At 41.9% G+C, this 68,292-nt stretch overlaps 1 protein-coding gene and 1 long non-coding RNA gene across 3 annotated transcripts; both read left to right on the top strand.

Moving 5' to 3' along the window:
• Positions 1-10,536: 10,536 nt before the first annotated feature.
• On the top strand, positions 10,537-14,909 carry LOC310760415. Its single transcript, XR_014546959.1, has 2 exons — positions 10,537-10,574; positions 13,565-14,909. It is a non-coding gene; the product is annotated as an uncharacterized lncRNA (long non-coding RNA).
• Positions 14,910-37,227: 22,318 nt separating this feature from the next.
• ETS2 (ETS proto-oncogene 2, transcription factor) lies at positions 37,228-51,506 on the top strand. 2 transcript variants are annotated; one of them, XM_083611907.1, is made up of 10 exons: positions 37,228-37,589; positions 42,047-42,118; positions 44,318-44,438; positions 45,669-45,788; positions 46,073-46,273; positions 46,475-46,558; positions 47,068-47,310; positions 48,314-48,581; positions 49,203-49,317; positions 49,957-51,506. In XM_083611907.1, the coding sequence occupies exons 2-10, from the start codon at positions 42,047-42,049 to the stop codon at positions 50,170-50,172; spliced, it is 1,440 nt and encodes a 479-aa protein (XP_083468033.1). In that variant the 5' UTR covers positions 37,228-37,589; the 3' UTR covers positions 50,173-51,506. The 2 variants fall into 2 exon arrangements, with proteins under 2 accessions (XP_083468033.1, XP_083468034.1); XM_083611908.1 differs by lacking the exon at positions 37,228-37,589 and adding an exon at positions 37,865-39,018 and having other exon boundaries at positions 42,016-42,118.
• The last annotated feature ends 16,786 nt before the right edge of the window (positions 51,507-68,292 follow it).

Below are 68,292 nucleotides of genomic sequence, written 5' to 3'. Positions count from 1 at the left end.
ATGTTTGCCCAGACAAGTAAGGCACTGGAGAAGAAATTCCCACTTTATTTGCAGCAAGTCAAAGCAAAACATTGTCTTTTATGTGAGGCAAATATGTCAACCGCCTGACCTCACGAGGGAGATGCCTTCCCTTAAACGGCTTCTCCTCTCAGCCTATATTGCTTTCCCAGAACCAGAGGTTACCAAAATGACTGACTGAATGAAAGGCAAAATGGCCCATAACTCTCCAACAGTTGAAATGAAGTTTAAACCTATTCTTCATTTCTTTCATGTGCTGCGTTGAAATATGAGTACAAAGGGAGGCCAGCCGAGTTAAATATTCTGTCATGAGGTAATTCAGCTTTGAATGAGAGAATACAATGATAGCAGTGTGCTTTCTGTTTCCATAAAACCTCATATAACAGTGAGCTCAACGGGCGCCTTCAATGCGCGGCTGAAATGGGAACAGGCAGGATTTCTCCAAATCAAAATGGTCAGATTGAATGTCCTGTTTTGGTGGCAAATCAACAGCTAATGGTCTCTGAGTACCATCCACATGAAACATACAGTTATTTACCCATTCGGAAGCAATTTCCGCCATGTTGTTTGTTTACAAAGTATTGCAGGCCTCCACCAAGAATTCTTTCCACGGAGAAAAAACAACAACCACATGTTGTGATGGTGATCGATCCACATGACCAGCTGGCGCCCATGAATGACTCATAGCATGGAGGGCTGGTAGTTTTGACAACAACTCTCCCTACCAGCTGCCAATGGTAGTTGCACCAGAAGAACAAGCATCCTTCAACACAACAGGAAAACAAAAGCCAGTTCACCCAACTGTGTTCAGGTGGTGAGATACAATAATGTTATAGTCTTTCTCACATCAAGGCAGGGTAGACACATGGCCCCAGGTTCTTGTGCTTCACCATCCTCCCAGTATCCAGCTCTTCATTATGTACCTATCTTTTACCACTCCATTACTCATTACAGTGGTACCTCAGGTTACATACGCTTCAGGTTACAGACGTTTCAGGTTACAGACTCTGCTAACCCAGAAATAGTGCTTCAGGTTAAGAACTTTGCTTCAGGATGAGAACAGAAATCATGCGGTGGCGGTGCGGCAGCAGCGGGAGGCCCCATTAGCTAAAGTGGTGCTTCAGGTTAAGAACAGTTTCAGGTTAAGAACGGACCTCCGGAACAAATTAAATACTTAACCTGAGGTACCACTGTATTAGCTTCCCCAAGGTTAGGCAGCAGGGCAATAATCCAGGATCTCAATGCAGTCCCACTGTCGGGCATCCAAAGAAGAAGAAGAAGAGGAAGAAGAAGAAGATCCTGACTGAAAAGCATAATCCAGTGAAGTCAGGCATCTCCAGACCATCCTATTTTAATTTATAATCAAATAAAACAGAGTTTTCACATGTATAGCAGCTCATTTCAAAAACCACTTGCTTGCTTTGCTCAGTGCCCTGCTGTGCTCTGGGGTCTTTCATCCTTAGCGCTGATTTAGTGTGAATTTCAGGCTGCAGTCCTATGCAGTGTTAGAAACTGAGATGTGAAATCTAGGAGCTAAATGGCACCTTAAGGCTAGGTTATGGTTGCGACAACAGAATGTCTAGGCACACTTTTTTAATAGCCAGAATACAAAGCTGAAAATGAATGAACTGCAGCTAAAATATTATGTTCATTTTTCACATGGTCTAGTCCTCCCCCTGCCCACCCCCTAATATTCTTAAGAAGGTCTCTTCTCCAGTCTTCAGAGAGTAGCTGGAAGTGGGGAGGCAGAAAAAGGTCCTCCTTTCCTTCCACTCTGCAGTTTTAATCTGAAATCTTAGGTGCAGTCCTGCGCCCAGAGCTCAGAAACTGATCGTGCTAAAGAAATTCCCTGTTGCAAAATATGCCTAGAACAATGGGAGTTTTGAACACTCGTCCTATGTGCATTTACCTGGGAGGAAGGCCCATTGAAGTCAATGGGTCTTAACTTTTGAATAGACAGGCACAGGCTGTAAGACACTTTTTGCCTGTGTTATATATGGTGGCAGTGCGGTGCAGTGGTTAGAGCGTTGCACGAGAATCAGGGAGACCCAATGAGTCGTGAAGCTCAGTAGACGAACTAGGGTCAACTTCTTAGTCTAACCTACCTCACAAGGTTGTTGTGAGGATAAAATGGAGGCAGGGAAAACCACGAATGCTGCCTTGACCTCATTGGAGGAAATGCAGGATACAAATGAAGCAAGTACCGTAAATAAATATTTAAGAGAAGGTGAATGGCAGTCAGTGTAGTTCATGTTGTAACACACAAAAGACTATTCAGTCCTGAAGAGGCTAAGAATCCTCCCTCTCTGCCCATGGACTGAACGTGCACATGAAACCTGTGCAGACGACCAAGAGGGTCATGTGAACAGATCAGGATAACTGGTCACAAGGAAAAACCTCACGCTCAGGCACTGCCATAACTATCCAGACTCTTTAAGAGCTGGCCTTTCTACACTTTCAGAATTCATAAAAAGTAAAGAAAAAAGTGTATAACCAAGGTATTATGTTCCTATGTGCTAACTTAAATGAAGACATACTTGTGCCAAAGCAAATTGTAGCAGTTCAGTTTTCAGCCAGGTGGTGGCACTAAAACCAAATACTTGCTTGCTGAATTCCGAAAAGCCGCTTGTGTTGACTGCAGTATAATTTTACAATCACCCATCTTGTCCTTGTTTGTGATACTGCTTCCTAGATCGTTTAATGTCCATAATCCGGTGCTGTCGGTAGGATCAGATGAAAGGATGAATGTTTTTTATACAAGGGTATAAAAGCCTAGTTAGCCAGATTCATTAGGTACAAATTCAGAGGGATTTGCCATTATTTTAAAGCTGATGCAGAACTTTTGGTATGTTGCCAAAACTGACTAGGCTGCTATGATAAGAAAGCATTTCCATATTAGCATATGTCAAAGCAGACAGAAAGAGCTCTTTTTGAAACAAAAAAACCAGTCACGCAAACAAGAGACTGGTTTCATACACCGAAGGTCAGGGATTGTCAGGATGTTTTTGTGTGATTTATATATATTAGTGCAGGGTTTTTTGTGATAGTGGTGTGAGTGTGTGGGTGTTAACATGTCCCACATCTGTAATTCAAATGTAAATAAACTGCACTGGCTGCTAAACCATATTCTATCTGTGTGTGTTTCAAGGCACTATTTTTCCATTACACATTAGCACTTGTAATTCCGTGTATTTGTATTACAGACCAAGACTGTCTCAAGGCAAATCTTTTAAAATGTAGTATACAAACACTGACAACTGGGAAACACTGGCCTGCATGTGCTCCAGTTGTAGAATAGCCTTTACCAAAGGTGTCATGGGCTTTGAAGACACTCAAACTCAGGACACAAGGGAGAAACGTACTAAGAGGAAGGCACACTTGGCAAATCCACACCGTGATCAACTCCCACCCGGAAACCAATGTCCCCACTGTGGAAGGATATGTGGATCCAGAATTGGCCTCCATAGTCACTTATGGACTCATTGTTAAAACCGTGTTTACGGAAGACAATCTTCCTTGGCTATGAGTGATCACCGAAGAAGAAGAACATATTAGCAGCTTTAAATGTTGCTCCCTCCTCACTGCGTTTCAAATCACTACTGTATGCACCAAAGTGGAGCAGGAATGTATTTACCCGTTGTGCGTTACCTGTTCGGTTTCCCTGCTGTCTTCTGCACATGGGCAACGGCTGTCTCAAATGTACACACCTCAGCTTAAGCATGCCATATGTTTTCAAATCAGGCATAATAACATGCGTACTTGCCTTCAAATCCCAGCAGTGGGAGCTAAAGTAAATGGGAATGTAAATGGTGACCATTTAATGGGAATGTGTGCACAGCCTAATACTGCATTGTAGGGTAGAAACACACATTATAGAGCAAACATGGGTTTCCCAACCCTGTGTTTGCATCGTAAAACAGATAGAGGTGATGGACACTTACAGAAAAACACTGGCAGGCAGCTGATGACCCGCCTTCCATTCTACACTATAATCCACCCCTCACCCCAGCAGTTTTTCTGTTTTTCCTTCAGCCAGCCCTGAGACTGGAAACTAGCGCATATCTCTTATTGATTCTCATTGTTCCTGAGTTGCTCTTTGTGCAGCTGCAGGCTATGTGTGCAAAGCACAGCCCAGGACCAGCGGAGGAGAAACCAAATTGGGGTGTCATACTAAGCAGTGCATTGCTGTACCTCCTTTTGAGCGAGAGACACCACTGAAGGGGAAGGGGGAAAGTCACCAATCAAATCACTTTGTGTCTCAAGTGGAATGATAGCATATCCCTCTCCCATGGGCAATAAACTTGTTCAAGAGGAATCTCCACTTAAAATGGCACATTGCTGTGCCTCTACGTGGGTGAATTACTGGTAAGTCAAGGGTAGGCACTCGAGTGTGCAGTTGAAGCCTGGAAATGAAGTGTTGTGTTGTTACAATTGCTCTTATATAAATTTGCTACTTCAGTTCTTACCCCAACTTCAGAACAGATAATAAAAAACAGCCGGTTTCCAATGGCCTGTTGGTATAAAAAGAGTTTTTATCTACCGGTGGAATGACAACAAGGAGGGAGACAGTCTAATTTCTCCAGGAAGGGAATAGCCTGAACCTAAGCTGCATAGCTGTGGGATGCGGGTGCCTGTGGGGCGCGGATGGCGCTGTGGTCTAAACCACAGAGCCTGGGGCTTGCCGATCAGAAGGTTGGCGGTTCGAATCCCCGCGATGGGGTGAGCTCCCGTTGTTCGGTCCCAGCTCCTGCCCACCTAGCAATTTGAAAGCACGTCAAAGTGCAAGTAGATAAATAGGTACCGCTCCAGCGGGAAGGTAAACGGTGTTTCTGTGCGCTGCTTTGGTTTCGCCAGAAGCGGCTTAGTCATGCTGGCCACGTGACCCGGAAGCTGTACGCTGGTTCCCTCGGCCAGTAAAGTGAGATGAGTGTGCAACCCCAGAGTCGTCCGCAACTGGACCAAATGGTCAGGGGTGCCTTTACCTTTAAGCTGCATAGGGCTTTCATAGAATTGTAGAGTTGGGAGGGATCCCAAGAGTCATCTAGTCCAACCCCATGCAATCCAGGAATTTTGCCCACAGCCATCCCTGGGTGGGCTTGAACCACCAACCTTCTGGTTAACAGTCAGACATAGTGACCCACTGAACTACTTTACAGCTCATAACCAGCACTTTGAATTGTGCTCCAAAACTGACCCATAGCCAGTGAAGCTATTGTAACAAGTTAGTTAGTGATATGATCCCTATAACTAGCCCCGATCAAATAGCACCAATCTGTATAAAGTCAGTACAGGTACAATTCTGTCATGCCTTCTTTCTCAAATTGCTTTCTGGGCAGGGGGGCGGGGAAGGATCCAAATGTAAAGATAACGACAGTTTTTAAATAAATAAATGGTGAAGCACCCACTTTCCTACATACAATGTATTTTGTGTAAATCAGGAAGATTTTCCCACAGTACCACAAAAGAAGTCTTTCCTCCATTCAGACAAAATAAGATTTTGAGCAACCTCGATTCAAATGTGTTTCGAATATTGAGAAATGATATGTGAAATGGTTTATTTCCATTTTGCAATAGCAGAAAAGTAGAGGTGCATTTTGTACAACTGTAAAGTGTAATAGATTTTAGAGAGAGAAAATGGTAAGAGTACGCATCTTATTGACAGACATTGTCTAAGATAACGACAAAGCAGCCCACAGCAGCCTCCCAGAAAAGCAACCAGGGGAAGCATTACTATTTGCAGTAGAGCAACAAGGAAGAGGATTTCAATGGGCTGTGGAAAGCAAACAGCTCTGCTAGCAAAGCCAACTCGGTTTATGAGTCATAGCAATTAGCAAATTCATTTGTGTGTCTGTAATCTTAGGCTTCTCAAGAAACACACAGCAGAATGAGGTGAGTGATAATCAGCAACGGTGTTTTATTTCTTCGATGTGTTCCTTGTCCGAGGTGAGCTTTTGGCTGGAGTTCCATGATGTCTCTTGATCTCTACATGGCACCACTATGGGACAAGGTTCTATGTCTTCTGTGGACGCTGCTATGTGGAGCATGTTGTTTTGCGTCAGTTCTACCCGCATCATGCTGTTTAAGCTGTGCCTGCCAAAACCTCTTCTCTTAGGCAGCTATTGAAGGCTCAAGAGCCCTGTCAACGAAATGATCTGAGAGGGATAATTCTCACTTTCTAGCGGGGGGAAGAAATCCCATGGCTTGTCTATCTGGAAGCACCCCATGCTAATATGAAATCCCTTTCCCCTAATCCACGGGTAGGGAACCTGTGGTCTTCACTGTGCTAGTGGACTTCAACTCCCATCCTGCCCAGCCAGCATGGCCAGTGGTCAGGGATGATGGGAGTTATGGTTCAGCAATCCACTGGGGGATCATGGGTTCCCCTCTCAACCTAATCCCTAACACATTCATAGAATCATAAAATTGTAGAGTTGGAAGGGATCCCGGAGGATCATCTAGTCTAGGGGCCGGCAAAGTTTTTGTGGCTTGGGCTGGTTCATGGACCCACAGACGCTGCGGTGGGCCGGAGTGTGTGTGTGCGCACGCATGCACGCAAGCTCAAATGCTATTTCCAGCACTCCTTCCAGTGCGGAGGAGGCGTGTGCAGCTTCCCATTGGCTGCAGAAGCTTCCTTCAGCCAATGGGAAGCCGGCCAGCATCGCAGAAGGCAGTCCCCGCTCTGCTCCGTGCCAGTTTAGCGCAGTGCACAGGAGCCAACCAAGCAAGCAGTGGGGGTCCATGGGCCGGTTAAATTACCCCATGGGTCACTTATGGCCCATGGGCCTTAGGTTGCCGACCCCGATCTAGTCCAACCCTCTCCAATGCAGGAATATGCAGCTGTCCCATATGTTGATCGAACCTGCAACCTTGTCATTATCAGCATCATGCTCTAACCAGCTGGGCTATCCAGGCTGACTCATCTAGGCTAGATCTACACACACAGGGAAAAAACACTATAAATAAGTCAGAAATTAAATTGTTGTAACAAAAGCAAAAAAACCTCTATGTAAAATCACATAGACAAAATTTTAGGCTCTATAGCATTGTAACATGAGTAATGTGTTACTTCATATGACCCTAGTCATTAGAAATGGGGACCAGGTGCTCAGCAGTCTGGATTCAGAGGAGATCACCTTTAGATGATTCTGTGATTCAATACAGAAGACATCTAAACATAAATATCAGAAGGAAGCTCTTAACAATCTGTTCTGCCTTGCATGAAAGTCTGAGCTGTTTTAGGAGCTTTCCTGGAAAGCACATGTCATGCATTTAGCCTACACGTATGGGCTCCATTTTCACTGCAGTATGTTCCTTACTTGTCAGCCTGGTTAGAATCGCCAAAACAGAGCACAAAGCCACACATGCAAAATAGCCTGCCTTTTCAATCAGATGCCACATTAAATGCACCTGTATCTCAGGTCTTGAGTGTGAGAAGCAGGAGAAAATATGGTGGTATGAGCAGTTTAGAAAGCAATTTGTCTTCTCAGCTGCAGGTGGGAAAGGGAATGCAGCCTTTGCCAACCTGGTGCCCTCTGGATGTTTTGAACTACAACGTTCAACAGCCCCAGCCAGCAAAAATTCCACTAACACATCCATGGATCCTGGCTATAGAAAACTGTGGCCAGTGGTTTAACCAGAGAACATGCTAATCTACCCTTGGGGGTGACAGAAAGCCTACTAAAAATTATGGTGTTTCCTGTGGTTTTGTGAAGAAATAAACTCAGAGATAACAAAGCCACAAGAAAAGATAAGAAAATGAAATAACATCTGCTCTGAAGAATAACTGAACAAGAAATCCTCTCAGAACAGTTATTGAATTCTGCCATTCTAAGAAGTTTTAGCTATTTAAATAAATAGAACCCAGTTTCATTTTTTAAAATGTTTAGAACAATACCCACTCCTTCTATCATTTCTTCAGCCGCTCCTATAAAATGCTAATTGTGGCTCCTTTCATTCATGTGTGAGACCCACAAGAAGTATCAGTTTCCACATGCTCATAGCTCATTCCCCCCTGCCCCCACCCAGACATTCCAGTAACAGAAAATTCAGCTGATCATCTACTATTATTATCACTTGGTAATTATCCCCATCTGTAATGCACCTCCTATGCGAGAGGAAATTTGCCATAAAGCTTTAAAACAAAACGACTCTCTGGGACAATATGAGGAAAGCAAGGAGACAGAAGTGTGTGAGTTTCAATTGGTTCCCTCTCACTAGAGTTTTAGAAGGATAGTGATCACTTTTTGTTTGTTTCATCTTGCTTTAAATCTACCCTGCTGTCAGCCTCCTGTTATAGTTCTGTATTTTGTCACACGGGCCCATTTTATACCCTCTCTTGTTACTACTACTGCTGCTGTTGTTTTAAGCAATATAATGCTCTTGGCTTTTGTTCTTGTATTGATTGTCTTATTGGGTTTTGCTGTATTTTACATTTTAACCTAGAAGCTGCCTTCGAGGACTGAAAAACATGATAGAGCTATCAAATGACTGAAGGAATGAAGTGTACCATTTTATCACTTTGAATGTATAAACTAAGCCTGATCCTTCAATGAGACCTAAGCTAGCGGCAGCACCGTGATGGAAACTCACAACACAGTTGCTTGGAGTTGCTGCAGCCTGATTTCTGGAAGCTGGGCAGTAGAAAACAGCATCTCCTTCCAGCCAAGCAAGGAGCTGAGGCTGAAGTGATGGAGCTGCTGCATTGAGCAGCCAGGGACTGATGATTCTGCCAGAGAGAGCCTTGCCTCTTCTCAGAGCTGTTCATGGCCAGAATCTAGAACATGCAATGGGCTTGTGTCCTCCCAAGTTTGCCCAGTGGATGGGAATCCTCTGGCTACTAGCTGGGCACTAGGTTGTCAGACCTGAGTTTTGGCCAGGCCCATCATTCCTCTCAGAGATGATAAGATGAGACCTCCAGAGCTGACAATGGAGCTGCCTTTCCCATTGAGCAGATTGAAGTGGCCATCTCAACTGGCTGCTGCCACACACATACCCAACTTTTCCTTCCTCCATCCATTCCTATTCTCCTGCATGGTTACTGTCTGCTTCTTTCTGGCCTGAGCCGGCTGGCTGGCTTAGCTGCTCATTTAGACTCATGCATTGCTCAGCTCACATGGGACATGCTGTTGCTGCTGCTGCTTTATTTACAGCCAGTAAAACAGTTCGTGAGTGGTGGCAAAGTTTAGGAAGACTGAGCTCCAGCACAGTCAAAGGTTAGGGGTGATGGGCAGTGCCGGATTTACATATAAGCTAAACAAGCTATAGCTTTGGGCCCCAATCTCTTGGGAGCCCCCAAAAAATTTAAAGAAAAAACAACTGGATGTACATTTCCAAAATATAAGATAAAAAAGCAAATAAAATAAAACCTACATACAGGTAGAGCTTAATAATTATTTCACTGTTAATATACTTCTTCTTAATTGTATTTCAGTTCAACAATTACTTCGATAAAATACATATTTTGTTACGTGCAAATGGCTTTAGATACCTATTAGGTCCATAAATTCCCATACAGCATATATTCAACACAAAAAACAGTGACAATTTGTTGTTGACAAAGGACAGCTGGCCATATAAAGGGCCCCATTACTTTCAGTAGCTTAGGGCCTCATCAGACCTAAATCCGGCCCTGGTGATAGGAGGTGTGGTCCAACAAGATATGGGAGGCTGTAAGTCACCCCATTCCTGACCTAAGTATTTGACATCAGTATTTGCAGAAAGCCACACTGAGATCCAGAACTGGATCTACCTCTACCTATTAGATAGGGGAAATTCTACTCTGTGTTCTCCCTCCTCTCTGAATTGCACAGGCCCAAGTTCTTGGAACTCAAGGCATAAGATATCCAGACATGAGCTGATTCTGCTGGATCTCTGGGGCGTGATTTGCCGTTCAGTCATCAGTTACAAATACAAAACACAATCAGCAACGGTGAAGAAAGAAAGAAAAGATCCCCCCCCCAAAAGCAGCAGCTTATTTAGTCAAAGTCAGAATATCAGAACAAAGAAGATACAATAGTGTAAAAGACTGAATTACTCCAAGAGACAAACCACCAGTTAATCACAAGCCATGCACAAATAATACAATCCTGTCCTGGAACTGGATCCATGCAAGAAATAAGAAACACCCAAAGAACCGCAGTAGTCTGCAGTATTTGTTTTTAGGAACAGCCAAAAGGCGGATATTAAGTTAGACGTCAGCGTATTTATTGTCCTGTAAAATATGTTCTGCTAAGCTTCCCTTTGCCCTTCCCTGTCCTCAGACAGCATACTATAATTTTTTTTATACAACACAATAAAAAACAAATGTGTGATATCTAGATCAAAATTTTTTCATGCTGTGCCACCAAAGGGTTTGCTCATTTTTATTTTGTTTTAATCACAGGGACCATTGTTTATCCATGTGGGTGGATACAGTTCACTGTGTGTTCTGTGCTACTATCATGTTAATATTTAACATTGCAGTTGAGATAATAAATTCTGGCTGGGCTGGGCATTGCCAGTAATATTTTGTTCCTTGACCTGATTCAGTCTAATGGAGGCAGAAGGACAGTTTTCATGTATGTATTTATTTAATTTTAAAAGGGGCCCCCAGAAAATAATTTCAGTTTTAACAGAGGTGAAAGATAAAGTTTCAGTGGTGCCATGCCATAATAATTCAACTCCTCTCATAGCAGCTGTTCTTGACTGATTTGCATTCTCATTTGTCATCAACTTAGTTTTATCTTCTCACCACTCTTGAATTAAGAGTTCTCACAGTTATACATACATTCCTTGAACCTAGAGCTTAGGGATGTCACAACTGTTTGCAAGGCTGGCCATATAGCTTTTCACCTCCAGCAGATGCAGGAATCTGTGTATGTGTTTGTGGCAGGTTTCACATACATGACACCATTGGGCGAGTAGGTCAATGACTCATATGGTGGAGAGGGACATGGGCTCTCCCCCTCCACCATACGCATCATATCATGTGTGAAGCAGGTGCTCCAGATGGAATACAGATTCCCATGTGATTTGTGTGATTCTTCCCTTTGGAGTGGATGGGAGTGATTGCACAAATTTTACTTAAGCAAATCCAGCGATTATGACCTGCTCCCACACCATGCAAAGGGGACTGCTGGTTTGGAAAGTGTGCAAACTGAGCTACAGGGTAACTCTTTTCCGCAGCTGTAAACTCACTCGGTTTGTTATGAAATCCAGTCCTTAATGTGTTCAGGTGCAGGTCCTAAAATGTAGGCACTGCACTCTGAAAGTCAGGAATGGAAGTCTGTTTAAGCATGCATTTGTGGGTGTTTATTCTGCCATGCTAGGAGCCCACCCAATGTCAGGCTCCAGAGAATCCAATCCCTCCCATGGTGGCAGCCAAGAAACAGATAAACAAGAAGAATTCTTACCAAGTAATTTATTCACTGCGCACAGAGAGAGACGAAGGAATGCAATCTCCCTAAGATAATGACGTTGTTCCGAGTAAAGTCCCATCCCCTCCGTCGCTCCTATTCTACATCATCCCTGTGCCGGCTGATCTGAGCTTTCTGCCTCTGAGCTTTCTGTTCTACTACTCTCAATGCCTGCCTAGTCCTGGGAGGGGTGCGCGTGCTCAGGAGTACTTTCCAAAGACACTGCGTATGTCAGCTGTCTCTCCCCCAATGCTTTTTCTTCCTGCTGTTCTTCTCCCAATATTTCCAAGCTTTTCCCCTCTGCAGCCTCTGAACTCTGGCCTTCTGCAAACCACTGTTCTAAATCTATACTGTCCACCTGTTCTCGGGAAGGTTCGGGAGAAGGGGGAAGCTTCCCCACCAGTCCTTCTCAGTCCAACCCCTGACATGCTATGGTTTGCCATATGGGATTTGTTGTTGAAGTCTATAGCCTGTAACAATCCAATTGGTTGGTCCCCAATCCTATGAGGTCACACAGTGGGATTCATGGCAACAGGGCTGCCAAAAGCGCGACTACATAATGCCCCCTTCCCCATGTGACAAGGCAGTGTGCAGCCTGCAGGTTCCATGTTTAAGTACTGTTGTGGCCCCCTTGGTATGAAAAGTTGGACTGCTTAGCTAAGGCAGAAGCTTCTCAAATTATTATTTGAATTACATATGGCAATGTGAAAGCCTACGTTAAAAAATGGGTGTAAAGATTATGAAAATCCTGTATTAGGGACCTAGTTTTTTCTCTGTACAGAGAAAAGAATCAATCCACTTACAGGAAGTCTGAATAAATGGATTGTTACTCCATTTACAAGCAACCCTACCCTAATGTGTGCAGACCCCCACTAAATGAATGCTACAAGTGTATAATTAAATTATATGCTTGTGAAGACTAGCACAATTAAAACCAGGGGTGAGGAGAAACAAAAGATTAATCCCTCTAAATCAGGGCTTTGCTAATTTAGTGAGCAGGAAATACAATTAAGGGAAATAACATATTAAAAACACCTACACAAATATCGAAACATCTCTTGAGTGCATTAAAATTTGTGTGTCCGTATAAGGAGAAAACTTCATTTCCTTAATAAAATCAAATTAGAAAACTGAACTCATTCATACCCTGGAGAAAAATTTGCACCTCAAAATGTTCCAAGCAGAATATCATCGGAAGCTGAAAGGAAATCACGATGTTATTTAAACATTTTATAATGCTCTGAGGTTATGGTTTTAGATAGCAATACAAATTCTAGAAGAGGAATTTGGAGGAACAGGGACTGCTTTGCATTAACATTATGCGCTTGCATTTTCTATGGAAGAATAAAGTGGCAGTGCTTTTTGCATTTGTAAAACAAAGCAACCATCTTGGTCCCCAAAATATTAGCATTCCATTGCTATTCTCAATGCTAGGAAGGAGCGCTTTTACATCTCTCCACCTCATGGGGTGGTTTATGTGGCTAGTAGCTCCCATGTCACAGATAGGCACAGACAGGTAGTGTGGTTGCTGTGTGTGGCCCTGACCTCATATCCCTAACACTTCCTTCTTCAATGCTACAAAACTGAATAAAAAAAATGTAAAGGAAGCAGCTGTGTGTAAGTGATAGAGAATATAAAGCAGCGGTGAGGGAACTTGGTATCCTACAGATGTTCTGTACCACAACTATCATCCTCGTCCCTTGGCTGTGCTAGCTGGGGCTGATGGGAGTTGGAGTCCATCAACATATGGAGGACACCAGGTTTCCTGTCCCTGGTACAAGGTGCTGCAAGTGTAAGGCACCAGGTTAACTCCCTGACTACCTAAAAGGCAAGAGCAATAAGGAAATCCTGGGGAAAACCTCTGGTCTGGGGACAGGGTAGCTGAAGAGGTAACTCCACTGAGAGCCCAAGGAGCCATTGTCCTTCAGAGTAGACAATACCAAGTGAGATGGGCCAATGGTCTGACTCAGCGCAGGGCAACTTCATGTGTTGATGCTCAGTATCAATTTGCAACACAATAATTAGTTCCACATAGTTTTGGGGCTACTCAGAGGATATACACCCCCGGTAAAAGGTGCAAGTGCAATAATTTCCTCCACCACCCCTCATGACTAGATAACATGCACATTTGATTTCACAGTTCTCTTTTGCAGCGAGAAGACAAGAAATGATTGCTGGAGGCAGGTTCAAAAACAAGACGAAGTCACAGGAGGACATCATGAGCTCCAAGATTAGGAAATGATCACTCACGTTGTGCTAAAGAGGGAGGGTTAAATCAAAGCCTCAATGATCCAACATTCCTGATCTTGCACATTGACCAGCAAAAAAAGCCAGGAGGTCTGAATGCCGTTGATGTTCTACCTGTGCATTTGTTGGGAAACGGGGTTGACATGGCCTTGTGATAAGGATCTGCTTTCCCTTCCAAAGAATGCATCCCAGAACACTTGTTGAGGAATACCCATAGAAGTTGACCATCAATAAAGGACCCAATGTGGGACCAGCCCAAGCAACCGAGAGACCAAACGTTCAATCATGGATGAGGGGACAACACTGGATCGGCCACTCCTGGTTCGTGAGAAAGGATAGTGGCCTGCAGCTCTGCTGCACAGGTTATTGAAGGGATATAGTCCACATTCCTATAAATCAGAAATGAGTCCCAGAACATAGACAAAGCATTAGGAAGACTAGAAGATCACACACACACACACACACACACACACACACACACTGCAGGCACTGAAGATAAAAATATACAATGCATTTCCACTCGTTCACAATACGGTGAGCCACAAAGCCAAGTCGATGGAGCCCAAGGGCTTTGTATTCTGCTGGACTGGTTTAATGTTTTACTGAAATTGATGATGTAGCTCATTTGCGTACATGGGGGGGGGGGAGAGAAGGTTGTATGCATTGTGTAACTTGTGCCAGAGGTTTTGTTAAGAAGTACTGGATAATGATATGAATTATTTAGGCAAGGTCTCACTCCATACGTGTGCATTACTTTTTTTTTTTTTTTTTTTGCTAAGGACTCTCTGTTCTTAATCAAAGGTACATGGAAACATAAGGCTGCTTATTTTAAAAGCCTGCCTCAGCCTGTTAATGGAGTGTGGAAATAACCCTGGAAGGTAAAGCACACCTGAAGTTTGTCTTTCCCTGAAGCAAACATTGATCTTTACTTAAAAAGATTGTAATAAAACCAGGATTTGTGTGATTTTATGATAACGCCTGCAGTCCAGTTACAATCTAAGGCGTGTCTAGTCAGAAACAAGTCCTATTGTGTTCCGTGGGACGTTCTCCCAGATAAGGGGGCAACCTTGGTTTATCAAGCTGAAATTTCCAATTCCCACACCACCTCAAACAAATATCAACAAAAATGATTGCTGATAGATTTGTCAAAGATGGGAGGAAAGAAGAAATGTTTGTACTCTTGATAGATGTTTTCATAGGAAAATTGGGACGCACATACAGTACTATCCTAAAATACACATTTTTAATACATTTTGGTACATTTTTTTGAGCCAAGAATTGTATTGAAAAATTCTGAGAACTTTGAAATCCAAAAGATAATTACATTGTTCCAATCCACACACGCACACACCACTTTATTGTAAATGGAACTTCTAAGTTGTTTACAAAATAAAGCAAATATTAAAATTGGCAATAAAAGACAAAATTAAAAGCAAATATTTTTTTAAAATGCAAAATTTAATTAAAACCAACAGTTGAAAACAGATTCAAGCACAGGTCACCTTCTGCATGTCTTCCTGAACAAAAATGTTTTTAACAGGCACTGAAGAGAGCTCAGTGAAGGCACCTGCCTGATGTCAATGTTGGTGCTGCTATGCTCAAAGATTGGTTCCTTACAAGTGCAGAATGCATATTATGTTCACCTGTAACAGTTTGACAGACTGAAGTGGTCAGGTGGCACATATGGGTAAGCCAATCCCTCAAGTACACTGGCTCCAAGCTTTTAAGGGTTTTATATACTAACAGCAACACTCTGAATTTCGTTCAGTAACAAACCAGCATTAGTCCACAAAGTTCCAGATCAGATCAGTTCACATCAGAATTCAGATCCCAAATTGCCCTAGTCATGACACTGCCTCCATGGCTCAGCTTTCAATGAGGGCAAAATCACGAGAGCTACAATGGGCTGCCCTCAAACTATGGGAAAGTCCCTGTAGTCTGAAGAACGCTTTTCAAAATTAGCAACAGGGAAACCTCCGACTTTGCCTGGAGGCTACTGAGTTTCCGCTCCTGAGCCGGGCCCCTAATTGCTAGCTGAGCGCTGTCCATTTTATGTTCTTAGAGGCACCTCATTAAGCTTTAAAAAGAGCATTGTGGGGAACAACAAAGCAGCTCACCTCCTGTGTGGCCCTCCAGATGCAATTGGACTTCAACTCCCGTAACCCCCAGCCAGGATGAGCAACAGTCAGGAATGATGGGAGCTGTAGTCCAGCAACATCTGGAGGGCCACAGGTTCCCCACCCCTGTGATATGCCTGCACACTGTGGCAATTCTCCTGTAGCAGCTGCGACACCAAGGGCCCCACCCATCTCATTCATTGCTCCTCCACTGTACATCTTGCTGTTTCAATCAGCACCTGCAGGACTATCCTGCAAAGATTAAAATGTGATCGGTGCCTTCCGCCTGGTTGCTGTCCAGCAAAAACAGGTACATGGAATCCAATCACAGGCACATGAGTGCATTTCACTGCCTCTCTAGAGAACACAATGTTTTATTAAGCTTTGCTGGAGCAAGAGGGATTGTGGAATGACTAGCGTATGAAAAACACATGTGCATTGATTATTGTCTACCTTGTAACATAGATTCGTAGACTCTCAGAATTGGAAGGGTCGTCTAGTTCAACCCCTAGCAATGCAGGAATCAATGTGTGGCTCAAACCCACAACCTTAACTGAGATTAAAATTCTAATATTCTAATGGTTCATGGATTGGAATCTCCTGTGTATGCCTCCTCTAAGTGACTTCATGGTTTCATAGTATTTTAGTAGGAATTGCCTAATCTGTGCTGTTCATGTTATTGGCTGGTGTTGATTAGTGTACTATTGCTGGTGTTGATTAGTGTACTATTTTTAAAAATGGTAGCTTGCAGTGTTGTAGACTCTGTTCTAATATTTTCTATCTAGAATTATAGATGGGGATGGGGGATCTCAGTTAGTTACTCCTCGATATGTGCAGGATCAGGACCACATTATTCAGGGATGTGCCCTGGGAATAGGAGAGAGATCTTTTGCATAGGATCTCCCTGTACAAGGATCAAGCAAGAGTTCAGCCATGCCCGGGGGGCGGGGGATTCCAGGAAGGGAGTAGTCAGGAGAAAATGTGCTTTCCTCAGATGATTCAGATACAATTGGATTATTCTGCCTTGAGGTACATTCAGCACTCACAGTCATCTCCGTTCTGTGGGTCTGTATTTGATTTGATTTGATTTATTATATTTCTGTGCCACTTTTTCTTCAACTGAATCCCAAAGCAGCTAACAAGCAATAAATAGCAATAACATGACAGAACATCACAGAACATCGCAGATACAGCATAAGTAAGATGGAACAATTAACAAACCACCAGTGTGATGATTACAATATGTAAACTGTTAGCAAAACAACAATTTAAAAATAAGCTAAACATCACAATTAAAGCAAAAGCCATATTATTCAATTGGCAAATCAATACATTTATAAGCTGTAAAACATTATTAACCTCCATATAACAACAAAAACAATACATTCTTTTTCCAGGAAACCCTGGGAATTTTAGTTCTCTGAAGGAAGTGAGGCTCATGATAGTGTATAGAGAATTTTTTAATGCATTTTTTTAAAAAAGATTTTTTTAAATTTTACAATTTTATATTCAACACAATCCTTATTATCACAAAAAGAATATATAAATCCCTATTCTCCCCACCCCACCCCTCCTGTGACTTACCTCAACTTCTTCTTCTGGTTCTCTAAATATTTACTTCTCCTGCCTGTTTTATTCTATTTTAATTTTATAATCTTTAAGTTAAATATTATTATAGTCTTATCATTTAATACCATATTCTTCCATATTACATCTTACCCTTTATTATTTCCCCCTTATTACCTCTTAACTTATTTACTTGTTTTCCTAATTGTAAATGTTTACTCAAACCCTGCTAGTGAGTCCACTTCTTTACAGTATTTCTGTAAATACAAAATAAATGGTTCCCAGTCCTTTTTAAAGTCTCTGTTGTCTTTGTCTCTTAGCTTTCCAGTTAGTTTTGCCATTTCGGCGTACCCCGTCAGTTTTTCTTGCCATTCTTCTTTCGTTGGTATCTTGTCATTTTTCCATCTTTGGGCTAGTAACATCCTAGCTGCTGTTGTAGCGTACATAAATAGTTTTTTCCACTCTTTTGGCAAGTCTTGTCCCATAATACCTTCCAAGAAAGCTTCTGGTCTTTTAACAAAGGTTATATTAAGCATTCTTTTCATTTAATTATAAATCATTTCCCAATAATTTTTGATGGGTTTACAATTCCACCACATGTGATAAAATGTGCCCTCTGTGTATAGAGAATTCTTAGCATCCCACCAAACCAAAGTTCCCAGAACCACCTCTTTGTGCTTTTTGGGGGGTGAGAGCAAGACACGGGTCATGTGACTTGCCCTGGAGCACATTCCGGAAGCTGCGCATACTGATCTTGCATCAGAAAAAGATGGAAGGTATGTTTGGAGGGCCCAATCCATATATATGGTGTATTGGGCCCAGAAAATCTTGCAAGCTGCAGCAAACATAGGAACAGCACAGGTCACCCAACTTGCCATATTAATGAAAAATGGTGGGGTGTCTTTATTTGAAAGCTACAGGTTGGGCTTCCTTCACTTCTGATTCAGGGCCCAGTAACCTGGCAGTTTAACTTTTGTGCATCTGCGCAGCGCCACTCCTGCTGTGGTGGTAAAATATTAATCTGTCAAAGCAGCCGTTTGATGAAACCTACTAATCCCCTCCTTGTAAAAGATATTGACCCAAACAGAACGTTCTGTATTCTCACCAACCGTCTCCAGACTTTTATATGCAATGCAACTTTACTGTTAGTGCCTTATCAATAAACACGGCAAAGCGTTAAGCCATAAAAGGCAACAGGTCATGAGTAATAAAAGTTACTGTTCCAACACAGAAGTGGCTGAGTACAGTATAAGAGAAAGCATCCTACAGCAAAGCAGGTCAGGATCAAATTGGGGCAATTAGTTACTGGCCTCAGCAGCAGTCATAATCTGCCGTTTAACTGGAGGACTTTAGATGACTGCAAAGTGCATCGCTGCATTTTGGAAAGGGCAAGCCATGTAGCTTTCCATTAAAATGAGAACCAAGCCAAATTTCTCCCCATACCTATGCACGAGTTCCCACTGCAGATGTTGAACTGGAAGCATGCAACACTAAGGCCTCATCTCCATCATAGTTAGGTCCAAAGCCTTTTCATTTGCCTGCACTTCAGAAGTCAGAATGCACTAAGGGGTCCACTGTGCATTCAGCTCCCACAATCCTTGCTATCTTTTAGTGTTAATGCATAATCGGACATGACTGGGGAGTTACCCAGATGATCAGAGAATGTGTCGACACCCACCTTTTCAGCCTTTGCGAGATAAAAAAATTCTTCAAGTCCTCATTCAGAATCAAACATTCAAGCCAGCATGCAAAGAGGAAACACTGTTTGTTTTGGTCCTTAACTAATGGTTTGGCCAGTCTTGGATCCTGCTTGGATAGCCTTAAAAGCATTACCAGGTTAACTGGTGGTACACAGATGTCCTGATAGATGGCTATCATGATGTTCTCCACTCTGGGTAAGAGGGGGGCTTCCTTGATACAATGTGAAAAACTGTTGATATGTTGCACTCTAAAATACGGTGTTGAATTTAGGTTCAACAGCCATACAGGTGGAATATACACAACGATTTCCAAATTCAGTGCTGTGCTGCATAGGTTTGAATACAATTTTATTGCTGCTTGTAAGATTATTTAAGTCCTTTCTTACTGATGCTGCCAATGTTCTCCTGAGTCAGACTCAGAAAGAAACTGTGGGGGCTCAAAAAGCAAATATGAATTTTCCAAATCCTGAACTTTCTCTTCAGCTCAGATCAAAATCTAAGGGAGAGAATTCTTGGCTATCTTTCTCCATACAGGCCCCATGGGCTAAGGAAGGAGGGAGAAGAGAAGATAGCATTGTGCAATATATTATTTTACTATGGAAAAAGGGGGGAAAATGGTGGTACCTTAAAGATGAATATATTGATTATGGAGTAAGCTTTAGTGGTTTATAATCCATTTCATGAGATGCTTGACGTGTTCTTAGTTCACACACACACACACACACACACACACACACACGGTATAAAGGGGGAAACTGTGGGGGGAAGCAGCAGTGAAATGCAAAAAGTACCAATTGTGTGCTGATTCAATTAAAGCATAAATACAAAATAAGCACAGTGACTGTTCCCAACAGCAGCTTGGTGACAACACCACATCTTAATATTGTAATTTACAGACTAATTAAAGAAGCTTGTACCTGATGCAAAAGACCACAGATTGCACCAAAGCATTCATGGACAAAGGTTGATGTGGTAAAACCTGTATTGTTTTGCACTGGTTAAACTATTGCAAGTGCTTCCTGAATCATCTAAAGACTGCAGTGCAATGCACATGGGACTTTTACCATATTGTGTGCCTCCAGACTGTCAGTATTTCATAGGGGGGATTCAAGCTCATGTTGGAAATTTAAGTTTCTTCAAAAGTGGATTAAGGCACTCTGCTGCCCTAGCACAGCAAACCCACTTAAAGCAGTTGGACTTCTAGAGGTGTGGAAAGTGATGGGGGAATTACACTGAAAAGTGCAGGGTCAGTAATTGGTTTGTGGGAAGATATGTAAACACTCCACAAGCGAATCAGGATGAATGCAGGATGAAAGTGGTCATACAACTACTCCATAAACAAATCAGAACAAATGCTCATTAAAGGCTGGAAATAGTCTAACCACTGTGTAAACCTGATGTAAGCAAATCAGGTCATCTGAAGGAGCCCATCCTCAAGCAATAACATCTTTTTCTGTGCTCCCCTCACCCCATTTTCTTTTTTAGTTAATACTGAGCCTGAAAATCATTCCAACATAGAAGCAAGCTCACTGGTCTGTAGTGTTTTAGTGGGTCCTTATCAGTGCTGGTTTTCTAGGAAAAGAGCTGCCAGAACTCACAATGAGCCTTGTTCTCTTATAATGGCAATGGCATCCACCTGAAAGGTGCCTGAACTGAGTTCTGACTGGGTAAAAAAAAAAAAGCTCTGGTCCTTAAAAAGATAAGCTTCTGTTTGGATTTTTTCTTCTGATGGGCCAGCACAGCCGCCTGCATTTTCAGGCCACTTTAGCAAGGAGACAAACCACTTGGAGAAGTCTTCTTCCTTCAACAAGACAGAAAAAACCCAGGGTCACCGCAGGGTTATGCTGCTCAGCACAATTAGTACTTCAGGTTTATGTTCCAAGTGTCACAATCAGGACCTTAAATAGGAAGCTTGCCAGTAATTGCCATCTTTGCGAGCAATAAAATGGCCACATAGGAAGGAAGTTAGACAATTTGTTCTTCTGAAGGTACAAGTTGGCAACATCAAAAGGGAATATACGGTAGCTTGTCTTCCTTTACTTAAGGTTTTGTTTCCTCTTTTTGAAGCAGCTCGCCTTGGGCTCTGTCATGTAATTTTTGTTTAAACTGCAAAATTATTTCTCAGTTGGTTAAAAACAGTGGCCAATGAATGTAGTACACAATAGTTAGACCATGTCCAGTTTTTATTGAGCATTTGTTTCCATTCAATAACAATGAGCATTTATCTTGATCCGTTTGAGGGTGTTCATACATCTTCCCGTTAATTGTTAATTAATTCCATACTTTTCAGTGCATCACTTTGTGAACCACAAAAAGTCTCTCTGTGTGTATTTTAAAATGGATTTGTTGAACTTGGGCAACGGAGTGCTTTAATCCACTTTAATTGCAAACACATAAATTCCCAATATGTGCCTGAATTTCTCCCATGAATAGCTGACAGCCTGGACTTCTGGCCTCCCCTCTAGAAAATATTGAGAAACAATTCATCCATGGGTCTGAAGATGCACCAGCTAGATATCTTCACAATGGCCTATTGGCAAAAGCTAAAAAAAATTGTGAGCCTTTACTTACCAAACACATCTTTACAAATTCTTGTAAAGAACTGTTGGGGATTGATGCTTATTGGGTGTTTATTATTATTTTATGCTATGATGATGATGATGATGATGATACCGTATTGGCCTGAATATAAGACGCACCCGCAAATAAACCGCACCTTTAAAATTCAAGACTTTCCAATCAACGGTAACCTTGCAACTTAAATTTGCCAGTGTGTGGCAAATTTAAAACAGTGACCATCTGGCAGGGGTACTAACTTGAATAAAATATTGTGGGGACCCAGGTAAGCCCTGCCCCACATGGCGCAGTGCGCACACACCATTTGAATGCGAATGCCCATTAACTGGAGGGGGCAGTCCTCTCAAATATTTTAATGTTGGGGGGCAAAGCCCCCATAGCTGCTAGGATTTTAGGATTTTCTCCCCAGAACAATAAAATAAACACCTACCCACCCACCCACCTACCTACCTCTCTTTCTTTATATAGAAACTGAAATTCTTAACTGTTCCCTGAACCTGAATGTTGAGAGCTTTCAGGTGAGTAGGGAATCAAAAGGATAAGTTCTCAAACTCTACTAACAATTGATGTTACTGTCAAAGATTATATGCTGAATATCCTGGTACAGTAAATTGCTCAGACCACATTCCTGCTCCCGATTACAACTCCATCTAATTGCTGTCAGTGTGGTTTCTATGCTTAGGATGACAGACTGGTGAGTTTCCAGCGAGTAGGTGTCAAATTCCCTCACATCTCACTTGCAAGTTTTATTATCTGTAATAAATAGGGAGTGAGTAAAGCCTACAGGGAAGAATAAAAAACGTGAGTTGTCTTGCCACGTTGTATCATGTTCATAAGCTGATGATCTAAGGCCAACAGCTAACAGACAACATGATAGTGAAGAACAGTTACGTCCTCGGTTTTCAAGGAGCAAGATTAGCAGATTATTATTATTATTTTAAATGAGGTGAAATACATGGAGTATTCTGCTAAATTTGGGAAATCATTCCCATTGAGACATTAAGTGCTTTTTCATAACGAGCATTTCCCCTTATGAGCGAAAATTGCAACGGCTTCGCTTCTGTGAATATTTTTTATTGGCACAGTGGATTGATTGAGTTTTTAAAGACGCAGGATCTAGATCAAAGATGGTCAAACTTTCCTCACCCCCATCCCCTCCAGCTTCACATCACAACTGGAATGCTAATTGAGAGCGTCTCCTAGAAACACCTTTTAAAAACCCATTTTTTAAGTGTCTGGCTTAAAATTAATCTCATTTTTCCAGTATGTGTATTCTCACATTCCCATCTGAAAATGGGTGTTTGGTAGTACAGAGCACTGCACACAGTTTAGGCAATGCCGCTTTTCCTTTTGCATATGTTGAACTTCATGATCTCTTCCCCCAAGACAAACTGCTGGCATCCTGCGTTCCATGTTTACAAGCAGGAATCCCCAGGTGGTGGAGGTGGCGGTGGTGGAGGCAATTCTGTTGTTGCAGGGCAGATCTTGCAGATCCCCACTCAGTCACACACACACCCCTAAAGGGTTGGGGGTGTCAGATGCAGCTAAGCAGGGTTTTGACAAGATAGGAGTTGAAGAGAGGGAGAGTCTGCAGACCAGCTAAGCACCAAATAGGCATATAAATTCCTGCATACTCTGAGCTTAATCTGCCATGGTAGACTGCAAGGGGTTGGGGTCAGGTAGGCAGGACAGAAAGTGAACTGAGAGCTACTGGTAGATCTCTAATATGCAATAGACCAGCCAGGATTCTGATTCTCACTTGTTTATCAACAACAAAAAGGACATGCACACACACCTAAAATTTAGGCAACTGAGTTGAAGAAAGCTCAAGGACAGAATCAGTGTGTGTGTGTGTGTGTGTGTGTGTGTGTGTGTGTGTGTGTGGTCTGTGAATTCAGTGCTGGTACTGAAAACAATACTATTCATCCTAAGGACACTTCCAGCCTGCTACTACTTTTGGGTGGGATTCAATCACATGCTGGCAAATTGAGGGTCCACCGTTACAGTTAATTTGGAGGTCTTGCGCAACAAACACACTCCTGCAACAGACTGAACTTTGGGTGGGTGATCAAGAAAGGGACAGGGAAATGCACAGGGGAGTGTGGGGTATCACATTCATTCATTCATTTTAATCTGCCCTTCATTCCAAAAGAGCCCAGAGCGGCACTTTGCTTGCTTTGACACAATGTCCTCTAACCTAAGGTTACCAGAGTTTTTTCAATGAATCCAGGACTACATACATACATACTACACGTTTGGGATGTTGATACTGCAGTGATGGCGGGGGCAGAAGGAAGGGAGGTTTCACACTGCCTTTCGGAGCAGCCCCATCCCAACTCCTACTTGGGTGTAAGCAGGAGGGGGCAGGGATCCCTCAGCGGGGAAGGGAGGCTTCCTGTTGCCTATCTGAGAGATCCCTGCCCCCTCCTGCTTGCACGCAAGCTCTGATACAGCGTGAAGCCTCCCTTCACAGATTAGTTGTTGGGGTCAGGGAAGCTGGAGGCAGCCCAGAAGCTGCATCTTAGAGCCCCTGCACCACCATCATATGGGGACTTCCGAGCAGCTTCTGAAGCCGGCCAGAGCCAACCTCTCTGGGCTGTTGAGACTGCTGCTGCTGCTGTGTTTCCCAGGGACATTAGATGAAATCTGCAGACATTCTGGGGATGGAATTTGTCCAGGGACTTATTCACAAATCCGGGACTGTTCCTGGGAAACGGGGACATCTGGTAATCCTACTCTAACCTCCCTGAAAGCAAATTGGAATGAATGCTCATTAAATAGCAAATGTTACCTAACCTCCCTGCAAACAGATCAGGATGAATACTCAATAAACAGGTCATATGGTAGTGTTCTAAGAGTATGTTGCCCCTGCCCAGTCGCTATTTTGCACTTGGCTCCATTTGATGGACTTCACGCATCGTAGACCCCACAAGCCCATCCTGGCAGTAGACCCTTCTCAAGATCACCCTGACATATCACAAGGTAGGTAAGTTCACAACGCAATCTGGATATTACTGACCATCAATGCCTTTTGGTTCTTTCAACACCCCAGCTTGTTCAGTTCTACAAAATCCAAACAAAAACAATTGTGCTCTGTCCATCAGTCACTTTTATATTTCTTACATCAATGTTTTTCAAGAAGTTATTGCAATAACGAATTCTGGATAATTGGCTTAATTATTCAGCTCCTTTGTAACTGCCAGCCTTTCAGCATGCTGTAGGTGGCTTTAATGGATGTTAATGAGGCACACGTCACATTCAAAGGTATATAATCTTTGTGAATGATAGCCAGGTGAGTAACAAGAGGAATTTAGAGCACTTCAGACAAATTCAGATTTAATTCTCAATTAAATGAAGTGTGCATCTCAATTTTAAGTAGAGCATAGCAATCATTTCTATAAATACTAGCACTGTGTGAAGAGGAGTTAATGACTGGTAGTTATATCCCAGTAATTAGGGGTGACTGACATTGTTTACTATGTAGACTAGCTGTTGGTATTGACATCTTGCATGACCTATTCATCAAGTCACTTGGTCTACATTGCCAAACACAATCTTTGAGGGTGATCTTCTCTCCAGTACCAATGGAAGGAGCATTGGAAGCCACTTCGATCGACATTGAGCAAGTTGCTTTAGTCTCACATTGCAAAAGGACTGGAGCACAATCTGAATTATCACTGGTTTTAATTATTATTTTAAATGTTTTAAATAGTGGGTTTTAATTTTTACTGATAATTTTGTTCTTTTATTCTTTCTGTAAACAGCTATGAGGGTTTTATTACAATCAAGTGGTATATAAATCTTCTGCAAAAAAATAAATAAGGAGCATTGGTAAGTGTATACAAGAAAAAAAATGTTTTAGTGGGTTGTGTCCTTGATTTACTTTTTGAGTAACAGTTTTTAAAGGAGACATTTCTGACAGCAGTATTATTACAAAAAGCCAATGGCAAAATGGAAGCGATATAATCAGAATTCCTTTGGGAAATTAAAGGTGACTGGACTTGATCGACTGGATACTCAGCTTTGTGAGTGTTCAGGCATCAACATACACTACTCATCTCCAAGCTGATACCCTGCAGGTGTTTTGGACGATGACTGTCATTAGCCCCAGCCAACATAGCTATGCTTGGCTGGGGCTATGGGAGTCATAGTCCAAAACATCTGGAAGGGACCTGGTTGGGGAAGGTTGGCATGCATTGTGAAATGTAACTTGTGACAGAAATGGAATCAATCAAACCAAGATCAAGGATGGTTCTCTAATCTGTCTATGCACAGATATTTGGAACATTCCCCATTGCATTTCTCTACTAGTTGCTACTTTAAATTATTTGCTGGCCACCAGAAACCCTACAAACGAGCTTCTTGGTTTTTCCAACCTCTTTTAGTGGGTTGTCTCATATATTTTCAGCAGTTCACCCAACTGCATAAGTCTTACCAACCAACCCTGAGAGTGGGCTCATGCAGGTGATTTAATCATACCTGATGCAGCAAGGAAATCCAGAGTTCTTGGCTGTGGCGAGTTCTGCAACCTCAAAGGCCTTCTGTGTAGCAATTTTTCAAATTGCTGCGACCAAGGTTTGCAGATCTTAACTCACACAATCCCTGACATGGGATTAGTTACCCCTGGCTGAAAGCCAATGAGGGAGAAGACAAGTGCCTGATGAACATGGGCACTTTGATGCTCAGTTACCTGTCTGCACATTCCTACTTCTTTTCTTCTAGGACTGCAGGTCTCTTCTCTGTCCATAGGTGCACCGAATGTAATCTAACAACTGATCCTTCATAGAGCATGGTGCTGATAATCCCAAAGTTGCAGGTTCGATCCCCGTGTGAGACAGCTGCATATTCTTACATTGCAGAGAATTGGTCTAGATTATCCTCAGGGTCCCTTCCAACTCTATGAGTTCCCCTCTGCTAAAACTATTTGTCACACAATAATGCAGCTGAGAGGCCCTCAGAACTCTTAACCATTTCCCATGGCTATATACAGTGGTATCTTGATTCTCAAACTTAATCCGTTCTGGGAGTCCATTGGACTTCTGAAATCGTTCAAAAACCAAGACGCGGCTTCCAATTGGCTGCAGGAGCTTCCTGCACTCAAGCGAAAGCTGCATTGGACATTCGCAAACAGGAACACTTACTTCCAGGTTTGTGGTTTTTGGAAGCCGATCTGTTCAGGAGCCAAGCCATTCGAGTACCAAGGTACCGCTGTACTGTAAATATTATGGTTAGTATTGCTGGTGTGATTAATTATGGCAAGTTTTGTTTTTTCTCTTCCAAATGATGTTGCTAAATTGGAAAGCTAAGTGCTGCAATCCTAACTATATTCTCCAGTAATATTAAGATGGAAACATATTTAGGATTTGGCTGAAAATTTACCATGGGCGCCATCAAAAGATATCGAAAAGAAACATAAAATGCACATAGGCAAAATGGACGGCAACTAGTAAGTCAGCTTTATCTATGTGCACTGTTCCCCTTACACTGAGTACTTCTTATGGTGATGCCTTTTATAAATAATACAAATCATTCAGTTATACACTGTGGGGAAATGTTGACGTGACCCATTTGAAAAACAATGATGTAGGGTGACATCTACTGTGAATTCCCTATGGCAATGAGCTGCAGCTGTTTTGTCCTATAGTTATACTGCTATTAAGTGCAATGAGCTTGGTCCAGATTACTGAGTTTACCTACCCATGTTTTTCTGTAAACAGTTGCCAGGTGTACAGTTCTGGAGTGTGCCACTTCACCTAGGACATTACACACCCTAAAATTAATCTATAAGTGACAGCCAACTCCTCATATTCTCCATGACGACAATATTACAAACTGCAGACTTTTCTCCTATACCATGAAATATCTCCCAGCGCACAGTTATTTTGGCTGAATGTCTTAACACAGAGGTTGGTGAACCTCAGGCCCGTGGTGGGTGTGGGCTGCAGCTTTCCAGGCCTGTCTACTTGGCCCTTGGAACCCTCTCTAAGCTGTACCTTGTGCCTAGCCTCACCTCCTCTTCTCAGGTGATTCTCCTCACTGGCCCTGCTTCACACCTGCCACTGATGTTTTCACAGGGCTGGGATGTTTGCTCTTGAACTCTATGTCTACTGCTTGCTTCTGTCCATGCAGAACCCATCTTATTGCACAATGGTAATCTGAATGACCCAGGCTCACAATTAATGTGTTAATTTATGAATATTTGTTTTGTTATGTGTAAATTATTGTCCAAATGTATACAAAGGACATTAATTATTATTTTTTCTTTTTTGTATTCTATCTTCTTTCATGAATTGAATAAAATATATATTTTTTTAAATGCACATGTGCTATGCATTTTGCACTTTTGACCAAAGGAATATACTCTACACTGATCGAGCAACCATAAGTAACAGCTGCAGTGGTAACATGACTAAGCACTGACTTACAAGAAGCAAAACTGTGCAGATTGCATGTCATGTAATAACAAAATTCAGTTTCCCACTTCTTTTCCCATGCAGATACTATGCAAGGCAAATATGGGTCAATTGCAAAATCATAACCCATTCAAAATTCACAGCATTTTTTTAAAAAATCCACTTTGCTATTTACGATCATCTGTATTATGCAACACAGAGCACAGGGTACATCATGATCTTCTTTCAAACTTCCCTAAATAATTTCAGCATGTGTTCCAATCAAACAAATAGTGGTCTATGTGCAAATGTGGCCTCCGATTAAAAAAAAACTCATCCATGGCTCTCAGAAGACAGTGGAGAGATCTCCTGCATCTACTCACTGGAGCTGCGTGTACAATATACACTCCAATCCAGAGATCCACTACTAAACTTGTAGAGGTGTTCCCCTTCAAAACAAGCTCCCTTCTTTCTCATCCCTGTAATAGAGGCTTGTTGTCAGTTTTTTTTGTTTTTAAGTTCACTACAAACCCCCACCATATCATTTAACTTATCAGGAGGCAGTTTTGCCTGCCAGGTTTGATACTTAAAGTATTCAGTACAAATTTAGTGTAGCTCTGTAGGAAAACCATTATCAATACTGTATATCTCAAGCAAGCATATTGTTCCACTTATTAGTTAAAAGTATCCTTCTATAAATCTCTGAGATGCCAGTGGTTTATATCCATGTTCCCTTAGTAGCCTATGTCCCAGTAAAATGTTGCTTTGTTTACAGTTAAAAAATGATAGGAAACATTGGTACAAACCAGCAGAAAGAAATAAATGGAAGATTTTCAGCTTATGCAATTTCATTTCAAAATTGGCTTGTACAAAAGCAACAATCCCTTGATAAGCAATAAATTTGTGAACCCCTCTTTACTTTATGCATGTATTTCTTAAAATCCAAACAGGTTCCCCAAGATCAGCTCATGATTCAAGCCTGGAGTGCCCGGGGCATTTTTACACAAACATTAAAACAGACGGAGTCAAGGATACTGATATCCATGGAAGTACACGGTGCCCACTTCCAGTGACATCTAACAATTTTTATTTCATTTTTATAACATACCACATAAACCAAACTGCAGAGGGAACCCATAGAATAAGTGACTCCAAAATGCTTACAGAAAATTACAGGCTCAGGCATGTCAAACTTCATGCCAAGAATGAGGAAAATTCCATTCCACTGCCGTTTATAGTAAACTATAATGCAGCAACACTTCCATAGCTTCCTCTCAATTGGCGTTCACAGATTTAGGCATTTGGCAATAATGTGAAAACTATCATGAAAAAGAGCTTGCTTTAAAAATAAAATAAAAAATCCCAGCCACAGAGATTTCACAATTGTACAGCTCTCAATGGGTTTCACAACAGTATTGATGGTGTTGCCATTGTGCAGTGACACGTGCAGCACTACACATACACACACAAGGCTCTGAAGAACAGTAAGTCATGCCCAGGCCATGGCAAAAAAAAAAACTATAACACATCTAAAGCACATTTAAAGCACATTCTTCCTACCCACTCCCCCCAAAAGGAATCGTGGGAACTGTAGTTTCCCCCTAACAGAGCTATGATTCCCAATACCCTTAACAAACTACAGTTCCCAGGATTATTTGGTGAAGGGGGTCGGCTCTAAGTGTATAAAGCCTTCTTGTAAGTCCAGCTTTTCACTGTTTTGGTCCTTGGATCTGTAACAGAGGAAGCACTGAGGACTGCAGCTCTTGTGCACTTTAAGTTTGAAAATTGAAACCTTGACATAGATTTCATTGGCCCATCTTAAAATTACACACACATATATAATATATACATATCGTGAAAAGCTCCAGAACTGAAGCAAGCCTCTCATTTATCAGACAGTTATTTCAGAAGGGGGAAGAAAATGTTTAAACATTTTTTTCATGGCATCGCATACAAGAGAGAGAGAGAGAAATAATTGACAAAGAACAAAGAACCCCCATTCTGCCATCTTATCCTTTTTGACAGCTGCTTCCTCAATATAAAGGGCAGTATAATTGTTCTCATCAGTCTTATAATTAAAATCACTATCCAGCTGACATACAATTTGCAGAGGCTTCCCTTATGAGTTTAACAGATGTTGCCTTATTAGATCATCCCTCTGCTGCATTAAGAAGTGCTATCATCATAATCAGTGCTTTTGTGCGCCTCCCTTAATGTTTGTTGTCATAATCTTCTTGATTGTACACATTTGAGAACAGAAATCAGATATCAGGTCTCAAGGGGGTTATCCACAGTTTAAAGTGTCTCTCCCATCTTTGTTTATCCTTTGTGAGGTGGCCTTGCAAGCTTTTATTCAAAAGCTGTCCCATATTATTCAACCCACAGGCACCAGCTCCATCCAGGGCCTCCACCTGCCAAAGGGATGGAGTAATAGTACTGCCGGGGGAACAGCCTTGCAGATGTGGGGAAACCCACTTTTGTCCCTTCCTAGCCCGCTATGTTTAAAACAGGGAAGGGCAACCTGTAGGGGGGGGGAGAGAGGTTGAGAAAAGGGGTATTGAACCCATTTTCTGCTCCATCCACTACCATTTTCAACTCTTCATATCACCAGCATGTTGGCCCTGACAGATTATGTTCAAAGGAATGTGGAGAAGGTTCCAGAAAGGAAAAAAGTTCTCCCTATCTGTTTTTAAAGCTGGGTAATGCAAACTGCAGCACCTAAGAAAGGGAGCACAGGCAGGGTGGGGCTTGCATAAGCGTGAAAACTGACCAGGTTCAACAGAAAATCTGGAGAAGTCCATTTTCATTTTCACTGTTGAAATTTAAATGAAACATCTAAATACTGAATACAGTGGTACCTCGGGTTACATACGCTTCAGGTTACATTCGCTTCAGGTTACAGACACCGCTAACACAGAAATGTTACCTCAGGTTAAGAACTTTGCTTCAGAATGAGAACAGAAATTAGGCTCCTGCAGCGCGGCAGCAGCAGGAGGCCCCATTAGCTAAAGTGGTGCTTCAGGTTAAGAACAGTTTCAGGTTAAGTACGGACCTCCGGAACGAATTAAGTACTTAACCTGAGGTACCACTGTACTGCCAGGAGTATAAACAACAAAGGGTCTTCCAACTTTTGTCTGTTTCAGTCGAGCATGTGCAATTCCTCTCTTTGTGGGTTGAGTACTGGGGTTAGGCTCATAATATGGGGGCGGCCTGTTTGGGGTTTATGTGGGTGTGCGCTCACTCATCATCATCAGTGATGTCTCAAACACAAATCCAATAGGTCCTTGTATCACTCACACAACCACTCCCAAGACACTACTCCCAAACTTCACCTGCTGGTGGGAGATCATTACTTTACTACGCTTGCAACAGTACACTGCAATCCATGTGCTGAGGAGCTGCAATATCCCTGAAACCCAAGTGCTTCCTAGTTTGAAAGAAGATATTTCCACGCAACAAAAAAGCACAGCTACAACTGCACATTGATGTCACAATAGTTGGGCCCAAAGTAAAAGGGAGGGACCACCCTGAGACCTCTGGGTATAGGGCTGTATATAAATTCAATAAATAATAATAATGTTCAATATCCAAGTACAGTATTGGGGTTTTTTTTTAAAGAAACATGAGCTTGCAATGGGATATCTCTTCTAAAGTACAATGATTGCACATTTACACTTGATTTAAAATATAAGTGATTTGTTAAGCTATGTTTAACTATGCACTGTCCTGAATCTTCCAACACGGCCCAAAATTCAAGATTGGGGGGGGGGTGTCCCCTCCTATTTTCTTTCTCCACACCACACACCATCTTATACTCCTCTGCTATGTCCCTCACCATTTCATTCTGAATTAAAAAGCTCCAGATGTTGTGAACATCCCTCCTTGATCATTTTGGTTGCCCTTTCCTGCTCTACAACCCCCTTTTTGAGGTGAGGCAACCAGAACCATACGCAGCTTATAACTGCAGAATAGATTTGCATAATGGCATTGTGACATTGGTCATTTTATTTTACATCGTTTATCAGAAAAGCGCAGTTCTGCCTCACATCCTTCAATAATAGCCAATTAGGTCTGCCCCAAATGTTGCAGTCCTGAAATATTTAACTAAAAATCATGGGAATGTTTAAAGTTACTTTCTGCACTACTGGCCGTGGGGGATACCCTACATTCGGTTTATCACCTCCTCTACTGTCATAAAGGGTAAAGCTTAATTTTTTTAAATGACCATGGAATGTTTTATGTTTCCAGCAGCTGTGTGGCATTAACATAACACCTATTAAAATAAGGCCTGAAATAGAATAATGAGAGCTGGTGTCCTCCTGGGGACTGTTTGGTATATTAAGGAGGAAGTTGAGTAGAAATAAACCCTTTGGCCCTTGAGAAAGAACTAGTGGTGTTTTATTGCAACAGGATGGCTGCAATACTCTTACCATATTAGCTGTATCACAATATGAATGACTGCTTAAGTACACATTTAATTTTCGCTTATTCTGCATCCTTCAAAAGAGCATAAAACCAAATAAAGCACACTTTAGGAAAGGGATATTAATTTATTACAAATGATGTTTAGGAGTCATCTCACTATCCATGGGCATTCAAGGCAATGTGGAAAATGACGGCCAGAAATGATTTCACATTACATTAAAATACAGAATAAAATATAGAATAAAACGCTAGAAACATACCAAACAGCAGCAAAAAAATACACGTCTTATTAGACATGTATAGGATAGCACCCCCAAATTGCTGAGCCCTAGTTTATTCAAATCTAACAGAGTAAAGACAATAATAAAATCAGCACTTAAAGGAAGACCAAATAAAAACAAAAACCAGCAGCCATTAAAGCATAACAGTAAACAGTACAATAATCTGATCAATGAAACAAAACAAAGAACACCAAAGGGTTAAAGGAAATATTTATTCATTCCTGCCACCATTCATCATATGATAGCTTCCAGAGAATGCAACCTTAAAGAGAGCAAAGCATTATCATATCATAAATACTTCTTCAAGAGATACTGTTCTTTCAGATAAAGAAGCTGAGCCTGCAATCCTATTCTTGCTTACTTAGGGGTAACTCCCACTGAATAATACAGTGGGATTTACTTCCAAGAAAACAAGCAAAATGGGACTTCCGGGTTGGCGCCATCGCCGAATGGCGGACTCCCTCCGAGCTCCGGAGGGAGCCGGCTCGGCAGGGGCTGGGTTTTACCGCACCGGCGATGCGGGGACCCTTAGAAACCACGGCCACGGGGGCCGTGGACTTGGAGACTCGGCTAGCACCGCTAGCGCCCTCCCGACTCGTGAAGGAGCCTTTTTAAAGGCTACGGATCGGGTGCCGGGGAGAAGCGTGGTGCTTTGAGTCCTCTGCCACCCCTGCCGAGCGAAGCCGCATGCCATCCGGCGGAGAGCGCTGACTTCTTCCATTGAGAATTTGGACTTTTAACAACAACCCGTGAGTAAATTGGAAATCGGGTTTAAAAGAAGAAAAATTTTTTGGATTTGAGACGAGCGGGGGGGGATCTAAAAAGGAAGTCAGTCCCCCTCCCTATTGTAGACATTTTAAAACAAGGATTGGGAAGCCAAGGCCCAAAAAGAACGGTATCTTTGCTAAAATCAAGAATTCCATGATGGGAAAGTACAAGAATTGTGCTGGAGGAAGAATTGAAGGAGAAGGAAAATGCACCCCCCTCCCTGGGAACCGGGGCGATTGAGGAGTGAGCCTGGTGAAAAGAGCCGGTGATTTTGACAGCTGTCAAAGTAGCTGTCAAAGTCGGAATTTTAAAGAGGATTTTATTACAAGGACCTTGCTGGTCAAATTTGTTACAACTTGATATAATTTGTTAAGACTTGAATACAAAATGGCGAAAACACGGAGAACAATCGGATTTTTGGAAACAAAGTTACAACAACTCCCCTAGAGGAGCTTCGGGACATTACAAAGATGGGCGTAAGCCGGGAAAAATACAACACTTCGGAATTTCACAGAACTGGTTATCTCCTGGGAAAGCTGCAAAACTGAAACTGAATCTCGTCTACAGGGTGTTTAGACTAAAAGGAGACAACAGAATACTTTACTGAAGAAGGAAGGGACTGAACGCAAGTTTTTGTTCCTGAATAACAACAACCCATGTAGAGTTACTAAACTTCTGAATAAGAAAGTTTTAGCAGCGGAACAAGAGGAAGCTGGACTATAACCTTGAAAGAACAATGGGGGGAATTTTATAATTTGACATTTTTAAAGATTTAGGAATTAATTTTTAAAAAGTAATCCTAAAAATGGGAAATAATTCTGCAAGGAGTTGGGGGAAAAATGGGATTGATGGACTTAAGACTTCCAGGCTGGAAACATAGATTGGAGGATAAGGGAAATTAAACCGGGGAAGGGGAGGGAGAATTAGAATCCAAAGGCTTGCAACTATTTTCTGAATTGGTTTTCTTTTTTCTAATATATTTCTTATTTTTTTTATACTTTTATTCTGTGTGCTTTTACTTTAATGGGAAAAAAGGGGGACATTGTGGAAAGAAAAGGGGGCGGGCTATGGGGAGAGATCTTTTGCTTTTTTTTATCAAGGGTATTGCATAAGGTTTGTATAAATTTAAATTTGAACAATGGGGTATATAAATTGTGCTTTAAATCAGAAACAGAACTTGTGGAAACAACAATATGAAAGGGGAATACGGTAGGGGTGGGGGAAGGGGGGAGTCCCAGAAAGTGGATGTTTGAAAATAAGGTTCTGAATGTATCTTCATAATTTCTTTTCTTCTCTTTCTGTATTTTGGAAACTTCAATAAATATTATTTAAAAAAAAAAAAGAAAACAAGCAAAATGATTAGAACTAGGAGGGATAGTCCATGCATACATACCTGGGACTAAGCCCCACTGGGCACACTGAGATGTAACATGTACAAGAGTGGACTGAAAAGCAAATAAATGCGAGTTTCCAAAACTGTTGAAAAGTCCTAAGCATTTGTATTGAACAACATAATAATGATATACATAATTAAACATACCTATGGGATATAGTCTGCAATACAGCCCAAGAGCTTCCTGCATTAAGAATTAATAATAATAAAATAGGTCTGATGTGCTATTGTCTATATACTCCTGGACTAGCACATCCCACATGCAAGTGTAGCCTGCATTGTGTTCTGTATGGAGATAAAAAGTGGGTCTCACAGCCCATTTACTTCAGATCACATCAATTAAATATAAATGCTGTTCTGGTGCCTGGAATACAATTTATGACCACATATAAACATAATCCATGGTACCAGCCAGGAAAGTTGGAGAAATCACCAGTTATCACTTATCATGGAAATGAACAGTTTTGAACCATCTAACATATCACGGCCACTTCATTGTCTATGGAAGCCGTTGTGGCATGTAAGCAGTAATAACACAAACAGGCCCAAGAAATTGGTATGATCAATACAATGTCTATAGAATCTATATGAACATTTATTTGTGTAACTAAAGATACTGTATATTTGAGTTCATAGGCGCCATCTCATGCTGAAGACTGTGGGTGCCCGCAACTTTGCCCACTGACTTTGTAGGGGCCCAGCCCCACAAATATATTGTGGGTGCAGAAGCACCCACAGCCCCCTGGTGTTGGCTCCATTGTTTGGGTTAGACTCCTCTCTTTGTGGCATACCCTCAAACTAAGTCAAATCAAGCTATCCTTTAATGTGCATTAACTCGTCTTTTGTTCGTATTATCAGTTAGCTCATGAATGGTAAAAAGTAGCCCAGGGTAGGCAATCTAAGGCCCATGGGCCGGATGCGGCCCAATCGCCTTCTCAATCCGGCCTGTGGACGGTCCAGGAATTAGCATGTTTTTACATGAGTAGAATGTGTCCTTTTATTTAAAATGCATCTCTGGGTTATTTGTGGGGCCTGCCTTGTGTTTTTACATGAGTAGAATGTGTGCTTTTATTTAAAATGCATCTCTGGGTTATTTGTGGGGCATAGGAATTTGTTCATTCCCCCCCCCCGCCATATAGTCTGGCCCACCACATGGTCTGAGGGATGGTGGACCAGCCCATGGCTGAAAAAGGTTGCTGACCCCTGAAGCAGCCTTTCCTCACTCTCTCTCAGAAATGTCTGTTCACTTACCATCAACCTTGTACTCTGCCCTTCCTATGAAAAAGGTTGATCCCATGCTAGGGATCATTAGGAACAAGTTTGAAATTATAATACAATATTGAATGTCTGTATACATATCTATGGTGCAACCACACTAGCAGTATTGCATACACTTCTGGTCAGCACATCACTCGGATATTGTAGACTTGGGCAATGTTCAGAAAAGGGTAGCCAAAATCATCATGGGGCTTTAGCAACTTCCCTATGAGAAGTGGCCACAACATTTGGGGCTTTTTAGTTTTTTTAAAAAAAGGTGGAAAAGGTGATAGAGGTGTATTCATTTATACGTTTTGTGTCGAGCAATTTATATATTTTTTCTGTGGAGCATCTCCGATGGCCTTCTGGTGGTTTCCTCACTGTGAGAAGTGACGTTACAGGGAACCAGGCAAAAGGCTTTCTTGGCAATAGGGCCCTCCCATCAGGCTCAGGGAGACAAAGAACTACACAATTTTTAGAAGACATCTGAAAGCAGCCCTGTATGGGGAGGTTTTAAACGCTTGACATTTTATTATGTTTTTATATTCAGATGGAAGCTGCCCATTGTGACTGGGGAAACCCAGCCAGATGGGTGGGGTATAAATATAAAATTATTATTAATAAGATTATAATATTTATTTATACCCTGCTTCCCCCCCCCCCTGACAGTTTACAGATAAACTTAAGAATTATGGGTTTTCTTCCTGAGCATGACAACAATAAGCTCAGGGCAAGCTCATTTCCTATTTGGGGGCTTCCACGGGCATCTGGTTAGCCATTGCGAGAAACGGGATGCTGGACTAGATAGGCCATTGGTCTGATCCAAAAAGGCTCTCGTCATTGCGCTCTCGACGTGCTCGGAAAGCTTCAGTTTCAGAGAGATCAAGGGCTTTGGTCTTCCTTCGCCTTGTTCTGCGAAGTAGGCTTCTTCTGAGCCTCTCCATCCCTTCCCCCTCGAGGCTTCCCGGCGTCTCCGTCGAGGGGACGCAGGCAGCCGGGGCTGCTCTCCTGCTTGCGGCGCGGCAGCACAGCAGCAGCAGCAGAGCCGAGGGGCGGATCTTCCTGCTCGCGCTCCGCCTCCCTCCCTCGGCACCGCCCTCGCCCCGTCAAGAAGCCAGGCGTGCCCAACCCGCGCCAGCGCAACGCAGTCACTCCAGGGCCACCAGCAGCGCCGGCGGGAAGCCACCTCGAGCTCCCTCACGCACACACGTCCTTCGGCGGCCTGGGAGTTTGCTCGAGAGCCTCTTCGCCCCTTTCACTCGGCCGCGGCTGCTGGTGCTTTGCCGGGAGGGTCGTCTCCTCCTCCTCCTCCTCCACCTCCGGAGCAGTGTTGGGATAACGTCGCCGTGTGCTTTGTGCGCGCGCCTTTGGCTGCCGCGCAAGGATATTTTTGGGGGGTGTCCGCAAGCAAAGGCGCTTTTTCGACGGGGCGGAGTGCGAATCTTCTTCGGCCAGGTGAGGGACCTCGAGCGAGGCCGCCGGGCGCGGCGCGGGAAACACAAGCCGGGAGACGGAGGGAGGGAGAGCGAGGGAACCTGGGCTCGGGGAGGCTGGCGCGCGCGCGCGCTTCTCTGGGCTGGAGGGAGGCGCCTTCGGGCAGGCGGGCTCAGGTAACTGGCGACGGGGCGCAGGTGGGCGAGAGAGAGTGTGGGGCGGGGGGGGGGGAAGAGAAGACGGAGAGCGCCGTGCCCTTTCCCCCAGCTTTTCTGGCCAGGGATTTGTCGTGCTCTGTGGGCCAGAGGCGCTAATCGGCGTTTGTGGTGGAAGAGCATCTCGCCAAGCCGGATACGGGTCTTCTGTTCCGTGTGTTTTTCTCTCTTTCTCTTTCTCTCACACACGGTGGTCGTTTTCCTTTTTGTGCGGCTTGCAGCACGGGCTCTCGTCGTAGGGATGCCGGGCACATCCCGGCGGAGCGAGGGAGCAGGCGTTGCTTTGCTTAGCGAGTAACAGGTCTTTCCGCTTTCCCGGAAGCTTCTTTGAGTTCTTTCTGAACTGGGCTCTTGGGATTTCGGCCATCAGTTCTGCCTTGAAAATGCTTGTTCTGGTGTGCTTCGGAATCAAAGGCGAAAATCTCCCCGGCCCGGCAAAGCAGTTGTTTTGGCCTTATCTCGGTTTTACTAGAGCAGCTCTTCTAAAAATGCGTTGGTGTAATTTATTTTTGTTTGGATTTGTGAATGGGGTCCGTGAACTAGAATAATTCAGATCTAACTTTGCAAGTCAGTTGATCTCCATGTGATTAGAAGAAAGAGGAGAGGCGCATATAAGATGAATGATAGGCGTTTGAAAAACAAACTTTTTTTAAAAAAACCCACTTTTAGTGTGTTCTTGTTGCTTACTCTGGTAAATATTAAGTCTGGTAAATGTTTGGGCTGTTAAGATCAAGTGTCACAGTATCTGTAGTTTGATCACTATTCCTTTTTTGCATAAAGTGTTGCATGCAGAAGGCTTTTACCGCATTAGTCTTCATTTCCGATATAAATGAATCTTGTAATGCTATTGATCCACGTGCTAATGACACTTAATGGATGTTTCTTTGGATATGAGCAGGATCAGAGAAGGAAATTGTTGCCTTAAAAAAATTATGTCTGTATGGGTTCCCCCCCCCAAAAAAACAGCTAAATGTCTTGCTGCATTTTTGTGTACCTTTTGTGAGAGTGAATAGGTTGTTTGTGTGGCATATTCACATTAATACTGGTTCACTGTTGATTAGGCTTTTAAACTTTCTTGTAAGAAATTAACTTGTTTATAATGTTGCTTTGAAAAGGACAAGGGGATAAAATCATTAGTGATCTTTTATAGTTAGTATTTTTAGTATTTTAACGTTTTGGTTACTGAATGTTGACCATGAATGCATTAACTGCTTCTGGCAATCACCTACACATAAGTAAGTTTTTAGTTACCTGCTAGCTTGACCATGTGTTTATAAGGCAAATGGAAAAGTAAGGCCTAGTTTTATCCACAAAAAGTATATGCCTCAAGACTTGTTTTTTGGTATACTATGATTTGCTAGAGAGTAACAACAAGCAACAGGCTGTTTATCTCTTCACCTATTCCCCTTCCCCCTTTATAAATAATGTACCCAGAAGATATACCTATGCATACTTGTACAATTGAGCACCACGTGTTACATATGGCTTTTCTTAAACATGCTACAGTCATGGCAGTATGTATGTAACTGAAACTTCTCCAGAAAATGAATGAATGCAGGAAAATCTTGCTTAAACATCAGTAACATTTATTTATATTTTACTGGAAGAAATATCAGCTAATTAGTTGGGCAAGGGCTCTTTATATTTGTCGTTTATGTAGAAGATGCTTATTTACAGGAACCCATTTAGCTCAGGAGATTTAGGTCAATAATACCCAGTTTTAATATAAAATGCAGTTGTAGCCAGTGCTGAACCTCAGGAAACTAGCCTCTGCCTCCATAAACAAAGCTGTTTGAAAAGAAAGCTTCTCTTGAAGCTAAGAAAGCATTGCTTGTTAGAATTTGATTTTTGAAAGAACTGTCAGTGGAGCTATCAGAAAAAAATGTATTTTCGACTAGGAGGAGAGAGAGCCCATGTATGTTTGAAAACACACAGAGACCAGGAGTTCGCCCAGTATAATTAATATATAAAGTATTTCATACTTACCACATAAATTCTTTCAAGTTTAAATAGCTCATTATATAAACCTGAGGTTTTAAAATTCAGTATCAATACAGATTTCTATATGAGCAGACAACTAAAAGTGACACTAAATTAAAATGGATTTCCACTTTAATGGTCAGGGATTTTAAAGACTTGACATACGGGAGAAAAACCTGGGCCATGTTTTTACCTTTTCATGCCAGGTGTGGAATTCTTAAGGGGAAAAACCCTACACTAAAATTACAGCATTTTGATCTGTTGGCTGATAACCTCCTTACGCAAAGTACATGAGGTGGATACACAGTTGCATTCCTGGAAACTGATAACCAGTCTGAAAGATAAGGGTTAAACCAACTCTGTGCCAAAGCATTACTATAAAACATTTGTGTTCGATTGTGACGAACTGAACAACGCCCCATAAGCTTGCTTTTATAGCCTTCTCTTTGATCCTCTCTTGTTGAATTAATGTACTCAGGTCTTATCACAGTTCCATCAACAGTAGTTTTAAGAGTTTTAGTCAGAGACCTCACATTATACTGTTCCTGGCACTATTAAATATAAAGTACGTTATCATTTCCCCTCACTGTAGTGCAGTCTGCTCTTCGTCTCCTTAAATCCTTTATCCCAACAATAATCAAATAGCGTGTGCATCAGTTCTGTGTGGGAGCTGAATAAAGAAGCGAATTGGAGTGAAGTCTTGTTAAAACATGATGTAGGCAATTGCCGCCCCGCCCCCCAGTTTAGAACAGGGCTTGCACAGAGTGTCACTTTATTTTCTAGGTTTTTAAACACAGAATTACTATGTCATTGTATATCTAGTTATCCTAGGTCTGTGGGCTTTGCAATAAGTGGTGCTGTCCAGCATGTTGCCTGCAGAGCACGGAAGACTCTGGGTTGTTCTTTGTTAAGCCCAGCAATAGAGGTATTTTTTTAAAAAATAATGAAAGTTAAGGTGTTAAAAAAAACCTTCATCGTTCTGCTTTAACACAAACAAACCTAGAGCTCTTCAGAACTCCACAGGAGTGTTCTACAAAAGCATCACGATTTAAAGCCTGTATTGGAGTCCTGTGGCCTATCAGAGGACACAGGCAAGGTCTGTAAGATCTATTGAAGGGCACCAGAAACTAGGCCCTATGTGAAACTGCAGAGTTTTTAAAACTTTAGAATCAAGAATACACATGACCCAACCACTTCTTAACTGTTTTAAGGTAAGAAAGAGCAAGAGAGAAACCCCTGCTCTGCTTTCATAAGAGATTATGGAAGAAAATGAATGCCTTTTACTTTCCCCACAAAAAGCCCCCGGATCTATTTGCCTGCAATTTGGCAAGCTTAATCCACTCTGGAGGAGCTCCTGTACCTGTAAATCTCATCCACTTTGGCGAAAATGAGAAAAGTTTAAAGCTATTTTTAGGTTCTCCATTATAGTGAATGGGGAAATAGAGGAGATATCTACAGTGGTGTGTACAGTTTGCCTGTGGAAACTGCATACAGAGAGATTTCATCAATAGAAATGAAGTAGAGCAAAAATGAAATATTGTGTTCACAACAATCTTGTGACATAGGTTTGGCTGAGATGCTGTTAGACCACCCATTGTGTTCATGGCTTACTGTTGATTTGAACTTGTATTTCACAGTGCCATACCAAAGTCCAGCCACTGAGCCAAAATGCCTCCCTATTTCATAATCCTTATTGTAAGTTAAATGCTAGGCAGCATCAACGTAACCTTTATAGCGTGCATGTCAAGATGCTGTTGTAGCGATTGGTATTTTGGTGTTTGATGCCTAGTCTTCTCCCATAGTGAGTACTTTGATGGTTGCACCCAATTGTATATAATGATCTTTAAAAATAAAAAAAATGTTCTGTGTTGGTAGAACATTATGTTGTAACTTGTAAGTTAAAATAGCCAAGTCTGACATACTGATTGTTGGAGTTTTGGATTGGTCAGTGGCACACCCTCCACCCACCAAGCCATATCACATACAGCTTGGCAAATTACCCTCTTTCAAAATATTTCTGTGAGGTGGGGTGATGTTTGAAAGCTAGTTGTGTAACTCTTTGGAGCTGGGACATTAAAGTTTAATTTAGTGCGGCTAGAACGTTTTAAAATAATAATTCTTGATTTGCTTCTCCTATGTTCTCCCTTCTGAATGAAGGAAATTGGTGACATTCATGTATGACCTTTGTAAACTGCAGCAGATAGACTGTTCATGCATGAGCCAAAAGCGTTTTTCCCCCTGTCAACAAATAGCTCTCATATATATAATCTTTTCTCATTTTAGATGAGTGACTTTGGAATCAAGAACATGGATCAGGTAGCACCTGTGTGCAATGCATATAGAGGACTGCTCAAGGTGAGTTGTGAAAAACAAACATTTTCAGTAACACTTTAATTTTGCATGCATGAAACTATTTTTACATGCTATAAACAATATACTTCTATTCCAGCTAAAAACTAACATTTTCAGTAACAGTCCAGTGAAGACTATTAGTTTAATTCGATGTTGTGTCATTTGCATATAGGCTTTCTACATTTCAAAAGAGAATAACAGAAACTGTTTTCTTATTTGCTATGCAATTTGAAAGCCAAATCCTGCCTGGTGATCTCACCAAGACAGGTGTATAAAATAAATGCACTGTTGAGATAGCCAAAATCTTAATGTGCTGGTGTCAAGTAGCATTTTTATGTACAGTTGATTGTATTTACACCCTAACTGTCCTGTAGTTTAAAAATTCAAAGTCCTCTATGAGAAGTGCTTTGTCTTTTGTTTTGGCTTACTGTGACATCAACAACTAATGTCTCTTTAAAAATTCCACTATTGATTTCTTTCAATACTGCCTGACATTCAATCCTTTGAGGGAATCGGAGACAGAATAATTTAGCAAAATGAAGCTATGTCTTAATTTAGCAATAAACTGTTCAAGGTTGTATTTTTACTTAGTTAAGACAAAAGAATATAAATGTAGGCCTTATGGAAGATGCTTGCTAACCTTTTCTTGGCTGGTAGGCCAGTCACAAACAATATTGAAGGCATATTGGTTGACTTATGTTGGCCTTCTGGGCACAGTTCCAACATTGTACAACTGTTCCTCATTTGTTCAGGATTTTTATGTGTCTATGCTTTTAACGTGCTCGTTGTGCTGTTTAGTTTCATATTCAAAACATTTTTTTCAGTACAGCATGCCTTTTACTCACTCTTAATTCTGCTGCATTTTTTCCAGTGACTCAGTACAAGGGTCACTTGTTTACACAAAACACAGGAGTTTCCAGATTATGTTGAAAGTGTTGACTCAGATCTTTTATCAGTTAACATTGAAAGAATTTATGTTGTTAGAAGGCTAGACAGCTGGCTTATTATTAATCATTTCATTTGTACAGCAACTTGCTCAAGTTAAGTTCTTAAAGCTGAATTTTCTTATTGGAGTAATGTCTATATGAACAGTTTCTTTGTTCTAGACTGAATCACATTGACTAAATAAGTGTTGGGCTAAAACCAGCCAATAGAGGCACACATCTGAGAGATGTACTTTGTGCTGGCTTTTCCACCCTGTGATATGCTTTTTTGAATTTAAAAGGTGAAATCAGTAGCAATGTATTAGAGAAGTTACCCAAAACTGGCACCCAAACTTCATAAATATCCTGCTTCCCTGACCATTTGAATACAAATATATTAATAAAAGCAGTAGAAAATCAAACACATTGTTCTAGGAAGTCTATCTTAACACCTCAACAAGCTAACCATTTTAATGATGTGAAAACATTTCAGTGAATGGCTATGTTTGTGAGTTAATGGGTGAAAAAAAATAGTGGAATGCATCAAATCTTTTATTTCAGACTTGCTTTACAATGGCTGCTACAAAGATGGTAGTGTTGTATTCTCGTGTGTGTGTGATTTTTGTTTTATCAAATAGGTGCTTATACATATTATACACAATTATACAAGAAAGGTTAGTGTGCAGTTTCTGTATATCTGTATGCAGTTAGTGTGCATTTCATAAAACTATTCTGGTGAATAGCTTCATAAAAAGGAAGTTACTTAGGAAAGTAAATAATTATAAAACCTCAAACCTCAGATTACTGTTCAGATTTCATGTGTGTCTACTATTGTTTTCTAGAGTCTAGACCATACCTATTCCCCCCTTAATAGAATTTATAGTGCTATGTGGTCATTCAAATGCGAACAGTGCTTCATAAAATAAAGCAAATCCTTTAAAATAATACCTAAACCTTTGTTAATTCAAATTTCAGATTGTGCTTTTAAAGTGTTGCAAGGATATGCTCCATGACATTATGAATCGGAAGATGCTTTTGTAACTTCCTATTTGAACTACTGCTACAGCTTTTAGTAAATCAGGAAATCCAACGTCAATCCTTTGTATGTACTTAGTCAGTTTCAAGGGAAATGATACTGACTAAGAAATGGCTGCTTAACATAGAATGGAGCTGTTAAGATTCCTGGAACAATGAGTTACATAACCATATCACATTTGCACTATAAACTTGTGCGTGTACTAAAATATCCAAACTGAACTTCTTGTATTTTCTTTTTCAGCGGCAGCCTGCATTTGATTGCTTTGAAGGTGGAAATTCTTTGTTTACTGGATACTTTCCCTCATTAAATGAAGATCAGACAGTCCAGGAAGTGCCAACAGGCCTTGATTCTATTTCTTATGGTAAATACCAGTTTAATAAATGTAACACCACTGTCATGCTAGTTAATAGAATGGAATACTCTAAACAGGATGTGGTCCGAAGTCACCTGTATGTAGAATTAGAGAAGGCACAATCTGTGGGCATCTCCTCTTATTCATAATAGGATAGCGTTGAAGCAAAGTCATTGCTCATGTGTAGCTCCTATTAATTTGAGTACAGTGGAACCTCGACTTACATACGACTCGTCTCGCGGACTATCCAAGTTGCGTCCACGGCAAACCCAGAAGTAAACACCGGGTTTGCCACGATTCGCGCGTGTGTGGAAGCAGCTTCTGCCATCTGCGCATGCGCAGAAATGGCTGCTGCCGTCTGCGCATGCACAGAAGCGCACTACTGCTGAATGCACACGTGCACAAGACGCCTCTTCTAGCGCACTGTTTTGACCGGAACTGATTATGTCTGTAAGTAGAGGTTCCACTATAGTGCTTATGTAGGAAATGTCTTGGCAGAGTTGGGCACAGGTATACCCCTCGTAATATAAATTTAAAATTCTCAGTCCAGATTGTGCATGTGGCTCCATTAGCTTGAGTAGCAAAGTCCAAAGATGTGCATAGTTGTTGGAATTAATGGCGAAGCCATTACAAGCAAAGGAGCACTATGACTGCTTTCTTGGTCCTAGGCTTGAAACTGATCAGGATGCAAAGTTCATTTAGTTCTTCTGATAATGAAAGTAGTATTTTACTCTGAAAGTCACACTGGCAGGTAGCCTATCAGTAAATGAATTCAGATAGTTCGTCAGAGCCCCAGTTGCAGCAACACTGTTCTTGCCATAATAGTGCTGTACACCTGACAAAATAGTCAATAGAACATAGATAAGCAAAGTATTGTGGTTTTGAAATGATTATAACTCCGTATACCAAAGGCAAACTCTTTCTTACAAAAAGCGAGTTAAAATCATTGATAGCAATGCTGGTGATCCTGTCCTGAAGGAATGCAGAGCTAAATAACAAGTTCGGAATAATTACTATGTTTCTGCAAACAATTCTAAACACGGTTACTTTATGTTCTTTTCTAGTGTTGAAATATTGCTAGTCTCTTCTAATGCTACGTCGCTGGCAACTTCTGTAAAGAATACAGTTGGGTCCAAAATCTATATTAATAACAAAGCATTGCTGCAGTTGAGAAAGAAGAAACTTAAACATTTCCTCCCTTTCCCTTTTCTAAAGTATTGCAACTCTTCTGCCTTTCAGAATCAAACAGCTGTGAATTGCCTCTCTTAACCCCATGCAGTAAGGCTGTGATGAGTCAGGCCTTAAAAGCAACTTTCAGTGGTTTCACAAAGGAACAGCGCAGACTGGGTATTCCAAATAGTAAGTACTTTATTTCTAATGCAAAAGACTACACTGATTAGCCTTAGAAAGGTAGTTTTATTATAATACCGGTAAACAAAATGAGAGTTTCTGAACTAAACTAAATGCTTGCAAATGATCTTTTGAGGATTGTAGCCTGAGCTTGGTGTAGGTTTAGTTTACTGGATGCTTCTCAAAAGAATATATGGAGAGGCGTTAGTAAAAGAGGCAGCAGCCAGTAGGCATAAGTGTGTGTCCTGCAGAGAGTTTCCTTAATGTTAATTTGTTTGTCTTGCTCCTTGCAGATCCGTGGTTATGGTCACATCATCAGGTGTGCCAGTGGCTTATCTGGGCCACCAATGAATTTAGTTTGGTAAATGTGAACTTTGAGAGGTTTGCCATGGATGGGCAAGAGTTGTGCAGACTGGGAAAGGAGCGCTTCTTGGAATTGGCACCTGATTATGTGGGTGATATTCTCTGGGAACATCTGGATCAAATGATAAAAGGTAAATAAGTCTAACCAGAGTAGTGGCATGAGCCAGGAAACATATGACAAGTTTTGTTTGGGGGCAGTGGATGGTAAACTTGCAAAAGTAAATGCTAAACTTTTTGTTAAGTGTTATACAAATGTCACATGTTGCCTTTTAACAGATGAAAGCAAATTCCCCTGTCCAAAATGTATAAACAAATACTTTTTCTATTTCCAGACAGTGAAGAAAAGCCACAAGATCAGTATATGGAAAACGCCCATCTCACTTCATCCATGCACTGGGTCAACAACAACACATTAGGTAAGTATCTTTAATTAGGCTAATTACAACAGTTAAGGAAAGCTGGAAAGACTGAATTTCCTTTTGATGTCAGTAGATAGCCAATTTCATACCTGTGCTGTACAGAGTATACACCCTGGATGAAATTGCATGTGCATATTCAGCAATCTACAGAAAGTTGCTTTATATACCTTTTACTTTCAGACGGGTGAGGGAAGTAGTCAAGTTATTTGGGATGGGGTGTATGTTTTTTTGCCAGGAACTGGTGATAAATGGAATGGATATGCTTCAAAATGCTGATGTGTTAGGACTAGAAACTTAAAGGAAAAACCCCAATATATTTGCCTGGGGAGAGGTGAGAAGGTTATAGATGCCAGGGGAAATTGAGTTGACTAATTGTCATGTTTGGCATTTGACATTGTGCTAACAAGTGTTAGGGCCATACATGTATTGCTCTACTTGACCTCTGATACTGTTCTAGGGGAGTCTGCAATGAGTATTATAAAAACAAATGTGCATTTCCCCCCCAGGTATTAACATAGAACAAGCACAGTATTGTGCTCAGGTACCCAGCTATCCAAAAGCCCTCAGCTATCCAAAATCCAGCCTTTTGGATGACCTCTGTCAGACATCTGTTGGACCAAATGTAGTTAACCTAAAACAAGAATATCAGATGTTTCCTAAAGCACAGTTAGAAGCTATCAATGTGAACTACTGCTCCATGAACCAGGACTTCGCAAGAAACAACTTGAACTTGATGTTGGATAACTCTGGTAAGATTGCACTTCCCTATGATCCCTTGTTGTTCATAATGCTTACCGTATAGAAGATTCCGAGAAATAAACATGAATATAATACAGTTCCTAACATGTGCTCTAGCAATTATGTATTTAAAAAAACCCAAGCTTATTGTTTCTGAGTTAGCAACCCAACTTACCTCTTTATTACTCAACCACAAATCATTATTTTGAGATGCTGAGAACTCATAGTGCCTTTTGATAGGTCAACGGAGTACAGTACAATTTGTTAAAGAAAAAAAGAAAAAAACCCTGTCTTGTTAAGCTGTTGGCAACTAAGCTATAAATTTCATAAGCTTACTTACTTAATTAATTATTTCTGTGCTGCCCTTCACCTGAAGATCACAGGGCGATTTACAATATATAAACAAAAATGCATACCATAGTAACAAAGAAAAAGGGCCTCATATGATGATTACAGGGGCCAGGTTGTTTCATATGAGGAGAAGTGGTCCTTGAGGTGTTGCAGTCAATTTCAAGTGATGTGCTGATCTATTAAGTAAAACCCTTGGATTCAAAGTAGTATTCTTACTGACTACAACTGGGCAAAATTGACGGACTTAAACATAATCTGAACTACAATGGATTGCAACCTCTTTAATTTGAGTTCTTAATTGGTGGAGTGGGGGCAGACTAACTGTTAAAAAGAAAAGAGATGAAACTAAGCTGCATTCTCATTGGCTTGCTGCACTGAATTAAGGACTCAGCTAGACTGGCAAAGGAAAATGCGATTGATATGTGTTGTATATGCGATATAACATTGTGCCACCTGTTTTCTCTGTTTAAATTTACAACGCATTTAACTGAAACGCTTCTTTGATGTGTCTCGATCCAGCCTAAGATTGCAGTTTTGAGCCTGTATTCTCAGCCTCATCCATTCAAACCCGGGTGTTCCTATCATTTCCATTTTTTCAGCTGCGATACTAATACAAAGAAAAACTTGAGTGAACCCAAACTTGTGACTTTTCCACACTTTCAGGTAAACCTAAAGAGCATGACTCAAGTGACAGTGGCACAGAAAGTTATGAAGGCTCAGATTCATTGCTGCAGTCTTGGAACAGCCAGTCCTCGTTGGTGGATGTCCAGCGTGTGCCATCTTATGAGAGTTTTGATGATGACTGCAGCCAGTCCTTGTGTCTGAACAAACCCACAATGTCCTTTAAAGACTACATTCAAGAAAGGAGTGACCCTGTGGAGCAAGGGAAACCAGTTATACCAGCAGCAATTCTAGCTGGGTTTACAGGCAAGTACTACAATATTTTCCTTGACCTTTTTTGTTTTTTGCCTCTGGGGCTTTTCTGCCCCTTCACCGATTGCATAATGCCCCGTGAGGGTGCATTTTTATTTAGGTGAAATGACAACAGAGGTAGCCATTACAAATGTAACTGGAGCAATATCGGACTACCGTCAAAATAAAGATTAATTAAAGCCACTATTTGTACACTTTTCTGTGTGTGTGAAAGCTAAATGAAAGCAGAATTCAACAATTCTTTTGTGCCCGGTGCAAGTTCTTTTCTGAAACCCATGTTTCAGATGAAATTCAATTGTTGGGGTGGATTTCAGAGTGAAACATAAGGGATACTGCAAAGTATAGCCAACAGTTTGGAGAGCAGAAAGCTTCCTTCAAGTTGCTGCAATGAATTTTTTAAGATTGGGAATCCAGATCTACTGTAAGAAAATCCTGTTAACTACAGGTGTATATTTTATTTTTTCTGATTCAACTTCTGGTGTCATATTTACCTTTACCCAGGAAGACTTTAGTTATACTAAGCAATTATACTAAAATCCTGAGTGCTAGTCCCTTTAACACATTAATTTATGTATGACAGTATACAATAATTTTATCTTATCTTGGTATTAACAGGCAGTGGACCAATACAATTGTGGCAGTTCCTTTTAGAGCTTCTAACTGACAAATCGTGTCAGTCATTCATTAGCTGGACTGGAGATGGATGGGAGTTTAAATTAACAGATCCAGATGAGGTTAGTAGTTCAGTTGTCATGAATAGAAATTGTTTGGCGCCTACTCTTAGGTGGAGCTATGAGGAAGGACAGCCTGTACTCTGCACCTTAATATAAGCAGTATTAACTAGATGTATAAAACTTGTTTCCCATGTATAGTTTGTTGGCCAGCTTGCTTTTTTTTTTAAAGACATACGGTAACTCTGAACCAGGATAGGAACATTATATGAGAATGAGAGAATGAATGAATTCTATTAGGTATCAAGTGGTTGCTTCATGATTTAAATTATTTCAGTTATAAAAATGCTGCAGCAAAGTTAATTTGTTGAAGCTTTTCACTTCAGATATACTCATAATTCTCATAATTCAAGCGTGACTTGGAAGTATTTCATTATTTAAAACCTCCTTTTTTTGTAACTCTCTAGATGCCCTAGATGTCTTTAGCTATTCATTAAGCTTTTAAGGATTAGGCATTTCATTCCACCTTTCCCTTTTGAACTTGCTGTTCCTAGTATGCTCCAGTTAACTTGGCCTTGTGGATGTGCTGGTGTTTAAAAAACATGGCATTTGGAATAATCTAAATGACTGCATTCCTAAAATCCAGATTTTCAGTGGTTGCCTTGAATATTAATAACTCTTACCACATTTTTCTCCTTTAAGGTCGCACGGCGATGGGGCAGAAGGAAAAACAAGCCCAAAATGAACTATGAGAAGCTGAGCCGCGGCCTCCGCTATTACTATGACAAGAACATCATACACAAGACTTCAGGGAAGCGCTACGTATACCGTTTTGTATGTGACCTACATAACCTGTTGGGCTATACAGCAGAGGAGCTGCATGCAATGCTAGGAGTGCAGCCAGACACAGAAGACTGAGCGTTGCAATTTTCTGTAGCATTGATGGAAGAATGCAACAACGCATGAACTGTGAACTGGGACCTCCTGCACCAGTCATAAGTTTTACCTTCTGGCTGTTTGGAGTGGGGCGCTGTAAAAGACCTTAAAAGAAGTGATTTTGTGAACCAGGTGAAGTCCAAGGAAAGAGAAATGGCCGTATTTGGGGGCACCATGGCTTCAGATATTGATGTGTCCAACCTTTTGAGCAGCAACGAGTGAGGTCAACACAGTTCCCAGCTGTAACTTGGAAGATACGAAAGTACTCCAGGGTTTAGAGTTCTGGTTATTTATACCACCATATAATTAAGGGTGTTACCCATACCAAAGGCTGATAGCCACCAGAATTTCTAGCTTGAACAAACCCTAAAATAACAACCTTGCAGATGTTATATGTCATGACGTGTGATTTAAGAGAGGGAAGGTTAGGCATCCTTTATTTAAGTCTGGGTACTGAGTTGAATTTGCATTGGGCGTTCTTGCCAAAGCAGCGCATGTGCCCTCCGCAAATAAACTGTAGTCTCAGAGCCAGGTGGAGCAGTGGCAGAGAGTCCTCACAAAGAGGGAGGAAATATGTACCATTTCAAAGTCTGTAATTTGTGTTTGTATATAAGCACGTTCATAATGATTCTCTGGCAATTTAATGCTCCTATTTAACATATTGTATATTGTAATTTAAGCTCATATAAGCATCTGAAAGAGGAGGAAAGTTAAGGTTTCATTTCAGAACAGCAGCACTTAAGCATCGTGGAACAAGTATTTAATCTACTGAAGGAGTTGATAAATCACATAGGCACATGCTGAGTGCCTTTTTTGTGCAAGGAGAATAATTCATGGCTGGCTGAAAAACACTTTGAGCATTTTTTTTGCAAGAGACTAATAATATAGCCTGGGACATAAAAGGCCCAATTTGCCTTTTATTCTAACTGAAATTGAAAATGTTAATATTGTTTTCAAATATATTTATTAATGGCATATCTCTTTTATGCATGTCCTTTTGGAAACAATTTATATGTATAGTCCTTACTTTTTTTCTTCAGTTGGCCATTCCCCAACCTTTGCCCTCACCCTTCATGAACTATCCTGATTAAAATATGAATTCTATTTTTGGAAATAATTCTGACTCCTTTTAAGCAGTTAGGAGAAAGTTATATGTAGCAGCTATTTTTACTGCCAAAAACAAAAACACTTCACTGGAAAAAAATGGTTTGTAAATTAAAAATATTGTAAAAGAAAAGTATTTTTTATCTTGAGATTGATGTAAATTTAAATGTACAGTCTGATGTTTAAAATGTTATTAAAACCTCTTGAACGAATATTAACAGTTGTGTTTATACGCTTATGAATTCTTAACGGTAATTTTGAAACTTACCAGCAATTCAATAAGTACATATCTAAGTGTCTAATAAGTCCTGGGGGTTGACACAGGGGGCAATACTCTCCATCATATCAGTGTCCGTCAAGATTTGAATGCAAACGTATTGCAGAGAAGCAGCTCCATCTCCTGCAAGGTTGACAATCTTTCAGCAGAAGCAATAAATACCCATATGCATACATTACTTAGCTAGATCTCATGTCTCTATCAAATTGAATGGCGTGAATTGTGTACGTGCCAACGAGACATGCTCCTGAAGAACACAATCACAATAGCTGATAAAACTGCATATACTCTATAGTGCTTGCCTTCAATGGTGGAACTTTTCAAGTTCTTGATTTGGACTCCAAAAACCACACACACCCTGGAGTGGTTTTCTAATTAGTATGGGGTTTTTAAAATACTGTGAAATTCTGCTGTGAGTCATGTAAAACAGGCCCAAATGGAGGCATTTGCTACAAATGTACATGCAAACACAGCTGGAAAATATTTGGGATCTTTTCTGTGTGTGTAAATACAATCCTGTTTACAGATGCATCCAATATCTCTACTTCCCACAAGAAGAGCTTTCCAACACTCCCTCTTAAAGGGTGACTTTAAGGGATAACTTAATACGGTGCTAATTTTGTTAGTGTTTACAACAGGCGGCTACAGAAAACAAGCCCCCCCCCCCAAACCTGACCCAATCAGATGCCCTGGAGGTCGCATCTTTATGTCTGGATTGATGCTTTCATCTTTCCATGGATATACAGGCCTACTGCTTAGTAGCTAGTTCTGCCCCCCATCGCCCCAACTCACATGCCGGGCATGTGACTGGCATAATACTGGAGGGGGAGATGTACATCCTCATAAATTGAAAGAATTCAGATTGTAATTCAGTGCATGTGTTACTTTTATGAAGGAGTCTTGTCTTTCATTGGTAACTAAGCATGTGAAATGTGATGCAGAGTACACAACCTCAAAGCCTAAACAATTTGCCTCTTGCAAATTCAGCTTCTTTAAGTGCAGAGATCTTAAAGAGGCTTTCTGTTATGTGGGATGGTGGTCTTAAAGATATGCCTTAATTCACAACTTCAGTCCCTTAGACTTTTTCTTCTGTGAATCATTCCCATTTTATTATTTTATAATTTAAATGGATTTCTTACTTCACCACAAGATCCTGGCCAGGTGTGTGGGTGCTTAAAACCATAGAATCCTACAATGTTACAATCCAATGAAACAATTTAAAACAAACTGAAGAATAGAGGGGGTCAGCTTCACTGTCAACTTTATGCAAGAGAGTCTTCCATCATAATAGTTTTGCCAAAAAGATTCCTTCTCACCCGCTTTGGATTCTTGGTACTACTAATCTTATGCAAGATGGCTTGTTGGGAGGAAAGGACCTTGTCGTGAGCAAGTTGTTCCACGTCTGAGTCCATATCCTCATCAAGGCGGCTGATAGCAACACTGTTGACCAAGGAAGATGTGGGTTACCTAGACAGTCATTTATGGAGAGAAGGGGAGCATCTAAAACCTTATCACAACTCTGCAACTGTCCCTGATCCAACAAAGTCATACTGACAAACTTCAAATGTAACAGAAGGGGAACTTGCTGCAGAAGGGGAAAGCTTTTCATTAATTCACTTCCCCAAATCTGTCACAAAAATAGTGAAGCCAACTAGCTGAGATCTCAGCAGCTTCTACTGAAGTCAGTTTCTCTCTGAGGAAAGCTGGAAATGTCCTGAGAGGTAGAGTACAGAACTGCTTGGATTATTTTGAATTGGTGGCGGACCGTGGTGTGAAGCAGGTTGCCCTCTGTTTCCTTTTTTCCAGAAGGCTGCATGTGACTATGGACATACAACCTTTCCTGACAGTTACTCATCATCACCAGTGACATCACAGGCAGTGTCCACTAGGTTCCCATGACAGCAAACATGCACCCATGTATTGCAATGGCAGAAGTGGGGCAGCTGCCGTTCTCCAACACAGAGGAAACAAAACTTTCCACTTTGCCAAGCTGACTAAAAATAAATCTAGGAACTGGAAATCAAACCGCCAGCCAAGTCATGGGTGATTACTGTGTGAACATGTATGCCTACAAAGTTATGAAACATGTTCTGAATTACGTGGCAAATGTGCTAACCTTGTGGTAAATTTGGTGTCCAAAACATTGCTGTATTTCTATTGAAGGACAGACAAGGCAATGATTGCAAAGCCCCGTAATCATTTACAGGAAAGCAGAAAAGAGATGTTACATCATAGCACTAAAAAAAAAAGTCCTGACTAGTGTATTAGTCTTCTAAAGAGTGATGAGCTGGGTGTTTTGATTAACCATTTGTTAACTAATCAAAGTCTCGTGTGGTTAAGCTGCAGCCTTTAATTTACCCACCTAAACTATTCACAGATGCTCTGGAGAGCAAAAGATTTCAGGTAATCTCTTAGGCTCACATAATCTTGGTTATGACTCAAAATCAGAGATTGCTTTGAGCTCAGCTTTGGGAGTGGCTTTTCTAGCAGTGTTCAGTACACAAGAATAGGGGAGCCCATATGAGTATGCGCAGAGAACCATCCCCTCACAACTGGATAACCAGAACCAGCCCTCACCTGCCTTGATTGAGGAAGAAAGGATTTCCAGATCAGGTAGTGCGAATTCAAAGCATACTTAAGCCCTTCCACCTCTCTTTCCAAAAGTACAGCACTGCATAGTTTGTTTTTCCAAAACAGTCACGTTCATTCCTGGCAATCCATGTGCACTGATGACTTTGGCCTGTATTGAGCCATCTTGTGCCCCCGGCACACATAATGTTGACAGTAAGACCTGTCTAACAGCATGCACAAGAGAAATCAGTCTTTGTTGCACCCTTCCGGTTCAGGACCTTCAAAGCACAGAGGCATGATGATATGCCATTACAGCCAGATGCCAACAACAACAGCAGAGATGGTGAAACTTTGTGAGCCTGAGGGTCATATTCTCTACTGGGCAGTACCTCTGGTTACACACTTAATTCATTCCGGAGATCCGTTCTTAACCCGAAACCGTTCTTAACCTGAGATACCAATTTAGCTAATGGGGCCTCCCACTGCCACCACACCGCTGCCACTCGAATTCCGCTCGCATCCTGGGGCAAAGTTCACTACCAGGAGCACCTACTTCCGGGCCAGTGGAGCTCGTTACCTGAAGCGTTCATAAGGAGGGCGGTACATAACCCAAGGTTCCACTGTATTTTGCCAGTGGCAAAAGTGGGAGATGCAACAAATGTAAATTTTACCTTCATATAAGCTAATTTCAACACACACTTGCACATCCCTCTCCATCCTCCAACCATGCAAGCAAGAGGTATTATTAGAGTACAAGGTCACATTGCAGCCAAAAAGAAAGACTCAGGATGCAAAAAATGGGTAGTGATGGCTGTGTCCTGGTGGGAGGATTTGTGGCTCTCTAGTTCTGAGAGCTAGATGAAGACGCCTGTAGTGCAATATTCTTATTTTTCCCAGGGCCTGAGGTTTCTTACTCCTGCATTACAAGGGGAAAGGGAGAAAGGCGTTGCTTTGTTTTACAAAATGGGATTTTTAAGTTTCCTGCATCCATAAGTGGTCAGATTTAGTCTTCATTATCTGAGCACTTCAGACAAGTTTTGTGTTTGTTTGTTTTTTGAAAGAAAAAAAAGGTGGGTAATTTTGCTTGCAAATTTACAACTCTACACTAATTCATGCTGGAGGCATTTTCCAGAGAGTCAGCTGTTCTTTGGCTGCACAGGATCTAGCACATTTCCCATTTTGAGCCAGATAAAGCACAACTTTTTATCTGCCCGCTGGGGCCATTGCAATGTGCGTGCTGTCTGAGATGCCGTTCCGCAACAAGCACATGATGGCTCATGTCTTTGCACGATCGTAACACATAGCTTGCAAAAGGGGGACTTGGATCATCTCAAAGCAGAGCGTGGAAAATCCCACATTCTGCCCCCTTGCTGCAGTGAGTTTTTGAAGTTTTTCATTTCTTTGAGATGATAGCTGTACTTCTGCTGAGGTGAAGAATGAAGCCTAAAGGAGTTGGCAATGATGTCTCATTAATCATAGGACAAATCAGGAGGAGGCATTCTGAATTTCTGCCTGAGGTTAGGACTGTACTTTAACTTTAGAATGTGCAGTTTGCAACTAGCTCATTCAAAGTTCCGCTAACCTAAGACACCGGTTAGGAATTTAACAGAAAGTGAGTTTTTGCAGACAAATAGTTCTTGGAGGGAATGGGAAAATGAATGTGTGTGTGTGTCTGACAAATGAGGATACCACTTCATGTATTTGATGGAATGGATCCTGGAACATAAAAGCTCACCCTACAACAAATATGGCACCCTTAAGGTGCTACAAGACTCTTTCTTTTTCCATCTTAAAATAACATATTGCAGAACAGGCTTTCTCTTCTCTTCATTTTCTGCCTCCCTCCTTCCTCTACCCCTGAGGCTTACATGGAGGACTGGTGGTGCCATGGAGAAAGATAGCCAAGAATTCCCTCACTTAGATTTTGATATGAGCTAAAGAGAAAATTCAGGGTTTATAAAATTCATATATTTTATGACCCCTGAAAAAAAAATTCTGAACCTGACTCAGAAGAACATTGGCAGTATCACCAAGAAAGGACTTGAAAAGAACTTACAAGCAACAACAAAAATGTATTCAAACTTATGCAGCACATTGTTTGATCTTGAAATCATTTATCATATGCAAAGGCATCCTCTATCTTATAAACTCCATCTCTACTACTACTACTACTATTATTATTAGTTTTATTTCTATGCAGTTTTTTCTAATAATTTTCCATGTTTATTATTTGCTGATATTAACATAGTTTCTAATGAATCAGGTAAGATAATTATGAGTATAATCACATCTAATGAAATGTCTCATATTTCTCCCCATTTATTTTCAACTTTTCATTATGCAGACACCAACTCCGCCTGCAAAAAATATATATGATGAGGCAGTGACAATACGAAAGTGTTTCTGTGAGCTTCAGAATTAAAAACAATGTCCAACTTATACTGCACACACACATTATACAAGTGTGTGTGTGCATCAGCCTTAAGGCAATACATGACCTTCTAAATTCCCTATTAAGTAACAGTTTAAGTATTTATTGAGGTTCTATTTCTGTTTGTTCACTTGCAAGGCAAATATTTAGACCTAAGGTAATAATAATTGGATGTTTCCTTGTGTGCTAGCCACCAGTCTCTTAATGGTGTGTTTAGATAGAGAAGCAGACTGTTTATAAAGGAACCTCTGTTGCCCAGACAGTTTGGTGAAGACAATACGCACACAAAAAGTCCTATCAGTTACCTGAAGACTCTGACTAAACAGAGTTTGCACCACCTCTGCTCTTCAAGAACAAGAACTCTTCACTAACAGGACCATATGTAATTCTCCAGCATCAGCTGGGATGGAAATTTCCAGAGCACCATTTAGGAGGTCTGTATGGAACAAAACCCTGTTTGCTTTCTAGTATTTCCTGCAAGCTTCTGCATTCCCACGTCTCTTGCATGGGTGTAGCTCCCCGCCTCAAGTAGTAAATCAATCAAAAATACTTAACTAACTGAGGTTCTGCCCCCCCCCCCAATATAAAGCCCTCCCCCAACATAAATCCTGGCTATGCCCACGTTCTCCTGGTTCTTGGGGTTTTGTAAGAGAAGGATGACAACTTCACCTCTTCCCAACTACATCTTGCTCTCAGTAAACAATTGCACCCTGTGTTCTGAAGTAGTGCTCCGTCTCTGGGTCCTTACAACTGTGCAGTACAAGAAGTAGCAGCTTAGACCAGGGGTCCCCAAACTAAGGCCCGCAGGCCAGATAAGGCCTGAGGGACTTGTTTATCTGGCCCGTGGTGACCCCCGCCGCCTCCGCCGCCCGCTCTTACTGGCACTGTGCGGCTGCCCACTTCCGGGTTGGAGGAGCACCGGAAATAGCTTGTGCACATGTGCAAGTGTTATTTGCACATGCGCAAGCATTATTTCTGGTGTACATCTGGGTCATAGGAGGCCCGTGCACATGTGCGCAAGCTGTTTCCGGTGCTTCTCCAACCCAGAAGTGTGCCAGAAATGGCCTTTGTCTACAGCAGTTTCAGGAGGAGAGAGAGAAGGAGATGCTATACCGCTCAAGGAAGAATTACCGAGCTACAAGATAGTGGAGGAGGAAGGGGAGGTGAGAGAGCATCTGGCAGAGACCTCCCTGGACAGTATGGGGGATCCTCCATCTCCACGGGCATGCCGGTCCCTCCGCACCCTAGAACAAAGAAGGCAGAGGGGTGGGATCCTGAGACTTCCTGTTGGCCCTCAGAATGTTCTTGGGGATGGAAGAGGCCTGGCTCAGAGTAGCCAACTCTCTTTGTGTGGAGCCATGGATTCTTGTCTTGCAACCAGATGACTGAATAAAAAGGACTATAAAATATGAACTGTTTGTTATTCTTGCCTTTGATGCTACCAGAGGGGGAGAGGACTCTCCACGCCTGGCAATACTCACATCCAGCATCAAGAACGCAAGGAGGGTGCAAAGCAGCGTTGGTGTTGGGTGAGGCTGAGGAGGGAGTGTGGTCTGGGGAGAGTAATGGGGGCTACTAAGAGAGGCCCACAGGGCTGCACATGAACTCTGTGCCTGAGGCTGCTCATCTCTAACCAGATACAAATCAGAGGAGAAAGATGGGGGCTTGAAAGTGGCTGCAGCTCCACCTTGTTTGTTCATGGAGCGATGCACCTGCTCCGGCTCTTCTCTTACCCCATCCCTTGTGAAGGTGGCAACCTTTTTATCCCATTCTCCCTCCAGGAGCACAGAGCAATACACTCAGGGTCAGGCTTCTGTTGAGCACCTAAGTGCAGTTTTTGGAGTGGGCTCAGAAAATGTGGTTGCCAGCCCTGCTGGATCAAATCACAGGGCACAACAACCTATTTGTATGATTTAACCTCCTTGCAGTCTTCATTCTGCATACGGAAGGAACCATCCTGCTGCCTGGGGCCATGGGTTTTTTCCTCTCTGCTGAGTCATTCTGTGCCTTTACTCACATTATGAGGTAAAACTCTGATCAAGTTTAGCAGTGCAGAGTCCCCGAGAAATACAGCCAGCTCCACTAACTGTGGATGAGGTCAGCTGCTTGCTGGATCCAGCTGGTATTTTGCTAGTAAAGACCATACAACCTGATTCACTGTTCTGTTGTGCTGACATCACACCACCTCGCGTGTGATGGACCAGTGACTCAGGTTCTCAGTCCTCACTCACTTAAACTTACAAATTGGGACAAAGGGTTTTTTAAAGGGTGATGAGCTATTGGGGGGAATTGGCTCAGAGCAGGGGATGTGTCCAGCATAGTAGAAAATAACACCAGATCTATTCTACAAGCTTCCTCCCTACAAAGAGTCAGTGAGTGCACTGCGAGACTCATAACAAAACCACAGACCTCTGCAATCAGGCTGATGCAAGGTCAGAAGACATTACATGAAACAGTAGCAATGGAGACAAAACAAAATAACGGCGTATCTAGACAGGCAGTTACTCACACAAATCTGATATCGCTGCCTAGTTACCAACAGGCTTGAAATGGATTGGTTTTATAGGTTATTGTATGGCTTTTATTCTATGCATTCCTCTCTTTTTTCTGATGTTATATTATGCTTTATGCTCTTAACATTCTGGGAAGATTCCTTGGGTGGCAAATAACTCATGAATTGAAATAGTAATTGTGTGCAAGGAAGGAGGGTATATCACAGTGCATTCTGATGGAGTTATGGGAGAAATGGTGGGGAGAGCTTGGTGAAATCCACAAGTCTGACCACCACCACCCCCACCCCCCGCAAACAGCACCTGATTCCCTCCAGTTTTAACCCTGCCTGAATGATGATTCCCTACAATCATCTGCAAGAAACAGAGGTTCTGTGGCAGACTCATGAAGGGGTTCTCCAGAAGACAACACAAACATGGAAGGCTAAATGTTTGGTCTCAAACTCAAGCAAGGTTCACAGAGATCCACTGTGGCATAGTGGTTGGAGTGTCAGACTGGGATCTGAGATACCAGGGCTCAAATCCCCACTCAGTCATGGAGTTCATTGGGTGACCTTCAGCCAGTCACTCACTCTCAACCTGATCCTACCTCACAGGGTTGTTGTGAGGATAACACTGGGAGAGGGAGTACTATGTATGTCACCTTGAGCTCCTTGGGGGAAATGGGTGAGATATAAAGGTAAAAATAGAAATATTTTATTTTATTTTTTTGCAAGAAACAGTTCCAAGCAGGCCTGTGCTTTCATCCTCTAAACTCTGACTCAGATGTCATTAACCATTGGTACCTACCCACCCCCCAGGAATGAGTGAAAGGTTATTTAATGTCCTGTCTTTCCTTAATCCAGGGGTCAGCAAACTTTTTCAGCAGGGGGCCGGTCCACTGTCCCTCAGACTTTGTGGGGGGCCGGACTATATTTTGGAAAAAAATAATGAAAGAATTCCTATGCCCCACAAATAACTCAGAGATGCATTTTAAATAAAAGGACACATTCTACTCATGTAAAAACACGCTGATTCCTGGACTGTCCATAAGCCAGATTTAGAAGGCGGTTGGGCTGCATCCGGCCCACAGGCCTTAGTTTGTCTACTCATGCCTTAACCCCTCCAGCAGACCCAAGAGAATGCATATGAATAGTTTAAGCCACTTTTTACAAGTTTCACCTGAGTTTGAGGACCTGCAGAACCTTAACTGAACTGATGTACAGGGCAGGCGTGGGGGAGAGGCAGAGCTTTCCACACCAGCAGTTTAACACTCCTCTTTGGCGAGGCTTTTTTCTCCAGGATACATTTCATCAGACTGTGCTAGTTTCATTATTGGAGGAGGACGGGGGAGCAGGGGAGGGAGTCATGTCTCCTTCAAAATGGATTTTGCTTGTAAAGGCTTGCTGCTTTTCTCTGTGCCCCTGCGATTTCTAGCAAGTTAAGAACAGGCTGAATGTTCAAGGAGATATCAATGTTCAGGCAAGACTGAGCTTGCTTTCCCTGCTCATTTTAAAAACAGTCCTTTTATGAAAGTGGCTTCTTTAAATCATCTTAAAGCACCATGCACTATAAACTGCCCCCACTCCCAATATTTATTGGCAGGGCTCTGCACAGCCCTCACCAGCTGCCCTGCTTAGATTTGAGGGTCTTTTTCCTAGCAGGTAGGCATCTGTCCATCTGGTTGGCTGGCGTGGGGAAAAGGATTATATTCCCTGCCACACAATGCTTTCACTGGTTTCCAGCATATGACTGCAACATAGCACTCCCTGGTGCTCCTGTTATGATGATCTAGCTGTGCACTGCACTTAGGAATGCACTGAGTACACACACTGCACTCAAATAAAACTCTATTGGCCACTTTTGTTACAGAAAAGGCACTTGGGAGTTGCTTGCCTAGGGCAGGGAAGAATGTGTGTCGGTGGCTGTCAGTGGGGCGGCGACATTTCCCTGACCTCCTGTTGCCAGTATTTGCTATGAGGGAGTTGTGATCATGGCCTGCACAGTGTAAACAGCTGGTGTGCGTGTGCTTCACCCTTGCTCTGTCTGCCACTGCTCAGCTGCATTTCATCCCCTCCACAGCAGCCCAGAGTGACTGGGGTGGGGTACAAGTAATAAAATTATAATTATTATTATTGCTTCACTGTCTCCCCACCCCAGAGTTCCAGACATGTGTTTGTACTTGCCAAAAAAGGGGGGCATCTGGAATCTTGGGGCTGAGGAAGGAGCATTGGGAAAGCAAGGGACATGGGAAAGGTTAAGCACGTTCCCTCTGTGTCTATGCCAAATCGCCTCCTCCAAAAGTAGTGAGTCTGTAAGTAAAAATAAACAAAAACCATCATATTTTGTCACTGTAGGCTCACATTTAGCTAGGCCTTCAGCAGATGTAGCACATGACACTTTGCTGCCTGAAGCAAAGAACAAGATTGGCACCTCCTGCCCCCACAGTTCCACTTACAGAAGACAAACAGGAGCAGCCCTTAAATCTTACTTCCATGCTGGTGACAGGACAGTGTCCTCCGCTGCCCCTGAGGACTTAAGGTGTGGGGGTGGTATGACAGGCCACGTAACATGCTCAGAACTCTGCCCTTCAACAGAGAGGAATAATGAGGAAAAACACATTTGGTGGCTGCCTCCATCTGTCTAATAGTAGTGCCGGCTCTGGCCTCCAGAGAGGAAAATATCCTTCAAAAGGAAGAGCCAGGGCTAGTGATTAATATTCCACTGAAGCACAGCCACAGATAAAAGTCACTCAGTTTGCTGGAGGAGACAGAGATGATAAGGCTCAAATTTGCAAAAGGATGCTTAAATTGTCACTGGCCAGCCCTGTATGTTAGCTTGACAAAGAGGATTATTAGGTAAGGTATTTTAGTGGGACTGAACAAACCATGGTGGATGGTTGTTTTTCCCCAGCCCAGTGAAAAGAAAGCGAACCCTTCATGAGACAAGAGTGGCATATCATCCGACCAGTGTAGGATCAGCTGATTTGTGCTGATCTCTTAACACGGCTTCATCAACTCCAACCTCGCCTTGTACTCAATTCTAGTAGAGTCACTGCAGCCACACCTTGTGTGGACTCCTCCCAGGTTGCCCTACATGGACTATGGGAGGCACATTAACAAGAATGAGGCCAAGCCTCCCCTGTGCAGATATTACTGGAAGCTCACTCATTAGAAAAGATAATACGGTAAGCAAAGTAGGCTGAGAACTTGCCAGGAGGGCAGCTGAAGGGGTGAAGTGATGTAAGGCAAGGAACAGACAAGATAGCATCAGGAATTAATACATCCCAGAAGGTAGCAATTATCAGAACAGTGATGGCTAGCATGCAGGCAGTCTAAATCAGGCTGTGCCAGCTTTTTACAAGTCAACCTCCTATATTCGTGTTGTTTTTTATTAATAAATCTTGTCATTCAAAAAAAGAAAAGTCAGGTCTGGACGGCATGAAACATAGAACACAATGTCTTGTCTTCATCCTTTGAACAATAGCCTGTGAATCTGAATTCAATTCCTTGGCGCAGCACATATTTATATGAATAAAAGTCCTCCTTAATATGGCAGGCTGCTGGATACATTGAGCTCTCTGTGCAAAGCTGCCTCTTGACCATTGAGCAAGAGCTCCTCTTGTCTCTAAGATCTTTTTAGAAGCCAGGTGACAAGTTATGAAGCCAGCACGTATAAGGCCAGTGCTGCACACAGAAGGGGCAGACAGAGGTGGCTGGGGAGAAGGGTGGACTGACTGTTTTCATAGCTCATCTGCCCTTCTTAGTCAATAACTGATGAGCAGCTGCAAACACAGCAGGTTTTGTCATTTCAGATATGTGTGAGAGGTCCTCAAAACTTTCTCTGGAGGTGCTGGTGGTCAGGAAGCAGACACATTTTGAAGGTTAAGAAGAAAATAGCAATAAAGCTTGGTAGGCAATAAACGCTAAATTGTTCCTTTTAAAATAAGAAAAGGCAGAAAGGAGCGGGGGACCCGCCACGCTGGTATAAGGCTAATTTCTTTCATCTTGGCACGGCTAAGTCCTTCTGTGGGTGCAGCTGCCTTGGCAGCCAGCCCAGCAGCGTAGGTGTTGTTCTCTAACCGAAAGTTCAGAGCTGCTGCATGAGCCCATATCACCTTCAGAGAGAACTTTGTCCTTTAAGCCCACGATGAATTGCTTCAGTATAACAGGCAGAAATGTTCTCCATTAGCCTGGCATTATGATATATATATATTTGGGGGGGGGGGTTACACGCACACATATAAATGAAGTTGCCCATTTGGGAGGTGCCATCTGAGGGGTAACTCCCAGTCCCATGATTCTTGGTTGTAAAACTGAGCATTGGACAGGAGAGGGTTAACGGAACAAGCTGGAATGCTGGTGACTTATCTGATGACTCTGCCAAAGCAGCTTTTGTGAATGGGGTGTTTCTGAATGGATGGTCTACACTGGAAGGAGAGAACTGATTGGGAATCAGGGCTCAGCTTACACTTACACACACACATACACACACACACACAGAGAGAGAGAGAGAGAGAGAGAGAGAGAGAGAGAGATGTGGGTGAGGGTGAAAGAAGAATATTCAATCTCCTCTTGAAGGGCAGGCACATGCAGAGACCTGACTTGCTCCCTGTGAGAATCTTTCCTGTGCTGAACTCCAAAGGACAATAGCAGGGCACCTGTTGGCGTTTTAGTGCTGTGAGTGCTTCCATCTTATGCACAACCTGAATACAATGGTACCTCAGGTTACATACGCTTCAGGTTACATACGCTTCAGATTACAGAATCCGCTAACCCAGAAATAGTACCTCGGGTTAAGAACTTTGCTTCAGGATGAGAACAGAAATCGTGCTCCAGCGGTGCGGCGGCAGTGGGAGGCCCCATTAGCTAAAGTGGTGCTTCAGGTTAAGAACAGTTTCAGGTTAAGAACGGACCTCCGGAACGAATTAAGTACTCAACCTGATGTACCACTGTATATGTGTAAACAAGTCTTATATCACAAAATTTATGTGCTGGTACTAACTCTGACCAGTGGGCAACTGTGGTGTGTGTAACAACACATTGTGTTTATTATTACCTCAAAGGCCTACAAAATAATTTTAAGAGAGATTTAATTTTCTTTTTTAAAAAAAATAATAATCTAGCAACTGCATTTTAAAAAAATAAAAAATAAAATGGAGCCCACAATACACAGGCATCTGTTCTGTTTTATCTTCAAAGTGGATGATGCTTACTGTGTTCAAGGCTGACAACACAACACCATGGAACATAAAAAGCTTTTCACAGGACTTCAGTTTCCTGCTGGGCCTGGAAATCTGCATGACTGTGATCACACCACAGTGTGTGCTGTTTGGGGAAACCAAAAACCTACCAATGTTGGTGCCAACAAGGAGCTAGCCCCTTTGCAGAACATAAAAGTGGCACAACCCCCATATTTTAAGCTGGGGGAGGGAATGATTCTTATGCTGGGGCTGCTGAAAAAAATTTCAACATGGCTGTCCTTAGCAGAGGGCAAATGACTCACAATGTTCATAACCTTGATGGTGTGCAGAATACCCGATATTAGCATAAGTACAGGAATAGTGTTTTTATTGCTTTTACAAGGAGTAGGGTTACCCAGTTACATGGACTGGTTGGATGCAGAGGAATGGTGAGAGGCACCAGCTGGGGAACCACAACGGAAGAAGGCTCAGAGCCCGGGGATTGGTGTGGAACAACAATGAATGGTCAGAGGGAGAAGACTAGGAAGAGGAGTTGCTGGAATCTGAAGAGGTGACAGGGTTTCGTGAGCTGGGAGAGTCTGTAGCAGAGAGAAGTCCAGAAGCTGAAGCAGAAGCAGAAGCAGGAGAGGATAGCAGAGAAGACTCAGGCAGAGATGACTCAGGCTGGTGAAGAAGCACAAGGGTCTCCTCCTGCTGCTGCAACAAGCTTTCCTCCTCCCGGTCTTCCAGAACCAGGAGAGGCATGAAGTGGTAGGAGCAAAGGCAGGCATGCTAGTATAGTCTCAGACTGATTGGGGAAAGCCCTGGAGAGGAGGACACTTAGGCAGCTGTGGGAAGGTGGGGACCTTCAGATTCTGCAACTCCTCATAGGGGCAAGACGTACCAAAGAAGAGTTGCTGTGCTCATTAGCCTTGGCACTCCTGTGCAGATACTGTTTCTTTTTCTAATAAAGAGTTTTCATTTACTCAATGTTATTTATTGCTGGCTCACTTCTGACACCTGGAAACATTTTTTAATAGGAAAGTTAATCCTATCCCCAACCTGTTAATCCTACCCCCAACCTGCAGTGACTACAAAGTCCTCTACCTCCCCACGCACCCTTCTTCAACTCACAAGTCTCCTGGTTAAACTTGCAGTTGGGCTTGGATAGCCAACACTGAATGTAAGCAAGCAAGCTGGATGAAGGGCTGGAGGAGAAATTCAATTCAGTTTGAAAGTGAATCTGTCAAATCCACACTTTCTGAAACAATATGAGAATTGAAACACAGAAATCCTTTGAAATTCATGCTTATCAGAATTTTGCAATGCAGCTCTCCAATCAGTGTTTACAAAAATGGATACAATGGGGAACATGTGCATAAAATGAGTATTTTGTTGAAAATAACATACAGTGGTACCTCGGGTTAAGTACTTAATTCGTTCCGGAGATCTGTTCTTAACCTGAAACTGTTCTTAACCTGAAGCACCACTTTAGCTAATGGGGCCTCCTGCTGCTGCCGCGCTGCCGGAGCACAATTTCTGTTCTCATCCTGAAACAAAGTTCTTAACCTGAAGCACTATTTCTGGGTTAGCAGAGTCTGTAACCTGAAGCGTATGTAACCTGAAGCGTATGTAACCCAAGGTACCACTGTACTAAAAGGAGAAATTTCTTGCAAAAATGTGTACATTGCATACAAAAATGTGTTTTTTAGGAGAAATTTCCATGAAGTGTTGTTTGTTTGTTTTTTTGCAAATTTCTGCAGAAATGTGGATAACTGAATTTAAGACTAGAAAAATGAGAAACTGAGAGAGCAGAAATTGACAGATCCTTTCAACCCTAGCTGACCCCTGATCTGAGGAACTCAGCTTTTTCTGGAGTTCAGAAATTATGTGTGAGTTTTTGTAGGATATATCTTCAGATAACGTTTCACCCACAGAATCTAACTGCAATGGAAAATTCTTAAACATAATAAGTCAAATCACCCAGCTGGCCAAAGGTTTCATCATTTGTAAACTGACACATCCTAGATCAGCAAAGTATTGCCAAGTTTTTTGAAATCCCAAAAACGAATTGGAGTTTTTTACAAACACAAAACCATAAATGCCACTTTCTTTTAGCCGAGTAAGGAGTGCTTTGAGTTAGCTGAAGCTGTTAATAAGTCATTCCTACTTAATAAACCTTTTAATGTGCTTCTGACTGGCTAGAGGCAAAACTGACTCTTTTTATGCCTGCACATCCAACAGTTAATCCTTAGTGACTCTTTACCTTAACCATTGCCCTTTAGTGGCTGTCTGGTATGTGAATTTGCATAATAGTGTACTACCTACTATACCATTGTAAACATACCCTTCTTTGATTATGAAAAGTGACTTTTTGTTTAGGGCTTAGTGTGTGGCCTGACCAGTGATAGGCCATCAAGCTATCCCTTGAGTTAAGCGCTGGCTGTGAATGTCTTTTCTGGACTGTAGTTTTGAGGAGGAGGGGAAAGTGTGCTCCCTTAAAGCAAGGCTCTCATTATACTTTGCATGGTTATCAAGATACTGAAGGAAGACTGGCACTAGTTTCGCCATAGTGCTGAATGGTTAGAAGTGTCTGCTGATACAGAGCTAATTGCTTGTACAGTGGTGCCTCGGGTTACATAAGCTTCAGGTTACATACACTTCAGGTTACAGACTCCGCTAACCCAGAAATAGTGCTTCAGGTTAAGAACTTTGCTTCAGAATAAGAACAGAAATCGGGCTCTGGCAGCACGGTGGTAGCAGGAGGCCCCATTAGCTAAAGTGGTGCTTCAGGTTAAGAACAGTTTCAGGTTAAGAACGGACCTCTGGAATGAATTAAGTACTTAACCCGAGGTACCATTGTACATAGCCAGAGGTAAAGGGTTGCTGTCACTGTACCAGATTTAGCTAAACACACAAGCTGTGTACACACCAGATATTTAAAGCGCTTTACCTCCTCTCCCCCAAAAAAGAATCACGGAGACTATAGTTTTCCCCTCACAGAGCTACAATTTCTAGCACCCTGAATAAACTACAGTTCCCAGAATTCTTTGGGAGGGGAATGTGTTTTAAATGTATGGTGTGTACAACCTGAAAGCACACTATATATTTATTTTTTCCAAGTCCCAGAGAAAATCAGCTTGCAGAGAATGTAAAGAGTTACCCAAATCTGAATTAAAATGGCCTGATCACTGAACACTGTTCCTATATGTTCACAATAATTCATGCAATTTGGAAAGTGCTTAAACAGAAGAATCTGGTATAGAGACGTCTAAAAATAAACCTCACTGATAAAGCCTCCAGGCCATGTGATGGATGAAGAGGTTTCAACCTTTTATTTTTAAATTTTTAGATGAGCAAAACATGGCTTTGGATTATTACATGTAAATCTGTGATATTTCATTTTATTATTATGAATAGTTTGTTTCAACTACACATTTACTGTAATTTTCATGACTGAAGGCATTTGTGCATTCTTGCTTTTGATCTCTCTAAGGCTGATGCAGTTGTTAACTTATTTATCCTTTAAGGCTAGCATGTGGTAATCCACAAAATTCATCATTCATAATAAAATTGGCTTCAGTCTTAAGCAGTTTCTTTGATGCCTTAAAGGCAGAACAATCAGCCATCTGGGCCATTTACTCCTTGAAGTAGCACATAAGCCCTAGACAAGCCAGGTTGCTGGCTGGTTTATACCAGTTTAAAACAACCAGTTTGAAATCAAGTAACTCGTTTTAAGCCAGTTTAAAAGCAATACGCAGGAGACTGGTGAAAAGTCAACATCTGGTTTCTTCTTTTGCAAAAGGGCTTCAATTCTGCTGTGTTGTTGGACTCCAACTCCCCTCAGCCCCATCCACCAAAGCTGGGGAATTCTGCCTTTTTGGGGTTGTCATATAACCTCCTTGCAAACAGAACAAATGCTCAATAAAGATGAGGCATGGCCCTAACCTCTGTGTATGTTTTTTGCAACCAAATCAGGATGAATGCACAAGAAACACCTCTGAAAGAACACAAAAGATAGGCGTACTCAGCAGGCCTACCCATAAAC

The sequence above is a fragment of the Podarcis filfolensis genome (assembly GCF_964270895.1).
Source record: "Podarcis filfolensis genome assembly, chromosome: 4".
Lineage (NCBI taxonomy): Eukaryota > Metazoa > Chordata > Lepidosauria > Squamata > Lacertidae > Podarcis > Podarcis filfolensis.
This window is presented reverse-complemented; position numbering and strand designations above follow the sequence as displayed.

Coding starts and splice junctions, on each gene's coding strand:
- ETS2 (XM_083611907.1), top strand. CDS start 42,047: ATGAGTGACTTTGGAATCAAGAACATGGATCAGGTAGCACCTGTGTGC. Junction 42,119..44,317: donor CATATAGAGGACTGCTCAAG/GTGAGTTGTGAA, acceptor TTTCTTTTTCAG/CGGCAGCCTGCATTTGATTG. Junction 46,274..46,474: donor TCTGGATCAAATGATAAAAG/GTAAATAAGTCT, acceptor TTCTATTTCCAG/ACAGTGAAGAAAAGCCACAA.